Here is a 72,089-nt window from a genome sequence, read left to right as displayed (position 1 = left end):
ATTGGACTGTGACTATTAACTTGCATATGTTGTGATTTTTCACCTATATATATATTGATGTTTTATAGATACATATTTTTCTAATAATATTAAATATTGATTTCTGGTTTTAAGTTAGCGCTTTTTCTGGGTTTTTTTCTTTTCTATTTTGATTTATATTATCTCTCTTTTTCTCCACAGATTTTGTACCCCATAGTACACTGCTCCAAATGATTTTCTTGATTAATCAAAATTAAATAATTAAATAAAAAAAAAAGCAATAGAATATTACACAAAATAAATATGTTATTTTGTTCACCTGAGCAGTAGCTGCATGTCTGTATTTTAACACAAGACACTTGTTCAACATTCACTGTTGTTTTTTTATTTTTTCATACTGTTTATTAAAGACATTGAAGTAGTGTGAAAACACATCAACAGTTCGCAAAACAAAAAAAGCAAAATAATGTTATTTATATGCCATACCACCAAAGGTTTAACTTTAATAATACCTAAGGTAAATGGCAGGGTACAGCCTGACGGTGCTTATTACGTACCTCTCAACTTGCAAGTCCCCGACAGAAAGACTGGAGGCGTGGCCACGGCACAATGGGGCGTGGCAACACCACGGTGGGCGTGGTCATGTAACAATGAGGATGTGGTCATACCCCCAGAGGGCTGCCTAGCGATGCAAAGCGCTAAGCTGTCCATTATCTACCTCCGTGACCCCCAATATTCCCACCCCCGGGACAAACATGTCCCCGGAGGTTTGCTTGTGTGGGTAGCTTGAAGAAGTAACGTGGTGGGTGCATGTATCTGCCCGAGTAAGGGTAAGCCTGAAGAGGGTCAGGTTTACAGGTTAAGCAGGGGCTGATTGTGTAGAGAGATCCAGGGAGCCAAAACCTTGTGGAAGGACACAGAGTTAACCTCAGACTGCTCATGATTCAATTTTGTATAGGTGCCAGATGCAGGTGTGTCGAATCTAAATCAGATTGTTCACCTGTAAGTGTCAGTTTATCAGTTATGAGCTCATCAGCTGGAGAGAATTAAATACACTGCATATTTTGCATGTACAATTAGCACTGCTTTATTAGTTACAAGTCCATATCTATATAGCAAAAATCACGTATTACAGAAAACTACGCCCCAAAAGGTTTTAACCACTCATGCTCCCTTTACACAGACAGGCTCGGACTGGCCTGCAGGGCAGCAGGACTATCCACCGGTAGGCCCCTCCACATTATAGCCACGCCCCCTCCGTTGTTAGGGAGGAGCTAAGAAAACAGCTGACTCCCGACTTGCATACAATTCATCTTTTGGACATACGCGAGAACAGGAAGGGACAGATGCGTTCCACAGTGGAACGCAGGCACCTTCCTCTCCAACAGTAACAAGCACGGACCACGAGAAACATCCTCTGATTTCAGCACCCTGGGTACCCGGCTACCATCTCTATATACATCGAAACTGCAAGTAAACAAAGTTAAATTTGAAAGCATCGCAGCAATAACCATGTGATATATGTGGACAGTGATCTGAATATTTATATTGCACTAGCAGAGACTTAAAGAAATACCAATTCCCATCTACTGGACTTGTATGCTATGAACATTATTTTATTGAGATATCAGTGACTGTGTTATATCTGGATCAATGCAGCATTTATACCCACTGCCATTTGCCTCCCAGTAGCTAGACTAGTCCAGGTCTATATACCTAGGGTTGTCTGATTTTTTTATGTATGTTCAATTGATGCCATACCATATGTATGTATATAGAAATCAATGCCTCATAATATAAATACTGTGGTTTAATTGGAGTATTTTATTTGTCTATATTAATGTATTTTTATGTATTTTAACCAGGATTCAATAAATTGTGATAAAACTAACATTAAATGTTATCCCACTAATTGAACCGAGCCTCTTGCTCACAGCCTAATACAAGATATAGAAAAATACGAATTGTATTCAAGATAAAAGAATACAAATTGTATTATTAGCATTACACTTGGAATAATACATAAGCCAATGAGCGCTTAACTTTCAGTATATTATTAGTTCGTAGAGAGGGATAACCTGTGTTAATGCTGCTCTTGCAACAGTAGGGGTAGAGCGCAACTCCTCCCCCCCTCCCCGTTTTTGCCAAACACTCCCGTTAAACACACTACCACACAGGTGTAGAGAGTCGCGTCTGGGCTCTCTGAACCTGCGCGATAGTGTGTTTTTCACTTTGAGCAGGGCAGATGAGTGTAGGAGTTCCGGATATCCAACCGCCCAGAGGAGCATGAGCAGGTTAGTAACTAAGTGCGCAGTCAGCCTGTCAGTTTAAAAGAGAAGGATGAGCACACTACATTCTTTATATACTACACTATGGTGCTAGCTGTCCTTCGTGGGCTGACCACTCTCCCTTTAGTGTCTGGTCTCGCCTCTATGATGGCTGGCCACACCCCCTCTGGTGGGCCCCTAGCGTTGCAGTCCCCCGGTGGGCCCTTCATGCCCCAGTCCGACACTGTACACAGATGTTGCTATATTCTCTCCTTTTCACAAAGGAATACTCCCAAGGGGGGAGTTGGCTTATCTCCTGTGCTGCCATGTCCAAGGTTATAAGCATAGTCTTGTGCAAACAATGAATAACTCCTACATACTAGCTGTATCTAATCTGTCTTTAAGCTATAAGAGAACAAAATGTCTACAAGGCAACAAGATGGCATCAGCTTAGCAAAATCACATTTCTCAGGTGCAAATCATGGTTAATGTAGGAGGATGGCAAGATGTCCAGGATGCCGCTCCCTGGCATGTAATGGCACTAACAATGTGTCTGTAGATAAGCTGTGTTTTTATTTACTTTTATGTACATGCAATTATGTATTTTTATTATTAAAAGTCATTATACTATACTACACTATGTAATTGCTGTATGCATCCTCGTCTGAGATCCCAAAAGATATGAATATCTTACAAGAATAAACTTTATTGACCTTTGGATTGGACTAAATACAGATAGGCCTGAATATCTATTACCATTGGAATGAGGTCACTTAGCACTTTATAAGCACTTTATATAATATTACGCTATCAGGCCCCTGCACCTTTTCTATTTTCTACAGTGAAATATTTATTTAAAACTGGTTACTGTGAATAAAAAGTACTGCTATAACTAAGATGTTACAGTATTATCTGTAATATTCTTTATTAAAGATGATTTATTAATATTTGTGTCTGATTATATTTCTGTCTGTGAGATAATAACATGGGGGGCCTGATTCATTAGTGATCTTATCTTGTGCAAAAGTTAAGATGCTTATTTTTAAGAAGAAACGGGGAGATAAGAGTGAAGTTAAGATGGATTTTCATCTTAACTTAAGAAATTCTTCACTTACGCAGTGGATTTTGTTACTTATCTCCTTTTTCTGAGCATGCACAGAGTGGATTTGCTTAAGATAAGCAAAAAACGGCAGATAAGGGGCCTGATTCATTAAGGTTCTTAAATGAAGAGGATACTCATTTCAGTCTCCTGGACAAAACCATGTTACAATGGAAGGGGTGCAAATAAGTGTTCTGTTTTGCACATAAGTTAAATACTGACTGTTTTTTCATGTAACACACAAATATCAACTTTAAATTTCAGTGTACAAATAAGCTATCAAATATTTGTGTGTTACATGAAGAAACAGTCAGTATTTAACTTATGTGCAAAACAGAACACTTATTTGCACCCCTTCCATTGTAACATGGTTTTGTCCAGGAGACTGAAATGAGTATCCTCTTCATTTGAGATCCTTAATGAATCAGGCCCAAGATCACTAATGAATAAGGCCCATGATCTGTAAATATAAAGTGATGACTATGATATTTGATTAAATACATTATACAGTTTAATTTAAATGTACCGTAATTTGATTTTTAGGTATCATAGATAGATATATTTCTATAATCTTCTGTATTTGATGATTAAATCTATTACAAGGCAATTAAACTTATGACCGTGTTCTATAAAAAGGACTGTAGCTAATATTTTCATATAAACACACATACATATCTCCTAATTCTACAGGGATAAACCCAGAGATGTTCTCCCCAAAACAATTTGTATTAATATACATAATGGAAAAATCTTCACAATAGAAAGAATATCAGCAGTAAGACTATCTATGTGAAGGAGTTAGTAAAAGTATGTAAATATTCTACAGATATCTATTTGTACAGATATATGTAAGATAAAACTGAGGTAAGGTCTCATCCCTCCAGAACCATGTCTAGGGCAGAGTTTGTTTTATATTTATTAAAGATGCTCACTGACCCCGTGAAGTGGTTTTGGCTTTGGTTTTGGATCTGGATTAGCATCGTGTTTTGGTTTTGGTTTTGGTTTTGGCAAAACCGCCCTCGTGTGTTTTGGTTTTGTATTTGTTAGAAAAAATCCTAAAATATGCTAAAATCACATAATTTTACTCTAATTTTGTTCCTACATTCTAATTAACCTCAATAACACTAATTTCAAGTCATTTGCAGTCAATTTAGACCACCTTACAGGTCACAATATTATTTTCATACACTTTCGGACCAATACTGCAGCGACCTGGCTGGATGGTAAGCGGCAGAGCAATGACACAAACACACGGCAGTTCCTAGCACATCTAGGACACATTGGTACACAGCAGTGACAGAAAAGATAAATGGGGGTCCGCCCTCCCTCCCACCCCCCGTTATGTTGGATTTTAAAAAGGAATGCAAAACTCGTGAGATCTGAGATCCGACAACGTAACGATGATGTTTTGCCTCGTTTTTTATTCTGAGGACGCGCGATACTATCCAGCCGGCCCGCGAGCCGACTCGGAACCCCTAAGTTCGGGTGTGTTCGGTTCTCGAGGAACCGAGCCTGAGCATATCTATATTTTTTGTAGCAGAGTCTGAGGTAAAACTCCTCAGGAGTTTGTTTAACTGTCTCCAACTGTCACTTCTCCTGCACTGGCTCCAATGGATCATACCAATGTGTGTAGGGGGAGCAGTCCTATATGAACATGACACGCTCCTCCTCAGGTTTTAACCACTATATGTGTATAATAGTACTTGTACCTGTCAAGTAAAATTGATGTGTTATTATTTAAAAGGAGAACAGACAGGCCATAAACAATCACACCACAGAGATAATAGATAGTAGAACCACTTTTGTTTTGACCCTGGCTAATGCCTCAAAACAGTGTGGAAATTAATCTCTGGATAATAAAATGAACGTCTCATAATCATTTGACTGAACACTCATGTAATATAATGTCTGCATTAACTTTAGATCCTTCTATAATAAAACTCTGAACTGTAGTTAGATATACAGTATATATATATATATATATATATATATATATATATATATATATATAAAACAGTTTTCTCTCTATTACAACAAGGAACCTCATTAATTAGTTATTCCCCAGTGGGGTACTGAGCTGCTGGGGACCCAAGATCTGTATGAGTATGAAGAGGGAAGGAGCCATCTACAGGGCCATCTTTTCCATTGGGCACGATGGGCAGGTGCCCGGGGGCCCCACGGGCAAGGGGGCCCCTTAGGCAGGGCTCTTAATTGGAATAAATAATCCTGCAAAAGAAAAAACCTGCAAAAAAAACCTTCAAGGGTCACTGAGCAAGTACATCTATCTATCTCTATATATCTATATCTATATCTATATCTATATATATATATATATAGGGGCCCTGGTGCACTGCTTTGCCCGGGGGCCCATAATGTTGTTAAGATGGCCCTGGCTACCTGCTGTAATAGCTGATGTCCCCGTCTTCTGTGAGGGGAGCAGTAAACTGCGCACCTCTCATTTAGGTGCTGTGGGGGGAGCTTTCTGCTCTCACTCCCCGCACTGTTTGCGCTGTCATTTTTCTGGCCAGTGAGATCCAAGTTCCTCTCTTCGCCTCAGCGGGGGACCTGGTATCTCCCTGTAATGGCCGCTCACTGATCAGGGCACAACGCTCTATGCCTGAGGCAGCGCGGACCTGTCAGGAGAAATCAGTGTCAGCCTCGTCAACGCGCGGCTGTCACTGCCTCTAACTGAAGAAATCCTCCAGCATAACTGAAATGAACGGAACGGTGCTCCGTTTAGTTCTATGGGTGTAAGTGCTGCTTAAAGAACTTACCCCGTCCTAAGTAGAAATAAACAATAATAACAATACATAAAAGAAAATCTATTCCAACTAACAGCAAGTACTGCAGAGCAGTACTGAAAACAGCCCAACTCCTTGGGCACTTAAATAACACTAAGGAGCTTCTGTCAACAGTTACATTAACAGTTTAACTATTTACGTGCCAACTCCATGTGCCCTCATACAACCCCATGGTAGCAGAGTCCCCCAGATTGGATGAAAAAGAAGTTATAAATAAAAGCTATATAAAAAACTAGATCCGCAGATCGGGTGGGGTACGTTACTGCGATGGCTTTAGTATCGACACTCAGTATATAGACACTAATAATCCGACTGCCATAAAAGCGACCTGCTTGAAATGCTGACTTACATTGATATAAACTCCGAACTGTCTGCATGCCGGCACTTCCGTTTTACAACACAAAACAGAGAGACATTCAGCTTTGTGAATTTAAAGCAGCAAAGGCAGGACCCCACAACTTGACAGTTTATTTTCATATATAGGTACATATACCTTGTCGAAGTCGTATAATTGGATGAACGAAAGTATATTGTTTTTATATTGTTTTACTGTGCGATTGCGATCAGTATGCCACGTAACACGTGGCACGGCGCGATCACACGGTAAAATACGCACGCACACACTTGCACTCTCACATTTAGTTATTTATATATTTCATATTTATAATGGTTCCATTCCACAGTGATTTATGAGCAGATAGTATTTAGTTTATAGATATATATATATATATTAAGGTTATATGTACACTTTAGTGATACTGTCACTCATCGGACTGTGAGTGCCATTTCTCCTATGTTCAGGAACCGTGGCCGTCCGCCATCCTGAGGGTCTGCGCATGTGCAGCCCTTATGAAACCTTCAGTACCTGTTGTTTTTAATTAATTGGATGATCAGGCAACCCTCCCTATTTAAACCACCTGTGATCATTACCTGGTTGCCTGATCTTGGAGTCTCATTCCCCATGAGCCTCTGAAGGTGTTCCTGTGTTTCCTCGTGTATTCAGCTCCAGCTGATTCCTGTCTACTACGATTGTGGTTTCCAGACCACTTCAACTCTCCTGTGTTCATCGTGTCTGCACTCAGCTGATTCCTATCTGCTACTGCTGCCGGATTCCAGACCGCCTCAACTCTCCTGTGTTCAGCGTGTCTGCTCTCCGCTGCCTCCGTTACTACTGCCGGGTTCCAGACCGTCTCAACTCTCCTGTGGCATCGTGTCAGCTCTCCACTGATTCCTATCTGCTACTGCTGCCGGATTCCAGACCGTCTCTACTCTCCTGTGTTCAGCGTGTCTCCCCTCCGCTGCCTTCACTACTACTGCCGGATTCCAGACCGCCTCTACTCTCCTGTGTTCAGCGTGTCTGCTCTCCGCTGCCTCCGTTACTACTGCCGGGTTCCAGACCGTCTCAACTCTCCTGTGTTCATCGTGTCAGCTCTCCACTGATTCCTATCTGCTACTGCTGCCGGATTCCAGACCGTCTCTACTCTCCTGTGTTCAGCGTGTCTCCCCTCCGCTGCCTCCGCTACTACTGCCGGATACCAGACAGCCTCAACGCTCCCGTGTTCATCATGTTTCCAGTTTTACTTACTACTGCTTCCTGAGTATTGCTCCGTTGATTACCGGTTACCTTTCGTGCGCTGCACCAACCTGATTACCACTTCCATCCTCCAGTGGTCTCTCCTCCTGCCGGCGTTCAGCCGTTCAGGTATCCCTGCACTTCTCCTTGACAGCCTGCTCTCCTGAACCGCGGTATGCATACTTTCCATTGACTTTGCTATTGTATTGCATATCCGTCTGGACTGTGTTGTGTTCATCTCCGGAGTCTTCCATCTACTGAAGCTATTGTTACTATTGACTGTGTTTTCTATTACCTGGATCTCTATAGTGACTTTGTATACTTCAAGCAGCGCTTGTCAGTTATTATTGTATTGTGGTTATCATCGTGGGATCAAGTTCCGTGTGCCCCGTGTATCCTCTGTATTTCATTCATCTCCTCGTGCCCCTCCTCACATATATATAGCAGTGGTACAACTTTCTGAACGCAGACCACTGACTCCTGTCTCCCATTGGCACCAGTTTCAAGTATCCTCTCACATAAGCAGTGGTACAACTTGCTGTACGCAGACCACTGACTTCCCCGTTACCTACTTGCACCTGGAACCCATTCCTTCACTATAGACAGTGGTACAACTTGCTATACGCAGACCACTGACTTTCACTACCTCCTCTCTACTCCTGGACATTCCTCCTCACTATAGCAGTGGTACAACTTGCTGTACGCAGACCACTGACTCTCCTCACGTTTACTTGTCCATCTGGTTCCTCGTGTTCATACATCTAAGTCATTACCAGTTGCTGCTAGTCATAGACTTTCCTTGAGCATTCTCTCACCATCTGCTGATTCTCCTGTTCCGTTGTCACCCTGCTACCAGAGGACCATAGTACCAGCTATATTACTCTGGTAAGAACATCATCTGGTGATATCCTGGGCAAAGACTCCTAGTGCCCGTGACAGATACTTAAGGTTCAGGTTACAGGAAACATGTCATGTTTAGTACCATTTTAATCCCCTATTCACCCGCAGTTGTCCGGTTCATTCACCGAAGGGATCGCACATTGCATACTCTAGTTAGCGATGCTAGGGAATAAATGTTTAAAATGTTACTGACTGTGTATTGTAAATAGACTAGCTTATACTGGTTTCTGGGTGGGAGAATCATCTGGAATGTTGACCCTCACCCTTGGAGGGGGTTGTTTGAACTGGCCTATGACCTGTTTACACTGGACCCTCCTGAAGTCTGGACCTATAGAAGCAAGCCACGTTATCTGTATTGTTTTCTCTGTAATAGCTAGGCCAGTCATTCTCTGACCACAGTATTCTGGAGTGAAGTACTGTTCTAGCTGGATCTAGCAGAGTGCGCAGCGATTGCGGCGGTATGTATGTATCTTTGGTATTGGCTGTACTGTATTATAATTATATACTGAACTGCTAACTTTTGCATCTGCTAAATAAATTGTTTGTGCTTTGGAAACACAAGAAATCGCTTAGACAATGCTTATTGGAAAACGATAAAATTACTTTAATAATTTGGGGGCTCTTGGCGGAGGTTACGCTACCGGACGATACGCAACGCACACAGATTTCGGTTCCTCAACAAAGGGTGGAAGACGCGTCACATACAAGAAAGAACGCAATGTGTTCAAAACCCGTTGTTCATTCTGTGTTGTGAAACCGAATGTCCGTTGTTGCATAATCTAAAGAAGCGCTAACTTGAATCTAGGGACAAGAAAGAAAACCGTTTCTTTTTATTGTTGTTTTGCGTTTTAAAATGTATTGCATTGCAGAGCGTTTGTGTACTTCCTGCATTGAGTATGCGCACTTCCGGTGATGGTGCCACGTGTTTAAACAGTCATTTTTGATAGTTTGTTATATGTATAGTATAATGACTTGCTAAAGCCTCTGAAAAGATATTACTATTGTTTGGAAAATTAATTTTCTGTGCAGAAAACAAAAGGTTGTATGTGTATGTGAATGTTATGCATAAAGGCAAGAGTTTGTATACTGTTGAAAAGAGACAGATAAGAGAAAAGTTTATATACTGTTGAAAAGAGACAGAGCTGTAGTTCAGGTGTGTTTGACGAGACACTGTAAAAAGGGAAGCTGAAAACAAAGGTTCTGTTCTAAGGGTGAACAGGATATAAAGAAACCTTTGTGTGAGTGGCATTCTGTTCTAACAAAGAGCAGGGGAAAAGAGACGCCACAGAGTATACACGGCAGGTATACTCGAAGCGAAAATAACAAGTTTTCGCGGCATTCACAACAGTAATCGCAAAGCTTACTGATAGTTAGTATCTGTAAGCGGTGCGATCGGACCGCTTGGTTGATTGTGCAGCTGTGATTGTGACTTGGGAGATGTGGGAGGAAATACGCTGTAACCACTGATATTCATAATAAGTATCGGGTGCTAACAGTTGTAAAGTACTCAAACTAGGAAAGGCAGGGTATTGCGAAGTTGGTACTTGTCTGATCCCAGTTGTGTTAGGTTGTTTCTTCAGTGAGTATGTTGACAATCACGTGTTATTGCTCAGTGGTACTCAGTAACGTAGAGTTGAGGGGACGCACCTGTGGAAATCGTCCACGGCCAAGAAGAGATGGGCAATTGTATGCTGCGTAAGGAATGACCGGTTGTTGCGGCAAAGTATGTTAAGTATGCATAATAAGTATGGTGCGTACGCAATGGCGTACTGCGACAAATGGGTCAAGATGACCCGGGAGTGTGTGAAAACTTTCCCAAACATCGGTAGTTTTGAGTCAGAGGTGTTAAATAATGTTAGAGATAAAGTGTGGTTGATTAAATCAACAAAAACAAGAATTGGACATGATGACTGCTTAAAATTGTGGCAACAAGAAGGGTACACGTGGCAAGGGATCGTGTGCTCAGCGGAAGTAAGCGTGGCACAAAGCGTGCACACAACGGAAGTGAGCATTGCAAAGCGTGGAGAACTGAGCGCTAGCGCGCCCTCACCGCCAAATGCGGTTGGGGTGGTAGGTACAGCTGATACCAAAAATTTAAAAAATGTAATTTGTATGATGTATTAAATTATGATGAGAATAATGTTTCAGAAAAAGAAAATGTACCCACCGTCATTTCAGCCATTGCCCATGCCAGTAACATGCAGGAAGCATTATGCGACAAGGAAACAAAACGGTTCTACCAGCAGGGGCAGCGGCTGATATTGGTGAGAATAATGTAGAGGTTAACAGAGGGGGAGACATCCATTATACTGTAACAGCAATTCCAGCAACTAGTTCAGAATGTAGTGATTTGGTAGGTCTGCATCCTGTCCGCACAACAGCAGTTCCCAATGGGAAGGTGGACAGAGATGGTGTAGTTCCCATAAAACATGTAGCAATGCATTTTCCATGGACTAGGATGGAACTGTTTACAATTATGTCTGATTTCCCTGATCCTAGAAAAGATTTGGCCAAGTGTCAGAAATTTATTAGACATTTAGGTAATGCACATGAGCCTACTCATAAAGATTGGCAAGTGGTGTTTAGGCCCTGTCTTCCTCTCGATACTGATATACAAAAGTTCATTAAGGATTGTATGGTGGAGGAGGATAAATCCTTAACCGAGGATGATAGAATGTAGAATAAATTTCTCCTGGAATAGCTACGAGAGTCTAGAGAACATCGAGTCGATGTAAAAGAAAAGTCATTGACCAATAATTCTCTCATTCACAGCATGTCTCCTCCGCTTCCATCTTTTCTTCATCTAGGAAGGTGCAAGGATCATCAGCTCTTCATCATCATCATTGATTTATATAGCGCCACTAATTCCGCAGCGCTGTACAGAGAACTCATTCACTTCAGTCCCTGCCCCATTGGAGCTTACAATCTAAATTTCCTAACACACACACAGACAGACAGACATAGAGAGATAGACTAGGGTCAATTTGATAGCAGCCAATTAACCTACCAGTATGTTTTTGGAGTGTGGGAGGAAACAGGAGCACCCGGGTGAAACCCACGCAAACACGGGGATCACATACAAACTCTGCACAGATAAGGAATTGAACTCATGACCCCAGTGCCGTGAGGGAGAAGTGCTAACCACTTAGCCACCGTGCTGCCTTTGATTCTTTGCCATCAAAGACCCTCAGTCTTGCTGGAAAAGTAGGGCAATTTTGTTTCCTGCAGTCACTAATTTGGTGCACACTGGCGAGAATTCTTTTCGTGCTCTGGTCACCTCCGCAAAGCAATCTTGGAAGAGTAGCAGACAATTATCTTCCCAGCGCAGTATACCAAGTTTCCATGGGAATCTATTTAAAAATGTTGCTTTTACACTATAACTAATTGTACCAATGTACCTGCAACAATCCAATATTTGTGACTTAGGCAGTTTTACTGTTATCAGGCGTGTCACTATCGCCAGAGCAGCACATACATGGGGATTAGGGGTTAGGTGGACATTGAAATACATGTCTATCAGACATATATCTCCAGAGGTCCGTGATCTGCTCTTCTGAGGAGACACGTAGGACCGAACACACTTGAGTTCCACTATAACCCTGCAAAAATTATCATTATCATATTCATAAATAAAATAGCAGAATGATATTTTCTCAGTACTGTACTTCCCGGGATAAGAGAGATCTTCATTGCAAGCCCCAGCCAAGGACTGCAGAAGTGTAAGAAAGAATTTACTGTAGAATTATCCACATCTTCTTACATTATCATCATCATCATCTATTTATTTATATAGCGCCACTAATTCCGCAGCGCTGTACAGAGAACTCATTCACATCCAGACACCTTGGCAGACTTCTGTATGTAAATGATCATAAAACACTTACTATGGACTTCTACACACAACACAAAGCACTAATCCACGTAATAGTAAACAGGGTGGTTGGTCCAGATATTCACAGGGCAGTCACAATTTTTGGAACCCAAAAGACATGTGGCCTTATACCTGGGCAAGATCTTGATGGATCAGGGCATAATTTGGGCAGATCTGGGGGGTGTTGCTTGTTGTCCCAATTTCTAATCAGGAATTTTGCCAATTATGGTAAGGTATATTTACAAAGTCATTAATATATGTCAGTTCAGATATTTATATATCCCTTTTCATGTTTTGTTTGTTTAATCTTTAGTTTCGTTTTCTGCAGAGTGTGTGCTGATCATGAAATCAATATCATAGAGCAAATTCTACCTTGAAGCTTATTATATTTACTGTATTATAAATATAAACATAATCAGTAACGACTTTGGCCTTTTACCTATTTTGTTCTACTTATCTTCACAGTTGTTTCGCCCATAGTGTAATCCAGCTGAACCAGTTCTACATTACAAAGGACATTTCACTGCTGTACGCCGCAGACAATTTCTGTTCTGCTCCGTGACCGGGTATCAGAATCGTAAGAGGTATATTTTATTTTTTTCTTTCATTCCTAATGCTTTGTGTCTGTAACATTGATACATAGATCTAGCTATTGAAACTAAAGTCTTAAATTCAGACGAACAGTGTTCTCAACAATTTCATTACATAGAAAGTGACAGTAATGCACATACTGTAGGCAGCTTAGGTATATCTAGTAGAGTGTACATGATTGGGGCAGCTCCTATAGATCTGTACCTGAAGACTGAAAGAGTCGCTGGATTAAAGATAACATGTTGCCGGTATTCTTAGTATGAACACCATGGAGAGTAAATAGTGTTTAACAACAAAGTGTCTTTATTATAAACAGAGATACACAGGTAATAAATAGGTGCAGTCAATTGGTTAGCAGCAAGTACAGGATATTTGCAGAATGATGATCACTTGGCAATGCAGGGTACATGCAGAGATAACAGATGAAGTGCAGGCACAAGCAGACTGGATTGCCAGGTTTAATCACTGGAGCAGGGAATACTGGTATGCAAGTATAACAGATGAAGTGCAGGCACAAGGAGACTGGATAACCAGGTTTAGCCACTGGAGCAGGAAATACTATAATGCAGGTATAATAGATGAAGTGTAGGCACAAGGAGACTGGATTACTGTGTTTAGCCAGGAGGCCCTGGATGATCCACGGGAGAGCCAGGCACAATGAGGGTCAGTCAAGCTAGGGGTCAGAAGTTGGAAGATCCACAATAATATCAGGGAGTAAGCAGGAGAAATGTCAAAACAAAGCCGGGGTCTGGGTCCCAAAATGACAGGACAAGCAGGAGTTAAATACCAGGTGGCAGGTCAGGATGAACTGTCTCAGATTGCAGGGAGAGGCAGTCTCTTAAAGGCCAGCCACAGGTGATTAAGATCCAGCACAGAGGAAGAAAGCTTAATCCCTTGCAGGCAGAAGCAGACGAAGGCAGTGCAGCATCTAGAGAGGAGATACTGAACTGCAGCCTGAGGCAGATCGTGACACACGTGCAATAGTGTCTAACTTTTAAAGTCAATGGCAAGTTTTTTTGTATGGTTACATCTTGTGCAGCAAACAAAGCAGATATGGCAAACAGAGCAGATATTACTTCTTTGAATGATTTTTTGCATTTTAGTATAGAAATACAGTTAGAAAAACGCCTTTCATTAGAGGGCTGTTTCTCTACATTTTTATATTAAATCATATATATGTAGCAGTCTTCTGCTTATTAGAGATAACAAATAGTTTCTCCCTGTGTATATATCCCCTAACTCTGTTCTATGCTGTACTGTAATTACTCAGGAAAAGAAAATTAAATGTCTGCAGGTCATTGCAGGATATTACTATATCCCAAAATTAACCTTAAACTGAGGATAAACCTACACTGATATTACTGTGATCATAACATGCTTGTCTACTCTCCCAGAATGTCCGAAAAGCTCCTGAAGAGCGGGCAACCTTTGGATCCCTGTGTAGGTGGGGCTTAATGACAATTTGTGTAATCAGGCCCCACCCCCTGCTTTGCAATGCCATTAATCTTGGCATTACGTAGCAGGAGGAGGGGCCATTGTGGCGCAATCGTCTCAGTCGTGTGGCACATGCCACCACAGGGGAGGTTGGCAAGTATGGGTCATAGCAGACTTGTATAGCTTTGAACTTGAAATATGTGTACATAGAATTGGGGTAACAGTGTCTGCACAAATCCTACAGGGGTTGCCTACTAGTATGGAAACATTGGTCTACACAGTATATTAATGTATTCAACTCTGGCAAGAGCTGGAGAGGTCTTATAGGGACCCCTGTCCATTAAACTAGGGACACTGGAGGGGCAAAACTACCACTCCTGGGGCCCCCAATGTTGTTAATTGTCCCATCCCCCAGCCTCTGGGATGGGGTCATGGTGCTTTTTGGTCCCCAGTGATTTTTAAGGGTGCAAAGAAGAACTAAACTTGACACCCTCTGCTACTTTACTTTTCTGATCCTTAACAATCGTTGCAATTAATAACTGGTAAGCTTAGGAAGTTTGGTACAATTTCAAGATTTTCTATAATCAATAGCAATGGTTGGTTTTACCAAATATTGAAAATAAATCTAATTTTGGAATTTAGAGCTTTTATTTGATACAATAAAAAGCCAAAAATCAGCCTATTTACCTTACAACAAAGCAAGGTGGATAGAATTCCACAATACTATATAACAATGCTGCTTTATTACTTACCAGATTGCATTCATAAGCAACGTAGCTAGGCATACACTACTTTAGACTTCATACCCACTGGCAATAAATGTGTGCATTGCACTAAGGTTGTATTGCTAATGTAATGCACAAAAATGGTTCTGAAAATGAAACCCATTTCAATGACCTCCTGTCCACTTGTGGCAGAGTTGGGTTTCCAAAGCCAGAGGCGAACAATTTATACACTGTACAGTTGTAAAAAGCAGTGACATCACAAAGATACACAGTTACAGTATTAAGGTCCACATTCATAGGTCGATGGCTCATGACCTCCCAAGATCTGGAAGTGCCATTGGACGACTCCTCTGGTCATTGTTCCTTGAAGTGGCCATGTCCTTCCTCAGGTTTTCACCTCTAAACCGGTATAAACTGGTTCCTTTATGACGTCTCTGGACTTGCTATTTGGCGAACGCTACTAAATAATACTGCAAATGTTCTCATGCAATTGCGAACAGAATGATACCAAACTCAATGTAATTTAGATGTTGGAAACATTAACTAGCCTTTTCACCACTTTATATTTTATAATAAAAGATAGAAAAAACATTAAACTGATTTAAATGTTGCTACGATAATAGTTTATTAATCGCATAGCAACTGATTGTAGTGTACAGAAATTATATTTTACCACCTTCGTTCAATTATTAAACTTCAACAGTATGGATTTAAAGACAGAACAGTGAGAGTCAGGAAGGCCAGTGAGAAGGAGGTTGCAATAGGCGATACGAGAAATGATGAGTGAATGGATCAGGATTTTGGGTGCTTCCTGAGAGAGTTAGGGACGGATTTTCGTGATGTTACCAAGGAGGAAGTGGCAGGATTGGGGAGGGACTGGATGTGAGGGGTACAGCTGAGGGCTGAATCAAGGGTGACTCCAAGGCAGCGGACTTGGGTGACTGGAGAAAGAGTGATCTTGTTAACCAAGAGGGAGATATTTTTAGGGATAGTGATAGGAGGAAAGATGATGAGCTTGGATTTGGAGATGTTGAGTTTCAGGAAACGCTGTGACATCTAGGTAGTTACAGCAAAGAGACAGCTAGATGCCTGGGTTAGAGAGGCAGGAAAGAGGTCAGGGGAGGAAAGATAGATTTACGTGTCATCAGCATAGAGATGGTATTGGAGGCCAAAAGATTGAATAAGTTCACTGAGAGAAGTGGTGTAGAGAGAGAAGAACAGAGGGCCAAGGACAGAGCCTTGGGGGGACTCCAATAGTAAGAGCAAGAGGAGGGGAGAGTCAAAAACAGACACGCTAAAAGTGAGCAGAGAGGTAGGAGGCAAACCAGGAGAGCGCTGTTTTGGGAAGACCTAGAGAGTGAAGGGTGGTGAGGAGAAGAGAATGATCAACGGTGTCAAAAGCAGCAGAGAGGTTGAGGAGTACGAGAAGGGAGAAGTGACCTTTGGACTTAGCTGAGAGTAAGTAGTTAGTTACTTTAGTGAGGGCAGTTTCAGTGACCACCATCTTTCACACAACAGATATACATCTAATTCTGTTATCCTTCCTGGTGTCAATACAGAATATTTTTGAATGATTCTCCCTTTGATTTGTGAGATGTTATTATTTAAATGTCAAAACATATGAATTTATTTTAGGACAGGTGTTACCACACTAGGGGGCATATTCAATTGTCGGCGGAAACGCAGAAAATCTCGCGGTCCGCGCACTATTACCGTTATTACGGTACTTTTTCTCGCTGGATTTCAGCTCGCGGCTCAGGGAGCTGCGAGTTGAAATCCAGCTAACTACTACCGTAATAACGGTAGTAGTTTTAAAGCCGCGGAAATCCACGAAAATTGAATATGCCCCTAGATGTGAGAATATCTGTTCTAATTTAGTTTAATTTAGTTTCATTATAGGACCAGGTTGGAGGTTGGAATTTATGTACATACCTCATGTGCTAATTGTACTGCATCTTAGGCATCTCCATTAATATACTTATTTTTATTTACATTTGCAGTATGTTAATGTTTATATTTAGTGTGTTTCATTTACCTTTTTGGATTTGTTACAATGTTTTTAAACTGAAGCTGTGGCTGTATTATATAATTCTTTTGAGGTATGACAATTTGATACCAATGTTTCTTTTGTGCCCACTTTCATTTTGTTTTGTCCCTCTGAATGCTGAAATAAAAAAAAAAGATTTACAAAGGAGATGCTAATGATTGAATGAACCTTAAAATGTTCTGATAGTTTTTTTCATTTTGTCTCTTAGAGCCATGGCTGAAGCACAAGAAAAGAAAAGGCCTTGCTGCCCAATCTGCACCAACTTCTATGAAGAGCCAGTGACCATAGAATGTGGGCACAGTTTTTGCAAAAAGTGCTTAATGCAGCAATGGGATGTATTAAGGGATGAATACCCCTGTCCGGAATGCAAGGAGATCCATGAGGAAATAGACTTCATTCCCAACAAGTGTCTGGCAGAAAAGTCAAGAGTATTCAAGCAGATGGACCACATCATTCGGAAACTGATGAAGACAACGCAATGTAAACAGCATAAAAGGCCTCTGGAATATTTCTGTAATGATGAGCAACGAGCCATTTGTTCCATCTGCCGTAAGGCTGAAGAACACAACTCTCATGATGTCACAAATACATTGAAGATAGTGCTCATCTGTATGGTATGTCAGTGTTCTATATGTTATATAGGTAAATGTATGAAACATTGTATGGTATGTCAGTGTTCTATGTGTTATATAGGTAAATGTATGAAACATTGTATGGTATGTCAGTGTTCTATGTGTTATATAGGTAAATGTATGAAACATTGTATGGTATGTCAGTGTTCTATGTGTTATATAGGTAAATGTATGAAACATTGTATGGTATGTCAGTGTTCTATGTGTTATATAGGTAAATGTATGAAACATTGTATGGTATGTCAGTGTTCTATATGTTATATAGGTAAATGTATGAAACATTGTATGGTATGTCAGTGTTCTATGTGTTATATAGGTAAATGTATGAAACATTGTATGGTATGTCAGTGTTCTATGTGTTATATAGGTAAATGTATGAAACATTGTATGGTATGTCAGTGTTCTATGTGTTATATAGGTAAATGTATGAAACATTGTATGGTATGTCAGTGTTCTATGTGTTATATAGGTAAATGTATGAAACATTGTATGGTATGTCAGTGTTCTATACGTTATATAGGTAAATGTATTAAACATTGTATAGTATGTCAGTGTTCTATAGGTTATATAGGTAAATGTATGAAACATTGTATGGTATGTCAGTGTTCTATGTGTTATATAGGTAAATGTATGAAACATTGTATGGTATGTCAGTGTTCTATGTGTTATATGTTAGACAGTCACGGCAGCCGCGGGCACCACCGCGACACTCATTACCTTCTTGCGACGTCCCGGCCGTCGCCATGACGACCGGGGCGTCACTTCCGGTTTCTCGGGCCGACCGTTGCCAGGGCAACGGCCGGACGCCGAAAATAGGCTGTAGGCGCTCCGGCAGGCTGAGTAGCCCGGCGCATGTGTAATAGATTAGCCTGTGGGCTGATTAATTAACAATACAGGGGCGGTGCATGATTCAGAGCTAGGCTCTGATTGGTGGTCTTCAGTTCTTAAGGCAGTGAGATCTGCAGCCTCACTGCTGGTTATAGTTTCTGTTCCAGTCTGCTGACCTGCTCTGTGTCTTGTTCCTGTCTCTTGGAAATCCTATTGACTACCCGTGTATGACCCCTTGCCTGGATTTGGACCCTGCCTGTGTTTCTCGTGACCTTGACCTCTGGCTTGTATACCGACCATCCTGTTTGCTCGTGACCCCTGACCCCGGCTTGTTTATCGGATCTGCTATCTGCTGCTGGCCCTTGACCTCTGCTTGGACTCCACTCCGCTTGCCTGGGTTCTCCCCTAGTCAGTACGCACTTCACGACCCTCTGTCAGTCTGCGGCCCAGTCTGTCCCCACCATCAGGGGCTCCAGTGAACACCTGATTGGCAGTGTAGATTCCGCGTTGTGTTGTGCCGGCTGGAGGGGTTCCTAACATTATATAGGTAAATGTATGAAACATTGTATGGTATGTCAGTGTTCTATGTGTTATATAGGTAAATGTATGAAACATTGTATGGTATGTCAGTGTTCTATAGGTTATATAGGTAAATGTATGAAACATTGTATGGTATGTCAGTGTTCTATACGTTATATAGGTAAATGTATGAAACATTGTATGGTATGTCAGTGTTCTATGTGTTATATAGGTAAATGTATGAAACATGGTATGGTATGTCAGTGTTCTATAGGTTATATAGGTAAATGTATGAAACATTGTATGGTATGTCAGTGTTCTATACGTTATATAGGTAAATGTATGAAACATTGTATGGTATGTCAGTGTTCTATATAAGTTATATAGGTAAATGTATGAAACATTGTATGGTATGTCAGTGTTCTATGTGTTATATAGGTAAATGTATGAAACATTGTATGGTATGTCAGTGTTCTATGTGTTATATAGGTAAATGTATGAAACATTGTATGGTATGTCAGTGTTCTATGTGTTATATAGGTAAATGTATGAAACATTGTATGGTATGTCAGTGTTCTATGTGTTATATAGGTAAATGTATGAAACATTGTATGGTATGTCAGTGTTCTATACGTTATATAGGTAAATGTATGAAACATTGTATGGTATGTCAGTGTTCTATGTGTTATATAGGTAAATGTATGAAACATTGTATGGTATGTCAGTTTTCTATACGTTATATAGGTAAATGTATGAAACATTGTATGGTATGTCAGTGTTCTATGTGTTATATAGGTAAATGTATGAAACATTGTATGGTATGGCAGTGTTCTATGTGTTATATAGGTAAATGTATGAAACATTGTATGGTATGTCAGTGTTCTATATAAGTTATATAGGTAAATGTATGAAACATTGTATGTAATGTCAGTGTTCTATATAAGTTATATAGGTAAATGTATGAAACATTGTATGGTATGTCAGTGTTCTATACCTTATATAGATAAATGTATGTAAATACAATGAAGGATCTAACACCAAGTGATATATTCTTTGTGTGCCCATCTATATATAAAAATGGCTAACACTGCTCCTCACCTTTACATGTGTGTGGTGAAACACTAGGTGGCAGTAAAGAGCTATAACACAACAGATAACTGTACTGAAATGCATTTGATGTAACTATACAGTATATTACTATATATAAAGAAAACAATCGAAGAGCGAACAGGACAGACGTAATATCACGTTAATGCCTACAAAGTCAGTGAACAAGATGCCACGCTATTCTTGATGTCTGTAACTTGGATGAAACAAATATTAATGCTCATAACTGTGGTCCCGTGAACAGTATCTGTGAATTTTGCCGCACTAAGCATTTTGCGGCTGAGCAGCCATCTGACAAACTAGTCAATCAATGCTGCCACAAGGGTAAAGTCAAATTGGGTGCAAAAGGTTTTGACGGGCTTTTAACTATTTTAATGAATAATTGCTACAATGATAATTCTTTGATGAGGACTAAGATACATATTTGTTTTGAAAATTTAGTCCCTCATTGTCCTTGCGTAAAATTTAGGCAAAATGGGTTACCCTTGTCAATTGGAAAGGAGGGGAAAATGGGGTATTTGCCCCACTGCTTTCAGACGCACACTTAGGGGGGGTTCCAGTTGCCCAGAAACCCCCCTTTACTCGGATCTACACTGCCTATCAGCAACTGATCCAAGCACCGGGGGGGATGGAAAAAAAATAAACTCCTCCAGAAATCCTGTGTCTGCCCCAGGCTTTGTGGAGTTTTGCAACCAGTTCACTCACATATTAACACAGAGCAGCTAGCAAATAATTCAAATAAAGAGTGAGCTCCTTATGCCAAGGACTATTTTGATATTTTATTCTAATGTCTAAACTAGCTGCTGCGCCCAATTTGTTTTTCATTTATAGTGTACGGTGTTGAGTACATTGTGTGGTGCTGGATATATAGAAATGGGATCTATCCACTGTAGCAAATGCAGAAGAAAGAGCAGTGCATCTCCACTACTCCGCCCTCTCTGTATTTGGATGGTTTGCACAGTCAGACCATCTCTCTCGTTACATCTTCCAATCTCACACTCCAGTTCACTTGGTTAGTCTAGATAGCAAACTTACGTGACACAAGAGCTGACATTCTTGAGCAATGCGCCTGTGACACTACTCTTACTTCTCTGCTCCTTCACAATTGTATTGGGTACTGGTTCATCCTCAGCTACACTCAGTGGAAAGTGCAGTCTCGGAACTCAGTGATGTCTCTCAGAGTCAGTACTCACACTTGACTCAAAATTACAGCTTATTGTTACGCTTGAGCTTTCAATTCTGACTCTTGGACAGATAAGTTGTGTCTTCTTATGTAGTTGTTTTATCTATAGTCTCTTGTATTGATTTTTACTGTTTCTATTGTTTCTCTTGTCTGTGACTTATCTGTATTGTTGTCAATTTATTTTTTGTTGATTGCGCGGCGCTGCCGATTCTGTGTCGTCATATAAATAAATTAAGATGGTGATGGTCCTGCTAAAGCTCTTCTACATGCCCTTGGAGACAGCGCACACAGTGGTGTGGTACAGAATACAAGAGATTTTAAACAGTGACCCCTGCGTGCTAACCGTGAGGCTGTCAGGGCGTAAGAGAGCAGGGTAAATCAGAGACTGAACAAGTGGAGTGGCTATTGTTTAACAAACGTCCAAGAGGCACTAGCTTATTTTTATTTTATACTTATTTATACTTATTTTTTTGTAATACTGCAACCTGAAAACTAAAACCTGCTGCAGTCAGTTGTACCACAGATGCTGGACTAAGACTCATTTCCTGCATGACCGCCCCCCTCCCCCCTCAATACAACTTATTAGTATTTTTATATGATTTATTTCACATCCTTGCATCTGCATATACTTTTAATGGGAAAACGTTTGCACCATCATTGTGCACTTTATATAGGAAAGCGACATTATTAGAGCACCAATGTATTAAAAGTATTGCAAAGTCCAGTGATGGCACGTGACTCAAATACAGTCCTGGGGGGTCAATGTATCAAGCTGAGAATTTCCAGCGGGTTTGAAAAGTGGAGATGTTGCCTATAGCAACCAATCAGATTCTGGCTGTCGTTTATTTAGTACATTCTACGAAATGACAGCTAGAATCTGATTGGTTGCTACAAGCAGTATATTAGAGCAAAAAGGGAAAAGTTGCTATTAATGAAGGGGTCGGCCCAAAGGTGATATTAGGCAGGACTTGCAATCTCGGACCGCAATACTGCGAATGGTAGTGCAAATCTTCTCTATGGGGGTGATTTACCTATGTATATGCAGCTCAGACAACTAGACTGTACATGCAGATATTTGTAGCTCTATAAATGACCCTCAAAGATCACATTAGACTTCACATGTGTTACGTACGGTTTATGTGTTCTTGCAGGAAGATATTCAGAAACGACTTAAGCCCCTAAAATGGCATCTTGAAGAGCTTCAGATGTTTAAGACACAGCAAGAGAAAAACAGAGATCATCTAAAGGTTTGTGTATATTAAAATGTACCTGTTATTATTTATTAGTTTCATTGAAAATAGAGATGGTCACTGACCCCCGTGTTTTGGTTTTGGATTCGGTTTTGGATCTGGATTACCGTCGTGTTTTGGTTTTGGTTTTGGTTTTGCAAAACCGCCATTGCGTGTTTTGGTTTTGGTTTTGGTTTTGTTTGGTTTTGTTTTGCTATTTTTTGGGAAAATCCATGTTTTTGGGCCTAAATTAACCCAATTTAGTGCTCCAACTGTTTTAGAGACAAGTAATCTAATTGTTGAGGTAATAAATCATCCAAAAAAACAGTTTAATTCTTCGTTGGTAGGCCTATTCTACACACAAAACAGATTGTCTTCCTCTCCATCTATGCATATTGGCAATGCAGCCATCGTCTTTGAATGTATATTACACCCTACACTTATAGTTAAATATGTAAAGAAATGGAAAAAGCCAGTTTGCTTTCTGTCTCTCAAGGCCCCCCTCCACTTGTATAAAATAGCAAAAAATTCAGCCATTATAGACTGTACAATATTAATTGACATGGAGAAAGCCAGTTTGGTTTCTGTCTCTCTAGGCCCCCCTCCACTTGTATAAAATACTAAAAAATTCAGCCATTATAGACTGTACAATATTAATTGACATGGAGAAAGACAGTTTGGGGTCACTCTGTCTCTCAAGGCCCCCCTCCACTTGTATAAAATACTAAAAAATTCAGCCATTATAGACTGTACAATATTAATTGACATGGAGAAAGACAGTTTGGGGTCACTCTGTCTCTCTAGGCCCCCCTCCACTTGTATAAAATACCAAAAAATTCAGCCATTATAGACTGTACAATATTAATTGACATGGAGAAAGCCAGTTTGGTTTCTGTCTCTCTAGCCCCCCCTCCACTTGTATAAAATACTAAAAAATTCAGCCATTATAGACTGTACAATATTAATTGACATGGAGAAAGACAGTTTGGGGTCACTCTGTCTCTCTAGGCCCCCCTCCACTTGTATAAAATACTAAAAAATTCAGCCATTATAGACTGTACAATATTAATTGACATGGAGAAAGACAGTTTGGGGTCACTCTGTCTCTCTAGGCCCCCCTCCACTTGTATAAAATACCAAAAAATTCAGCCATTATAGACTGTACAATATTAATTGACATGGAGAAAGCCAGTTTGGTTTCTGTCTCTCTAGGCCCCCCTCCACTTGTATAAAATACTAAAAAATTCAGCCATTATAGACTGTACAATATTAATTGACATGGAGAAAGACAGTTTGGGGTCACTCTGTCTCTCTAGGCCCCCCTCCACTTGTATAAAATACCAAAAAATTCAGCCATTATAGACTGTACAATATTAATTGACATGGAGAAAGCCAGTTTGGTTTCTGTCTCTCTAGGCCCCCCTCCACTTGTATAAAATACTAAAAAATTCAGCCATTATAGACTGTACAATATTATGAAAAATGGACAAAGCCAGTTTAGGGTCACTCTGTCTATGACACCCTACCCTTAAGGATAAATTGCCCTAACAGCAGCCTTTCAAGATGGTATGTGATATGGAAATGCCACAAGTCCCTTTCCTCTTTGGGGGTAGATTGCACCCTACACTTACATAGAAAGTTTTAAAAAGATGTTATCGGCATCATCTTCAGCTTCATCCTCACCCTCATCAGTGTGTACGTCATCATCACAGACTATCAATTCATCGCCGCTTGAATCCGCCATTAGAGAACAGTCAGTGCTTGGATGTCTTGGATGGTGAAGGCCTTCCTCGTGGAAGATGTAGTTCATTTTTATAAACATCATTTTCTCCACATTTTTGGGAAGTAACCTTCTACGGCGATCACTGACTAAGTTCCCTGCTGTGCTGAACACTCGTTCAGAGTACACACTGGAGGGTGGGCAGCTTAGGTATTGCAAAGCAAGTTTGTACATGGGTTTCCAAATGGCTTGCTTTTCTTCCCAGTAAGGAAAGGGACTGTCTGACATTTCCATATCAACTACCTCTTGAAAGTAATCCTCCACCATCCTTTGCATGTTTATACTCATATTGGATGGACTTATGGGCAAAGTGACACTTTTTTTTGAAAAATCCTTCAAACCAGCCCAGATGTTAAATTGTTCTCGTCTGCCCCCTGTGTCTTCCCTGCTTCTTTTTTGGAAATTTAATTTTTTACGAGCAACAGCTTGAGAAAGTGAAGGAGGACACGTCGTCAAGCCGAGGCCCAGTTCAGCGGCCAACTTGCTGAGCAATAGCTCCTTGCAAAAGTTCACATCTCGCTCATTTACAAGTAAAGACTCAATGTAGGTTTTAAACCTTGGATCAAGCACAGTGGCCAAAACGTACTGATCCGAGTTCAAGATCTTAATAACTCGAGGATCATTGTGAAGCGAATTAAGTACTTGATCGACAAGGCCAACATACTTTGCTGAATTGCTTGCTTTCAGCTCCTCCTTCATTTTCTCAAGCTGCTTTTCCAATAGTCTAATTAAAGGAATGACTTGGCTCAAACTAGCAGAGTCTGCACTGACCTCACATGTCACAACTTCAAATGGTTTCAGCACCTTGCACAGCACTGAAAGGATTCCCCACTGTGCAAGAGTGAAATACATCCCCCCTCCTTTCCCAATGTCATGACTTGTGCAATATGCTTGGATGGCTTTGCGCTGTTCCTCCATCCTCTGAAGCATGTACAGGGTGGAATTCCACCGAGTTACCACCTCTTGCTTAAGTTGGTGGCAGGGCAAGTTAAACTGCTCTTGGAGCTGCTGTAATCTCCTACATGCTGTGGCTGAATGCCTGAAATGGCCTGAAATTTTACGGGCCACCGAAAGCATCTCCTGCACCTCACGGTTATTTCGTAGGAAGCTCTGCACCACCAAGTTGATGGTGTGAGCAAAACAGGGAATATGTTGGAAATCACCCAGCTGTAATGCTCGCACTATATTGTTGGCGTTATCTGAAATGACATACCCTGGGGAGAGTCCGAGTGGTATAAGCCATGCATCAATCACATCTCTCAGTTTGCGTAACAAATTGTCAGCCGTATGCCTGTTAGTGAAGCCGGTGATACAAAGAGTGGCCTGCCTGTGACAAATGTTACGTAGTGGTGTACATGCTGCTGCTGTTCCTGCTGGTGAAGGTGAATGACCAACCCAGTGGGCTGTCACAGTCATATAGTCTTTGGTTTGGCCACTTCCACTTGTCCACATATCTGTGGTTAAGTGAACAGTGGGCAGAATGGCATTTTTCAGCGCAATCTCTACATTTTTACACACTTTTTGGTATAGTTGTGGAATAGCTTTACGGGAGAAATGGTGTCGCGATGGAATTCTGTAACGCGGACACAAAACCTCAATTAACTGTGAAAAACCAGCTGCGTTTATTGTGGAGATTGGACGCAGATCTAACACTAACATTGCAGCCATGGCGTCTGTGATTCGCTTGGCGACTGGGTGACTGCTGTCATATTTGCTTCCCCTCGCAAATGATTGTTTCACAGTTAATTGCTGAAATGTAGGACTGCTCATTTTATTCACCTGCCTCTGGGATGACGATTCACCCCCAGCAGCAGCAACAGCAGCAGCAGGACTAACGCTTTCTTCAGAGGAATCAATAATAGTGCCGGAGTCATCCAGCCTTAAGTGGGATGCCGGGCTAACTCCGAGCGCTACTGAGGATATTGATGAGGATGGTGTGGTGGGTGTATTTTGTAGCCGTCGGTATGTCGGTGAGCGGAGGGTCTTAGCTGATGAGGGAGTGCTTGTATTCTTTTGGGAAGAACTTTCAGCTTTTCCCAACACTTTGCCATGAACTCTCGTTAAATGGCGTAACATAGACGAGGTTCCAAGATGGTTAAGGTCCCTCCCTCGACTGACTGTGGCTTCACATACACTACAAATGGCTATACAATTGTTGTCTGGATTTGGGTAGAAATAATTCCACACATAAGAAGTGGATTTTTTTGTTTTATGCCCAGGCATGACAATGGCCTTTTTCTTGTCACGTGCCAGAACTGCTGCCACTGGTGCAGGACTTACACAAACAACCTCATCCTCATCAACATCCTCATTAGCGCCCTCGTCGCCTACACAAATCTCCCCCTCATCCTCTTCTAATTCCAAAGTGGCATCCTCAATTTGGGTATCACCGGCTACACTCGGGCTATTAAGGCACACATCAGCAGAATGCTCACGATTAGACATCCCACTGTTGGATGGACTCTCCACAGGGATTGTTGTCATTTGTGAATCAGAGCAAATATTCTCCTGTAATGCCTCACTGGTATCTTGCAGCTCAGCTTTGACGCGTAACAGTAGTTGTGCACCAATTGTAGCCTGGGTAACTTTTTGGGATCTGCCACTAATAGCCAAAGGTGAAGGCCTCATTCTCTCTTTGCCACTGCGTGTGTAGAATGGCATGCTTGCAATTTTTTTTTTATCGTCACTTAACTTTTGCTCAGTTACACTTCTTTTTCGCTTCAATACAGTAAATTTTTTTTTGGTTTTTGTTTTTTGCACTAATTTGAAAACACTCTGTTGTTTGACATCGCCTTGGCCAGATGACGTACTGGGAACACTAACATCAGGACTGGTGACAGAACCTGGTTGCTCATTTAGATCATATGTGGACTGCTTTGAATCCATTCTGAGCGCAAACCACTGAGGAGTGCTAAAAATTATTGAGTAGATACTGCTGACAGATATGACTTTTGACAGCCAGAAATATTAATGCACAATTAGGGAGGACACCCCAAAAACACTGAGGAGTGCTAAAAATTATTGAGTAGATACTGCTGACAGATATGACTTTTGACAGCCAGAAATATTAATGCACAATTAGGGAGGACACCCCAAAAACACTGAGGAGTGCTAAAAATTATTGAGTAGATACTGCTGACAGATATGACTTTTGACAGCCAGAAATATTAATGCACAATTAGGGAGGACACCCCAAAAACACTGAGGAGTGCTACAAATTATTGAGTAGATACTGCTGACAGATATGACTTTTGACAGCCAGAAATATTAATGCACAATTAGGGAGGACACCCCAAAAACACTGAGGAGTGCTACAAATTATTGAGTAGATACTGCTGACAGATATGACTTTTGACAGCCAGAAATATTAATGCACAATTAGGGAGGACACCCCAAAAACACTGAGGAGTGCTAAAAATTATTGAGTAGATACTGCTGACAGATATGACTTTTGACAGCCAGAAATATTAATGCACAATTAGGGAGGACACCCCAAAAACACTGAGGAGTGCTAAAAATTATTGAGTAGATACTGCTGACAGATATGACTTTTGACAGCCAGAAATATTAATGCACAATTAGGGAGGACACCCCAAAAACACTGAGGAGTGCTAAAAATTATTGAGTAGATACTGCTGACAGATATGACTTTTGACAGCCAGAAATATTAATGCACAATTAGGGAGGACACCCCAAAAACACTGAGGAGTGCTACAAATTATTGAGTAGATACTGCTGACAGATATGACTTTTGACAGCCAGAAATATTAATGCACAATTAGGGAGGACACCCCAAAAACACTGAGGAGTGCTAAAAATTATTGAGTAGATACTGCTGACAGATATGACTTTTGACAGCCAGAAATATTAATGCACAATTAGGGAGGACACCCCAAAAACACTGAGGAGTGCTACAAATTATTGAGTAGATACTGCTGACAGATATGACTTTTGACAGCCAGAAATATTAATGCACAATTAGGGAGGACACCCCAAAAACACTGAGGAGTGCTAAAAATTATTGAGTAGATACTGCTGACAGATATGACTTTTGACAGCCAGAAATATTAATGCACAATTAGGGAGGACACCCCAAAAACACTGAGGAGTGCTAAAAATTATTGAGTAGATACTGCTGACAGATATGACTTTTGACAGCCAGAAATATTAATGCACAATTAGGGAGGACACCCCAAAAACACTGAGGAGTGCTACAAATTATTGAGTAGATACTGCTGACAGATATGACTTTTGACAGCCAGAAATATTAATGCACAATTAGGGAGGACACCCCAAAAACACTGAGGAGTGCTAAAAATTATTGAGTAGATACTGCTGACAGATATGACTTTTGACAGCCAGAAATATTAATGCACAATTAGGGAGGACACCCCAAAAACACTGAGGAGTGCTACAAATTATTGAGTAGATACTGCTGACAGATATGACTTTTGACAGCCAGAAATATTAATGCACAATTAGGGAGGACACCCCAAAAACACTGAGGAGTGCTAAAAATTATTGAGTAGATACTGCTGACAGATATGACTTTTGACAGCCAGAAATATTAATGCACAATTAGGGAGGACACCCCTAAAAACACTGAGGAGTGCTAAAAATTATTGAGTAGATACTGCTGACAGATATGACTTTTGAGTTTGACAGCCAGAAATATTAATGCACAATTATGGGGGACACCCCAAAAACACTGAGGTGTGCTACAAATTATTGAGTAGATACTGCTGACAGATATGACTTTTGACAGCCAGAAATATTAATGCACAATTATGGGGGACACCCCAAAAGCGCTGGGGAGTGCCAAATATGAAGAAAAAATAATAAACCTCTATCCTCCTCTCTGCACTAGCGATTTTGGTTAGAGCAATTGCAAGAACAATATGGTATTCTCTGTCCCTGCTCTAATTAGCCTATGACTACACCCTGCTCTCTCCCTCTGTCAAATGGCGATGGATTGCTGTGGAGGCGTGTATTTATAAAGTTGAAGTATCGCGAGAACCGAGTCCCGAGATCCGACGACGTCACAATGACGTTCGGCCTCGATTTGGATTCGGAATGGGCGGGAGAGTACCGAGCTGCTCAGCTCGGTACTCGGATACCCAAAGTTCGGGTGGGTTCGGTTCTCGGAGAACCGGACCCGCCCATCTCTAGAAAATACCGTGTTGAATTTAACATTGGGAGAGTTACTGACGTCTGGAATCCTCACTAACCTGAGATCATGGGAAAAATATTTTTTTTACCAGATCTGGCCAGCAGATGGCGATGCAGATCACTATATACTGGACATTAATTATTGGGTAGAAACAGAGATACTTAAATTATTTTGTCGTAGTTCAGATTGTGTTATATGTTAGATAGTTTGATGGCACCAACTCAAACTGCAAACTGAATTGCAGCAATTACATTTAGGGTAGAATGTTTAAAAATTAAAATGGCTAAACATTTATGTTAAAAAATAAGAACACATTGAGAAAAAAATTATTATTATTATAATTTCTTTACCCTTATATGTTTTAAGAACTTTTTCTGTTTTAAGCAAGACATGTTTCCCCCCATATATGCCTGGTATCAGGAATAATTGGGCAAACTGAACTGTCGAAAGATTCGCTCATTCCTAGGCAGGACCTATAAATACTTTACAATTGTCAAATAAAAAAATAATAATAATTCTGTAAAAGTTCACTTGCCAGGACATTAATACAAAGATAGAATATTACAAGTTTCCATGGGATAGTACAAATTGTATCATCTTAAATGACCAAATATAGACACTTAAAGGACTGCTAAACATAAGTCATTTATTAAAATGCTAATATAAATTTACAAGTTAATAACATGCAATGAAAACAACATCTGCTCCCTGAAGAGTGATAGGCATCTGGCTAGTTTATCCATATAGGGCCTGATTTAGAAAGTACAGCTGCCCCATTAGTCTATAATTAAAAATGCACACTTGCGCTTCCATATCTGTATTTTGAGTGGCATCTTAAAAGTCATGCAACCTTAAATCTAAATTATAGAAGTGTCCGGACAAAGATTGGACATTCATAATCATCAACTCTCAAACTTGCACCCAGTTATTGTTCCTGCAAAATGTATGTCTCATAACTAACGTATTTAAAGATACATGTAACTCTCATGCTCTTACTGTACTACATTTCTCTTTTAACCTTCCTGATCCAAATGCAAGGAGTCGCAATTGCAAGATATGCGCAACTCAACAAGTACAGGTACAGTGTGATCTTTATATGCAAATGCACTTATTTGCATCTCTAGATCAGGCCCATAGTGAATATATATAATGTATATCTCATACTTTCCAACTTTAACCAAGTGGAATGTGCAAAGGGGGCGTGGTGCAGCATATTGCGTCATTCTGACCCTTTCCCCTGTGTTATGAACCCCCCAATCAACAATTGATAACCCCTGTACAGAACCAATGGTAGCCTCATGCTAAGCTCATAGTCAGCTCATATCCCCAATTGTCTGCAATGGGATGTTTTTCACCATTAGCATCTGCCTTTCCCAGAACCACACTGTTCACTGGAATTCGGACGCCCCCTGGACTTGATCCTAGTAGTGTATAGTTGTTAACCGTTATCAGTGAGATAGACTCATGGGGACCCACAGCTATGAAGCACGCAAACAAAACAAGACAAATAGGACACAAAAGAAAATAATCAATTGGCAAGCCGGGTCAGAGGACAGGAGAGGTACACAAAGTCAATAAACAGGCAGAGAGTTTAAGGGCAGGCAGAGATCTAACAGCAAGGTACAGTAAACAAAGCCAAGGTCAAACACAGAAATCCAGCAGCAGAAGATATTCAATTGTATACAGGATAAAGATGCAGGAACTAGAATAGATAACCACCAATACGGCAATAATGGCAATCAGTGTATTTATGTAAGTCCTGGAAATCATGTGAGCAGAAAGTGAGACTAATCAGCTGCTGGGTAGGAAGCTTGTGAGTAGAGAGTGTTGACTGCTCAGCTGCTAGGTGATGAGCAGTGACGAGTCTTGCAAGAGCTGGTAATAAGCTGTAATGTGGAATCCTCGTTAGCAGCTCAGGAAGCAGGGTGAGTAAGGTTGCTCAGCAACAGAAACACAACAACACTGAAATTCAGCAAAAATCTGTATTGGATTTCAGACAACACAGCAGCGACACAAAAACACAGAGCAGCAGAAACATTACACCCTGCAGCGGAATGGCATGATCGTGCGATGGGAGGGCAGGGCCACAATAACTTCTTCTTAGTGAAGTGGGCAAGATCCGGGAGACAGGCACACTCTTCCGGGGTCCGAGACAACTATCCGAAATTCGGGAGTAAACAGCTAGCAAAACCTGGATACCCTAAAATCGGATGAATACATTTTCTAAATTATTTACCTATAGAATTTGTTGACTTCCTGCATACTCAGGGCAATTCTGATTTATGGCTATATAAAAATGTTAGGAAACAAACATATTTGACACCAGGCTATGAATGGTACAAGATGCCTTTTGATATTGGATCAGCTCATAATATAGGTTTATTGGCCCAAGTCTTTTTAATTTAAAACATTTCTGTTTTGTACAACAACACAAACCATTGTGTACAGATATTACACATAGAAGCACGGCCGGATTAAGGGAATGGAGGCCCCTCGGCTAAGGGGGCCTCCATTCCCCCATGAGGGCCCCCCCCCGTGATCCGAGCTGCCCGCGCCCCCCCCCCCCCCCCCCGGCCCTTGCCTCCTTCTCCGGCACGCTGTACGCTCTTTACTGAGGAGATCTGGTGAGAGTGAGACTCGTGAGATCTCCTCAGTAAGGAGACTACAGCGCGCCGGAGAAGGACCGCAGTGAAAGTGCTCAGCAGCACTGATCGCTCTGGTGGCGCCCCCGCCCCCGACCGATCAATACTGCTGCTGAGCACTTTCAAGGGCCCCCTGGATGCCATAGGCCCCTGGGCTGTAGCCCAGTTAGCCCTATGGTTAATCCAGCCCTGCATAGAACATAGAACTGTAAAAGATATACATACCTTTGTCACTCCATGACACGTATAGTTATCAAAGATACATAGTAACAATATCTATTCTACAATATATTTCACTGCTATATGTGAAGTATACCTACTGTTTCCTCACTCCTCTATCTTAGTTACTGCAGGAGATGACACATCCTACAATACACCATGAGATGGTTTTACCAAGTGTAATCACCATCCTTTCTCCCAGCCCCATCAGAACCCGTTTTCTATAAACTAGTAGACAATATGTTTGTGACAAAGAGTGATCACCAATCCACAATGATTTGCTTTTTCTACACCAGACAAAAATTGAAAATCAGAGGCAAAAAGTCCTTTCTGAATTCGAGGAACTTCACCAACTTCTGGAAAGGGAGAAAGAGGGTTTTCTGTCTATATTAAGTGTGAGAGAGAAGGAGATTACACAGAGAATGGAAGACAATCTGGCCAAGTTAGAGGAACAGAGTTCGACACTGAGCAGAATCATCAGCGAGATTGAAGAAAAGTTCAACGGTTCTCCAGTAAAGCTGTTGAAGGTGAGAGGTGACGAGCTTCATTATAGCAGATGTAACATCAGTTTAAACATCAGGGGCTAGATTTACTAAGCTGCGGGTTTGAAAAAGAGGGGATGTTGCCTATAGCAACCAATCAGATTCTAGCTGTCATTTTGTAGAAAGTACTAAATAAATGAAAGCTAGAATCTGATTGGTTGCTATAGGCAACACCCCCACTTTTTCAAACCCACAGCTTAGTAAATCTAGCCCCAGATATTGAAATAAATAGTAGTAACAATAAATGCTGGATATTGTCAATAGTTAAGAACAACATTCAAGAAACTACATTTCTAAAAAAATCAGGTATTAAACATACTATAGAAACATCTTATCATATGGAAATATTATATTCTCTATAGACACACACCAAAAATATTTTTGCTTTCACATTTAAACATTTGGGTTCTGGAACTGTAAGATTTGTGGTGATAATTGTCCCACACTTAGGAAGCTGATGACCCCAGTGCACTCTGCATTCTTAACAGCGGCACCCAACAGTGTCCACATATACCACTGTCCTGTGGCCAGTGTACAATACAAAAGCCAAGTGTACAATACACCATGCAATCCCTGGTGACCAAGTGTACAATACACCATGTAATCCCTGGTGACCAAGTGTACAATATAGCATCCAATCCCTGGTGACCAAGTGTACAATACACCATCCAATCCCTGGCAACCAACTGCACAATACAACATCCAAACCCTGGCAACCAAGTGCACAATACACCATGCATTCCCTGATGACCAAGTGTACAATACACCATCCAATCCCTGGTGACCAAGTGTACAATACACCATCCAATCCCTGGTGACCAAGTGTACAATACACCATCCAATCCCTGGTGACCAAGTGTACAATACACCATCCAATCCCTGGTGACCAAGTGTACATACAATACACCATCCAATCCCTATAAATGAATCAAAGTTCATACATCCAACTTCCTTTGAACCATGCCCACATTTAATTATAAATGAAAGGTGTTGCTGTGATTATGGTGGTTTTGAAATGGTTTCCTGATGTTTTTAAGGGGAATATGAAAATAAATTGTAATTTTCATGTTATTTTACACTACATTTTTCAGTCAACATTTATGAGAACAGTTTCCTTTCTGTTAACTTCCAAACCACAGAGAAAATGACACATTTATCTACTGCATTGGTGCAATTCATGCTTTGTGCTTCAGAAAAGCAAATTTATAAACCTGCATTTATCATTTCAAGTGATCATTAGTAATCTTCCCTAATAAACTAATGCCGTGTAATATTTTGCAGGAAGCTCAGAACTTGTTGGAAAGGTAAGATGGATATTGTTAATATTAACGTATTATATACTATTGTGAGTCACATGCTCCAAGCAGGAATGTGGGGGGTGGGGCGTCTATAATGAGACAGCTGTTTCAGGCAGTATTTTTTTTGAGGGGAATGCAGGTAATCAATTTAAAAATATAAATGGTTTATGGCAACATGCAAAATAGTTGTATATAAATCTCATGTCCTTTTAATGATATTTGCAAATCCCAGCATGTATCTTTTAAAATACACAACCCATATACAACTCATATACAAATGTTCTGCCAGGTGTGAAAATGCGACATTCCAGGAACCCCAGCTATTGTTTCCAGAATGTGAGCCAAATTTCTACAGTGCACCTAGACAGTACATGGCTTTGAAACAGATTATAAAGAACTTCCAAGGTAACCAATCACTAATATATACCTGTGATCAATATTTACGAGCTAAAGTGAAATGTCTCCTTTTTTTCTCTCTGTCTCTCTCTTCTGGCTCTAAGGCCAAAACAATGCCTCAGGAATAGAGCTTCGTCCACTCTCCTCCATTCACACCAGGGAACCCTTAAACCAGCTCTTACTTGAGCCGAACCTTATCGAAAGCTGTCTTTCCAATAAACTAAACTGTTTTCCTGGAGTTGTAAAAAGCATACAATACAAATAGAGAACATCTACAACTATCTCATTTCTGATTTGTAGATTATCCAGAACACTGGCTGCAGCGTTACTGCATAGGAGTAATATTTGGGCCAAATGACTGTAATTCTTATGAAAATTGCTCTAATTTTCCACAGCTGGTGTATATTAGCGACTAGACTGCTCATAAAAGCCCATCTTTGGGCATATAAAAGGGGCATTTTGGGTATATGTATAAGCCTTTGGTATTACATACTTTCATCTTACAGTTTGTTTATATCGTGTGCTCATGTTTCTGTTTGGATTTCTTTCTTCATTTTTTTTAGTTGATCTGGCACATGTTACTCTCGATGAGAAAACTGCAAACTGTCAGCTGAGCCTATCACGGGATAAGAGAAGTGTAAAATGGACAAAGGAAAAGCAAGTTGCCACCAGTAGTCAGTTGAGATTTGACACTGTTCCATGTGTCCTTGGAACCCAGGGTTTCAGCACCGGAAGATATTACTGGGAGGTCCAGGTAGACATCACAGGAGACTGGGCTGTTGGCATTGCCAAAAAATGGGTTTCCAGAGAAGGACGCATTAAATTAGCACCTAGTTGTGGTATATGGGCTATAAGACACATCCTGGGTCATTTCTTTATTCTTACATCACCTGCTGTAAAACTATCCCTCTCTGAAAAACCCAGGACGATAAGGCTCTATCTAGATATGGAAATAAGACAGTTAACGCTGTACAACGCTGAAAACAGGGAACATATTCACACATTCAGTCTGTCCTCCTCCAAATCATTCTTTCCCTTCTTCTGGAGCACATGTGAGACAGAAATGAGGTTATGCTGATCATCATGAAATGTTGATTACAAGGGTATTTAGGGCCAGATGTAGGGTATCAGCACTACTATACAGAAATTAAAGGGGTGTTCTATCTATATTTCATTTATACAGCTTCCCTCTCTATACTGGGTGTGATTATATGAAAGGATAATTCCACTTTCTAATATATGGCTTCTATTAATCATATTATGACCAAATATGCATATCTGCCAAAGCCACATGGTACCTGAGAATTTTGGTGTACAAAATACAGCAATGCCTGATCTTCTATGGGGTAATATTGTTTAGTTCGGTTGCTATGGGTAACGGGCGCTGCTATGCAACTTAGGCACTTTCTGCCCTGTCCCTCCTTCTTCAAATTCCATTTTGTGTTACTCTCTCTGCAGGTATTAGCTCTATGTATGGTTCAATAACTAGTTTAATTAACCTGGCTACAGGCAGCATGATGATATAGAGCCTCATTTAGGGGTAAATGTGCTAAGCCGTGGTTTCTTGTGTGGTTCGCAAACTGCCACACATCAGATGCGGCCTTCAGATTCAAACCACAGGATTAACTATCATGCGGTTTGGAGGTTGAATACTCATATGTTGCGGTTTGCAAAACCTTCAACCACATTGTGCTTCAGGCCAACCGGATGGCAAAACCGGATGCAAAACATTGATTAAAGGTTTTGTGAAAAGTTATCAATGGAAAAAGATTTGCAGTCAAAGAACCAATCCCAGAAATAATAGGACCAGGGGCCTGATTCATTAAGGATCTTAACTTAAGAAACTTCTTATTTAAGTCTCCTGGACAAAACCATGTTACAATGCAAGGGGTGCAAATTAGTATTCTGTTTTGCACATAAGTTAAATACTGACTGTTTTTTCATGTTTTTTTACGTAGCCAACACAATGGACTCATTGCTTCCCCCCTAAATACGCTGAGTTTGGTGGATTGATTTACTTTAAAAAATTTTGTCAATGATTTTAGATTAAGTATTTTGATGAACGGCAATCGGGATAATTGAGAGTGTTTCGTTGTTTTTATTAATATATGTTACAATTACAGCCTTTATTGCAAGCATTTCTTTATGTAATAATATTGCTACAATTGAATCCTTTTGAGAATTCCTCTGCAAGATGTTCTACACACATAGTAGTTTAACATGTCTGGTTATATCTGCAGTACCCTTCACATATATGAACCCTAAATGTAAGTGAAATTTTAGTTATGGGATTATTAAAAATATAATGTTGGTAGCTATAGACGCTATTGAATTTTAATTTCTTGAGCAAGATCTCCATTGGTACAGTGTGTATTTATGGAGTTACACCCCTGCTTCAGTCTTGAAAGATATCTTTGATGAGATCAGACCTTAAGGCGCTATCTCCATAGCTGGTTTTGTTCAGCCGAATCCTGGTCTGTTAAGGATGGGCACATGATCGTTGAACTATATTTGCATTCATAGCGTGAGTGGAATCCATATGGAGACGTAATTTATTCATATAAAATGGGCACTTACATCTAAAGGGTACCTTTGGACTGTGATAATACTGCCATACTAACAATGTTAAAATGGATGTCATTAACACGCGAACACTGAATATTTTATCTGCAAGACTGCCGTACCGGACAACTACCGCTGCATCCTACCGCTGCATCCTAACCTGGACTGGAGACTACTCACGGATCATTACCCTCGCCAGTGAGTGATCACTTCTCCTGCAAGACACCATTGCATTGATTTATGGTAGTTTATGACTCTTTACACTGGAAACTTAATATGGTAGAGTTTTGAATGTTAAACTGGAGATGTGTCTATGTGGTAATTTCTGCTTTCAGACTTTCAGGATTTATGTTGCTATTTTATTAATTATATGTTATATGCATTTTGGTATATAACAAAAATGTTGTTTTAGGACAATTCCAGGAGTTAATAGATTCCTCCATCGTTAGAGCTGTTTTATTAGATGAGGCTTACTGATGTTAATACATAGTGCTGTCTTTTTATTTGTTTTTATAATAAATAAAACAGCTCGAGACAAAATGTAAGTAAAAATATAGCAAAAATGCTCAAATTACTTATTCATTCTATCACTTTCAAAACTATTGACGTGACGCAAGTAGGTAGCAACCAAGGATGCTTCTCGTCTTTGTGAAACACCTAAAAATTAAATTTAAATCAGCAATCCCAAGAAGGAATTAGGGGCCAGAGTCATTAAGGAAATGAAGGCAAAAAAAATAGGGGTAAATGTTCTCCGGGACAAACCATGTTACAGTACAAGGGGTGCAAATTAGTTTATTATTTTGTACATAAGGAAAATACTGGCTGTTTTTCATATAGCACACAAATACTTGATAGCTTTATTTTTACACTGAAATTTAAAGCTGATCTCGGACATGCCCTTCCCCAACTATAACTCTGTCCCCACATTTTAAATTTACCTCCCCTCCAATGCAACATGGTTTTGCCCATGTGCAAAGTTACTCCTTTTTTATGCTTTGCTCTCCTTAATGACTCAGACCCTAGGTGTTTTTTTTAACTTACATCACTGTGGAAGGCTATAGCAGGGATGGCCAACCGGTCGTAGAATAAGATTAAAAAATATCTATAGATATTGCAAATAGACAATCCCTTCAGACCTTCCCACATGTCTCACCGACCTCTCTACGGGCACTGTATATGCCCATCAGACCTCCATACACACAATCAGCCTCCCTAAATGCCCCTTACATCAGTGGCGGATCCAGGGGGGGCGATCGCCCCCCCTAGCAGGGGCTTGCTGCCGGCGGCTGCACATTATGTGCAGGTCCATTCAGCAATGACAGGCAGGGCCAGCGTGCTGCCCGGCCGCTCTGATTGTGTTTTAAACACAATCAGAGCATCCGGGCAGCACACTGTCCTTGCCTGTCACTGCTGAACGGACCTGCACATAGTATGCAGCCGCCGGCAGCATGAGATGTCAAAAAGGGGGCAGGGCCTAAACCCCCCCCCCCTACATCGCCCTGGGTAGCAGTATTCTCTAGATCCGCCCCTGCCTTACATGCTATCAGACCTACCCACAAGCCTTTTATATGTCTAGCAGACCTCCCCCATATGCTACCTCCCCTACGTAGCTTTACAGCTGAAGCACAGCAGAGGGAGTGCAGACTGCACACCTTCCTCCTCCGGTATGCAGCGTGAACTCGGTGCATTGTGCACAGGAGGCCATGTGATGTGGAAGTTGTCTGCTGCCGGTCAGTCTTATTCATTATCATCATCATCATCATGTATTTATATAGCGCCAGAAAATTCCATAGCTTATTCTCTGGTTTATAACAAAGCAGAGAATAAATCAGATTGAGAGTAGCCGGCTGGGGGCCAATTTGCATGAGATTATCATACCGTTTTCAGCAAAATATACAAAACCTTGAAAATGGACCACATTAAATTTAAAAAAAACCACAGCAGACCCGTGGAGACAAATACAACAGAATTATAAAGTCATGTTTATTTTGAGTTGTCCCCGTAAATGCTGCATCATTTCTTTTTAAACACTTGTCAGCATCAGAATACATAGCTACAGACGTAATACAGATATAATACACAGTTACAAAGATATAATAAATACAGACAAAATCTAAATAGGCTTATAAACTAGAACAACTTTGGGTGGGTGAGACCAAACTTGTTAGACTGATAAGTGCCATTTATACAATAAAAAACAATAGTCGCTGATCTTATTTTATAATATTGGTTGTTGTAACAGTGGACATCTGACCTTCAAACTTAGCTCCTTCATAAAAAGTGTGTAAAGTTTGAAAAGCAGTTTTATTTCACATTTAAAAGGGTTTTCCACTTTAAAGCTTCACTATTACCTAGTAGCAGATATTACTATGGTGCCTCTTACAGCCAGTTCTGTTCCTCTTACAGCCCAGCCGGGAGAGTAGGTGTAAGGGGTAATCAGGAGGACCAATCACAAGCCAGAATGTCTTGATTGAGACTTGTGATTGGACTTCTTGCTCACACCCCTCTCCACTACCCTTTTAAATGACATAGAGGTGGGGGCGCCTCAGTTATTTTTTTTACCTGTAGTTTATTTTGGTGCTTGGTTCCCTCTCTTCTCCCTTTTAATTTAATACTGTGTGTACATTCATAGAAATTTTTGTGCTGTGTATATATATATATATATATATATATATATATATATATATATAGTAGATGATGAATAGTACAGCTACATATAAAGTTCACTGTGAGACTATACCAAGGTCATATTGTACACGAGAACAACCCCAAATAAGTAAACTTACAGGATTCAACTTTTATCACTGAAGGTGACTCACTGGGGTTTTTTACAACCCCCCCCCCCCATACACCCCAAAAAATGTGAAGGCACATACGTGTGGAGCACAACCCAATTCTGCCGTTTGACATGCGTCTGTGTACAGGTTGTACGATATATATATATATATATATATATATATATATATATATATAGGTTTTACATGTCATTTTGAAGATTTTTGGTTTGTGACTAAATAAGTGCACAAGTGGAAACATGACATCAAAGTCCTCGCTCCTATGACATCCTGACCATTGCCATTATTAAACATGTACTTGTTTTTCTCCTAGAACACTGCTGCCTGTAGTGGTACGTCTCAATTCATGACACTAAGGGGACATCTACATTTATTCAAAGCGTCACATTTTTACACTGGTGTATGTGTACATATTAATGTGCCTCTGCTATTGTACTTAGATGACGCAACAGACTTCCCATTGAATGTAGTGATCAAGGCCAGATTATCGCGGCTTCCAATGAAATCTGGAAGTTTTTAGTTAATGAAAAAAACAACTTAATTGTTTATGCTGTGTGATTACATTTAGCCATAATATTGCTGGTTTACACTGCTTTTTTAAAATTTTTTACTTTCTTTTGCAATTCTGTAGTTATTCCAAAATTTGCCTAGATAGTCCTATTTAAAATACTGTAATTAGTAATACTGTAATAACACAATAATTTACAGTTTCTATTACTCTTAAAAAAATCCCATAAACTGCCCTTCCGAAACTTAAAGGGGTAAATTAAGTTCCCTGTGAGGTCCGGCTGCACTCATTTGAGGTACTACGATACCTGAACATAACGTATTATCCTGTGCACCTCTAAGTGGTGCGAGATAACATTTGTGATGTTACATTGCTGCCGAGTGCCTTCACGACTGTTCCGTTGCGGAGGTACGCTCTGGGGTATTGCATTACCCCCATAAAGTGTATTTATTAAACATAAAAGTATGGGTATAAAATTTTTATTTCTTTGTCCTTTTTTTTGTAGTATTCAACCCAATATTTAATCTTGCATTTGAAAATAGTTTAAGAAAAATATGTGTAATGTATAAATCTATGTAGGCATATAATACAGACAAAATTAGCAAATTAACAGGGCTGAATGTGCCATCCATCTCTACTAGTCTAATATAAATGTTACTTATTTTAGTTAGCAGAATAACATGACATCTTCATTATAACGTTATTTACATGTAAAAATTCTTCTTATAGTTAAGAAGAACTGGGAAAAATAACCCTTTGTATACCACATCAGATGGTCTGATCTATGCACGTTATAAGTTATTTAAAAAACATAATCTTGGTTCTTTGTGCACTATGTAGTAGACGAGAGGTATTATATGGTGCAATATATCTTTTTGTTAAGTAATCATTTTCCTAGAAGAAAAACTATTTTTTGTCTTTTCCGCTCCTTTACTGCTGCACAGAATTTGGCACGGTTTTCTCAGCGGCCCCGAGAGCATTGGAACGTTTTTTTTTTGTATCTGCAAAGAAATCTCTTAGAGTTCCATCTGCCACCTTTGAACCAGAGGAACTCAGAACACTGGAGGTTCTCTATGTAGGAAGAAAGGTTCCGTCTGACCTTGTATTAAGGAAAGTTGAAAGTACAGCGTGGGTGGGGAGGATAAGAGGTTGTATGGTGAATAGGTGAAATTACGCAGGCTAGTATCGGTATATCGTGCTCTGTGGACGGACCACCAGGACTACGAATTGTAGAATTGAAGTGTATAATGGGGGGAGAATTTTTAAAAATACAACTTGCCAACGTCGAAACTCTCAACGCTAACTCATATTGCTGGGAGCACTGCCTCAGAAACCACCCAATTTTATTCAAGGAACTCAACAGTGAGCCAGAGAAACGACCCCCACCTTTCAGATAAGCGGGTGAGCGTAACCTTTAAAACATTTCATGGAAATATCCTTTAAGATGATGCTCCAAAATGTTCCATTAAAGTGTATCCTCCTGGCTGTGTAATCTCTTATGTATAACAAGGCTTGAATTTTGACTAAAACATTTATCGCAATAAGAGCATTTGAATGGTTTTTCTCCCGTGTGGATCCTCATGTGTGAAGCCAGGCTAGAAGTCTGAGTAAAACATTTATCGCATTCAGCACACTTGTATGGTTTCTCCCCAGTGTGAGACCTCATGTGCCGCACGTAGTACGACTTGTCGCTGAAACGCTTGTCGCACTCGGTGCACTGGAACGGCCTCTCTCCGGTATGGATCCTCATATGGGCGATGACGCTGGAGTTCTGGCTAAAACTTTTAAAACACACAGAGCAAGAGTAGGGTTTCTCCCCAGTGTGAGTTCTCAAGTGCCGCAGAAGATAGGATTTATCGTTAAAGCTTTTCTCACAGTGGCTACAGGCGTAGGGTTTCTCGCCTGTGTGAATTCTCAAGTGCCTCACAAGCAAAGAATTGCCGCCAAAACTTTTACCACACACCGAACAAATAAACAGTCTCGCCTTTGTGTGTAGTTTTTTCTCAGCAGTTGTATTGGGGTGTTTACTAGTCAAGTCCACGCTTCTTAAGCTTTCATTGGCTTTTTCTTTTGGTGTTGTTTTTGGTTCAATTTTGTCAAATAGATCTTCCCATCGAAGGATATTCTCCTTGGCTTTATCTGTCCGTAACTCATCCAGAATATGTTCTTCTACGTACTTTTTCGAGGTTTGGTCTTCAACTGAAAACAAGCAGAACTGTGAACTTGCAAATAATACAAAACAAAGTTATCAAAAGTAGTGAAAAGCCTTGAACATAATGGGCCTGAGTCATTAAGGTGAGCAAAGCATAAAAAGGAGTAACTTTGCACCTGGGCAAAACCATGTTGCATTGGAGGAGGAGGTACATTTAAAATGTGGGAACAGATTTATAGTTGGGATAGGGCAAGTTCTAGATAAACCATTAATTTCAGTGTAGACATAAAACTATCAAATATTTGTGTACTAGATGAAAAAACAGCCAGTGTTTAACTTATGTGCGAAATAATAAACTAATTTTCACCCCTTGCATTGTAACATGGATTGTCCTGGAGAACATTTACTCCTTTTTTTGCCTAATGACTCAGGCCCAAAGAAGGTACAAGAGGCAGAGACTCAGTTTCGAAATGATGTCAGTTCATGAGGACTACTTATAAACCTCCTGATGCCGCCTGTTCCCCAGCAATGCACTAATCTTCCCATTATACCTGCTTCACACCAGGGGCGCACGCAGGGGGGGGGAGGGGTCTCTGGTTCTCCAGAAACCCCATACCCTCTGCCAACGAACGGTACTGTACAGCAGCCGCAGCGCTGTCAAAGAAGCGTCCGCGGCGGTGCTGTATTGTACTACAACACAGCACTGCTGCTTCTTTGACAGCGCCACGGCTGCTGTACAATTCAGAATCGCCGAAATTGAGCTGCTGCGCTTGCGCGGCCGCATGCGCAACTCTCTCTCTCTCATTTTTTTTTTCGTTTGCCCCTGTACACTGTCACAATATTTGCACATTATTTAATTTGCATTTCATTAATTGGCAAGTAAAGTAATTAAAAAAATCAGGACAAACAAAAATAACTTACGTGGCTTGGAAACACTGACACTTTCCTGAAATGTACACCCGAGGGGATTTTTCAAACACTGCACTTCACCTTTACTGATTGTCGATGCATTGTCAAGTTGTTGTACATTATTACCTGTAATTAAAGGTACCATGGTGCATTATTCAAAAGATATCAGAAAAAGGTAACAGACTTTTCTTATATGAGATCTCAACAATACCACCCACCGGCTGCTGTACTTGTTGCGTGTGTTTCTTCTCGAGACTCAACGTGATCATCTAAAAACACGCTGCCATGCTGCTTAACCCGTAAAAGAATATCAGGGTTATTTAAAGGAAAACCTGTGGCGAGAGAGAAATTATAGTTAGCTAGTAGTATCCCATTGCAGGACTAATCTTCATGTGTGTAGATATCTGCATAGGTAACAATCATGCTTTTACTTACTACAAGAGAGTTTTCATTTTAAAAACAAATAACCACTAAGGTAAAGAGGGTATTTTTGTAATTTTCTCCGAGTTTGTCATAGGACACAGAAGGCACTGGTGGAAATAAAAAAACAAAAAAACATAAAAGAACCTACTCCTTATCACTCCCCTATTCCGCTAATCAATCTCAGTTTGCAATTGGTCCAGCAATGAGACAAGACATGGAGAAGAATAACACAGAGACATGCTTTCCTGGAGAGTAGTTCTACATCACCCTGTAGTCTTGGAGAAAGGGATTTAATGCAAAGTGCAAAAATCACCTTATCTCCTACAGCAAAAAAAGTGACACACATGGTGGGATGTCCAAAAGCCACCCAACGGTAGAGAAGAAATGCCTAAAAATAACCAGCTGCCTGGAGGACCTTCCATCAAGGGGACCTCAGCAGCAACAGTGAGACATGTGGAACAACCAGGTATTCACTTTGCAAACCGGACCACCAACCATGACTGTCGCAGTCACGAAGATGAAGTTGGCGATACCTGCCAGCAGTTGGGGCTACTGAGTACTGAGGCGCGGAGTCTAACACGCCACTGGTTTTCACCAAGGATGCATGGACTTCGCAGCAAGGGATGTGCAGGTCGCGGCCCTCAGTATCAGTTAGCTGGCGAGGTATCAAATGAGGCAGCGGTGACGGAACACCAGGATGCAGGATGGAAGTCTGAATGCAGCAGAACGTAGAATAGTCAGCAAGCCGGGTCAAAACCAAAGAGAAGCACACACCCAAATCAGAAGCAGGAGAATGGTCAGGAAGCCGGGTCAGAACCAAGAATCAGGAACCAAAGGAGAAGTCAGGAACAAGCCGGGGTCAGAATCCAAATAGGTAATAATACAGGAACAAACGCTGGAGCAAGGTAGTCGATACGATCACTATCCTTATGAAATATCTGAGGGTTGTGTGCATTTTGGTCAGAAGTGTGGGTAATAGCTCCTGGATAGAGTGGATCTTGCCCTGTGGAACTAATTCTCTCTAAAGCAGTAGACTTCAGAGCAGCTTTCACCCATCTGTACAGTTGTTAGCTAGGAGACTGCAAGCCAACCACATAAATTTAGCCGTTAAATGGACAGGACAGATAGGGGACTGAACATATTTAGTTTAGTATAAAAACGTCAGTTATTTCAGGCATGTTATGTAGCTCTGTAATTAAACAATGTTCATAGTCTCTAAAATTGAGTTTTTGGTCCCACGTTGGTCTCAGGACTTTGTTGAGTGATCTGTGTAGGTAAAAACAGGGAGGAACTTTTGCATGACTTTTTTATTCTTCTTATCAAAACTACAGTGGCATAGGCTATATACACTGTAGCCTGGATCGGACTCCTCCCTCTACTTAATATAGAATGGCCACTACCATTAGAGAAGTACTGACGGTAAATGAGACAAAGGTATTAAATAAAACAAATAAGTAACAATGTAATATATAACATTTCTGGAACGAATGACTAACATGGCAGTTTTGTCAGAGGCACTTTAAAGTAGGATTGTACTTACCACTTGCAAATTTACAACTGTTTTTCCTCTTGGCTGATTCGTGGTTATTATCAAACCCGCATGCTTCTAGATTCTGTATTCTAACCAATACATCAGGGTTGCTTATACTATATCCTATGTAAAGAGCCAGATAAAAATATATTGTTTATATAATAACAGGAGTTAGAGATGTCTGCTCGGGTGCTATACCTCTCACATAGGAAGCTTCTCACAAATATAAAGCGGTTACAAATTGCAATCACATCAAGGACAGGGTTGTTTAGAAGCTACACTGGCATGTTATCTCAGTTCAGCTGCTGCACCAGTATGTTATTAGAATTATTATCATAGATCTGTAAAACGCCACAATGGTCCGCAGCGCTGTACAGTAGGGAAAGCAGTACATACATAAAACAGGGACATACACAAGGGCAAACACAGGATTTGTAGAGGGGGGTTTCCACACCACGCCGCCAGTGGGCGTGACCAGCATGCATGGGGGCGTGGCTATAACTTTAGACAGTGCTTGGCTGCTCTCCAACTCTTCCTATCACCATAATATACATGGGCAATGCTGCGTGGATTACTGTTAGGTGCACGCAGCTCTCCCTTTTCAAGCAGAGTCGTGTGAAGCAGGGGGCAGGGTCCAGACACCTCATTTATACAGTGCCCCAGGCTTAGAGGGGGGTTTCCAGGCACTAGGAAACTCCCCTCGGTTTGCCTATGATATACAAGGCAGACAAAATAAATTCAGACATGAAAACAAAAGGTATGAGGGACCCTGCTCATTACAGAGCTTACATTCTAGTTGTTCTACTGTCATTGTCGTTGCCATCTCTATTCCAGAGATCTCCGCCGTCTCCATGTGTCAACGGCTGCTTCCACAGCTTGTGCCAGCATGTGGTGCCCTGACTCTGTGTCCAGCAATAAGCATGATGCCAAATATACCAGGCATGCAGCGACCACAAAAGTGCATATTTGTGCATACTGTTATTAAGCACACGGCAATAGCAAAACAACTTTAGAGCTCACATTCCATGCAGTAGAATAGAATAGATCAATAGTAACAAACACAGCATGTAATCTCCCTTCAATAGAGAATGTTTAGAAGGGTAACTGGCTTGACAACAAGCTCAAGAAAATGTTATTCACTATTCATACAATGTGATATCTTTTCAATCAAAAACTTCCCCATTTATCATTGTACAATTAAGCACAAATCTTTATTACCCATGGCAGTTAAGACGCCATGAATCTCTTGCATGACATTTCTATATAACTCCTTCTGCCATTCTTCTAAGCACGTCCAATCGTCTTCTGAGAAATACACAGCAACATCATTAAATGTCACCAGTGTCTGAAAGAAAAAAAAAGGATTCATAAATGATCAGGACTGATCAGTAGTTTGTTTTGATTTTTTTTATATCATTTTAGTGTTTGTTCTTTATTGATTATCAAAAATATGCCTAGTTAGTATATATATTATTAGTCTAGTCATTGTTATAGATTTTAAGTGTCAATGTCCCCTGCAGGGCTATGCAGAGTACACAGTGTTCCAGGGCATTATAACATAACACAACATTGAGACACAATAAGATTGAGAAACCCGAATACAATGTTAAAAGAAAAAGGGGTTGGATCATAAGGTGAGAAAAAAACTGTAATGTGGCACACAGTGAGTAAGCATTATCAATTTTTCAAATATAGTGTTGATAGGAAGGAGTTTTAAAAAGTGAGTGGTGTGAAGGTATTAGGAGACAGACTACACGCTTAATGGAAAAGAAGAGTTTTCATAGAGCGTTTAAAGGTTTGGAGACTTTCAAAGGATAAGTGCAGCACGAGAGAAGTCCTGGGGGTAAATGTATCAAGCTGAGAGCTTTTCGGAGAGTTTGAAAAGTGGAGATGTTGCCTATAGCAACCAATCAGATTGTAGCTATCAGCTTGTAGAATGTACTAAATAAATGATAGCTAGAATCTGATTGGTTTTTCAAACCCGCCGAAAAACTCTCAGCTTGATACATTTACCCCCTGGAGTCAAGAAGAGAGAAGAAGGTCATGTGTAGAGCCAAAGTTATATTTGGAGGGAGTAGTTTAAAATAAGGGAGTTTGTCCCAAAGATTATAAGCTTGCAAGCAGGGCTTTCTCACCTATTTGTTTGTATTACCCAGTATTGTCTATTACTAAGTTTGTCCCCAATTGTACAGCGCTACGGAATTTGCTGGCACTATATAAATATATGTTGATATTTGTGATAATGAAGAGAGATGATATAAAGAGGTTCTCCACTACTGAGGGCTGTGGTCAAATACTATAATTTAGAACTGTGTCCTCTGCATTTAAGGTAGCCAGTGTAGAGACTGGCAAAGAAGAGTGGTACTTAAAGTAAGAGAGGAGAAGTGTAGAAGTCTGGTTGTGGCATTCTAATAGATTGCAGTGTGGCATTCTAATAGATTGCAGTGTGACATTCTAATAGATTGCAGTGTGACATTCTAATAGATTGCAGTGCAGTCAATCTGTTCATCAGAATTACATTTCTTTTTCAAAGTGTTTATCAACTACACTATATTGTTGCTGTGCAATCATATTAGTTATGAACAAATGTATGCTGTTATACTTTTGCCTACTCACCTGTCAATGTCTACCCACTTGTCTATTTTTTCAGGATCTTGGGCCTGATTCATTAAGGATCTTATATGAAGAGGTATCTTATTTCAGTCTCCTGGACAAAACCATGTTACAATGCAAGGGGTGCAAACTAGTTTTCTGTTTTGCACAGAAGTTACTGACTGTTTTTCATGTAGCACACAAATATCAACTTTAAATTTCAGTGTACAAATAAGCTATCAAGTATTTGTGTGCTGCATGAAAAAACAGCCAGTATTTAACTTATGGGCAAAAGATCCTTAATGAATCAGGCCCCTTGTTCCTAAAGCAGTCTTATGCCTGAACATCAGTTTGTTTGTCATATATAAGTGCTGCATACATTGGGTGATTGTCATATAAATGTATACATACTATAACAGTATGTATACATTTATATACAGTATGTATACATTTATATAAGGATTAGTGTATGATGGCAGGTATATTTCCCCTAGGTTCCTAACCTACTTGTTTTAAAACCCCAGGAAAATGTTACTGACTGTGAGCTGCTGGAAGGCTTTAGACCTGTTGAAAAGTCTAAAAAGGGTCCTGGGGTTATGGATGGAGAGAGAGGACGGGCTCCATCCTTTAGGTCTACTAACCGGGTTTCTCTGAGAGAAAACCTGATATCTGCCTGTAACTTACTGTGCTGAAACTTTTTGTTTTGTCTTAGTTTTTTTTAGTCAGGAATGACCAGTGTTTAGCTAGAGCCAAACAGCTAGATGTTTATTTTGGAGTTTTTTGGGTTTTTTTCTCACTGAATATAACTGGCTGAGGCCAACTGTACAAAACCTTTGGACTTGTGTGCAATCTCTTGGCTGCTATAAACACCATCTATTCCAGGAGATTTTACTGGCTCCTCTACCCCATCACAATACATTGAAGAAAAAAAACAATTCTTGCCCACATACAACAAGCTGGGCAGACGTGTTACCTGCATAGAAATGGTTCCTGACATTTTTTTCGGTGTGTATCTTAAAACACTTAACGTTGGTTTTCACATTAGCAGTAGATGCTTTTTCCCCTTCTGGTAGGAGATAAAAATAACAAACATGCAAATAGTGTTATAATTTCAATTAACACTCACAGTAAAATAAAAACATATAGGGGCCAATTCAATTTGGCCGCGTTGAAATAACGCGACCTGCGCACTATTACCGTTAGTACGGTAAAATGCGCAGTATTACCGTTAGTATGATAATTTTAACGCTGATTTTTGCTCGCACTTCTTGGGGCCATGAGTAAAAATCCGGGTTAAAATTAACGTATTGAAGGTAATAGTACGAACGCTGCGTTAATTCTAGACTAACGTGGCCGAATTAAATTCGTCCAATAGAATGCTGCCAACGCTAGCCATAAGTCATCCTTATCAGATTTGTAGACGCATGTCCTGTAATATCTATTCAAACTTTGTGGAAAAAAATATTGCTGATGCTATGTATATGCTGAATATTTTTTTTTATTATTAAGAAGTTGTGTGCCTGGTACACAGCATGTTACACACTTATGGAGCTGAATTAGCATTCTGTAGAAGGTTCGATTATATTGAAACTGTATATACAAGGCATTCCTAGTTTCAAATCAGTCTGCATTCGATACCATGCGCTTTGCTGTCATCAGTCTCACACAGAAAGGGATATTTTCATGTTATCCAGTCATTACATAATAAAGAAGATCCAGAATTCCAACAGATAACAGCTGTTTGTCTGTCAGAGTACAACCACCACATGCAACTCCATGCCCACCACAGTACTCACCCAGGATCCCTCTGTTGCTCTTGCTCATGCATAGTCATTCAATAATGGGCTAAGTGTGCCTTTGCAATAATTCTGTTTGGTCAGAGTATATTACATAATATATTGTTAGCACTCAAATAGCACTGGAAATCTACAAAATTCCCACAGTCAGCTGACATACTGAGGTTTCAGGTCGCTAAAACAGGGCTGCAGAACACACTGCTCCGTTTCCCTGCCCACTAGTCATTGTCAATGAAGGGAGCCTGTGCAATGCAGAAATAATTTGACTTATCAGCTATCTACATAAAAGTTACTGTCAAGAGGTGATCAGAGGGAATGAGGCCTAAATCCACTCAGGAGTGGCCCTATAGCATGGCGGCAGCAACAACGGGTCAGGGGGAAATGCCACCCTTGCCAGCATAGGATACAGTGTGCACATCTAGATGCACAGAAATGATTATGCATCCTGTATAGCAATGTAATAAAGCTTTAATTTGACAATGAAGAAACATTCACGAGACAAGGCTGTTGAGCAAAGGAACACATGTAACAGGTAGGCATGATATAGGCTTATTTTGCACCTACAGCATATTGGTCAATGGGCATACAGAATCTCAAGATAGACAAAGTTACAAAGGAAATATATGAACTTCTACAGTGTGCATACAGGTGTATATATATGCACAGACTGCAAAAGTAAGCATAAAATGACATATACCATACATCTGCTTATTGCAAACTACTCTCATTTTGTTAGGATCATTGATAAAGGATGTATTTGTATCATGACAAAGTTAAATGATATCAGTTAAATTCCTAATAATTGAACATAGAAAAACCTCTGCCTCACTAAGTTGCCCAAGAGTTAGCATTTTCTACAAACCTGTTCATGTCCTCCACCAGCTGTCTGCCACAGTGCAGGTTACACAGTGCATTGACTTACTTATCTCCTCTTCTGTGGCTGACTAGTAACACCCTAATAATCGCAGCACACAGATACAGGGGTTGACAATTCAGCAGACAGCTGGCTACCCAGAATCCCCCGAAGGGCTGCGCTGGCTTAGCTTCACATCTGTCACTGCGCATGCGCAGAGACCCTTCCATCGGTGACGTTCTGAGTAGAAGTCTGCAGAGATGGCACACTGGTTAATAAAGTTGTTTAGTTTTGAAGCAGAGCGTGGTATGCCGGGATTTGTAGTTTCCAGTCTGTCTGGCTTTTGTTTCACTGTAGTCCTCTACGTCCAAAGATAATTATCGGTGTGCAGGGTCTCCTGTGGCCCCCATCACAGCCGGGACCCCACGGCTGCTGGACAACTCCCAGAAGGAAGACTGCCCCTTGCCCAGGGGAAGGGGGTAAGTAAGATCTGCCTTCTCTTCTAATGCTGCCCATCATCTGGCCTGGGGAACTTGGACATTCTGCCAGTTTAGATAGAGGTGCCCATCATACGGGGTAATTACAGCCAGGCTGTCCTTGGCCAGCACTCCTGGGTATGGTGCAGGAGACTGGACACGTCAGCTGTAAATATTACCCTGCATTCTCTGGGTCAGGTCAGGTACTGTACACACAAGATGCCTAGATGTCTTCATATACCCCCTGGAGGGGCAAACAAGTTGTATTCTGTTACACTGACATTCCCTCCACCCCTCTCTTGCCTCATACCAAAATAATTAAGGTTATTTCCTACCCTTGGAAACACCCAGGAGTATAGATGTGAAATTGTAGCCTTGCTTTTCTAAGCTTGGGTTTGTTAGAGTGCAAGCTCTTTACACAAGTTTGAGTATTTTGTGTATGGGAATTTCATTTTAAAGTTCTTGGACATGTCAAGTTGATGGTAATTTTTGAAAAAATGTGAATTTGTTATATTATCTCAGAATAATTTGGTTTATTATATAGATATTATTATTATTATTATTATTATATTTTGGTTTATTATATTGATATTATTATTATTATTATTATTATTATTTTTGAAAAAATGTGAATCTCAGAATAATTTGGTTTATTATATTGATATTATTATTATTATTAATAATAATAATAATAATAATAATAATAATAATATAAGAAGTAATAGAATAAATTATAATTATATATAATACTGCTTTTGAATGAAGACAGAAAGCAAAAGTTTGAATCTATTACAAATACTTATTACTGTCGCATATACCATTTAAATACACTTTAATGTCATAGAAGTAGACTGCCAATATATCCCATTGATAAACACCCTACACCCCACACCACCACCACCACCCGCACACTAAACTGGGATCACAGCTAATAAAGAGTCTGAGATTTATGACCTTTATAATATATCATAATCCTTTTTTAAGCTTTTTCGCGTGAACAGTAATTAGGTGTTTTCTGACTTGCAGAAGATTAGTGATATTTCTTTTGCAAATTGCATCACGTGGATAATTTTATTAGAAAATGTTTGCAAATACCATACAAGATGATACATTATAAATGTAAATAGTTTTTTTTAATGGCAAATTAATACATTTATACCAATTTAGTCCGACCTGCATGGCTACTTGTGGCTTTGTTTGATCACAACTACTTTTATTACTTTTTATTTTGACTGACATGCGTCATGCCAAAATGTATAAATAGCTCATTAATATACTATTATGACTTATCAGACCATAGAGCCACCTTTGCTTGTGTATGACACAATTTGTATAATTATTCTATGTACATGTTTACATTACAATATATTTGTAATCTACATAAGCATCATAATTAGCATCCTCTTGACATTTTAAGGCCAGGGGCTATTTGTAATTTTTAGTCTTTGGGATTAAATCTCATGAGATTCTCCGAAAGTAAAAAATAAACATCCTGGGCTAGATTTATTAAACTGCGGGTTTAAAAAAGTGGAGATGTTGCCTATAGCAGCCAATAAGATTCTAGCTATCATTTTGTAGGATGTAGTAAATAAATGAGAACTAGAATCTGATTGGTTGCTATAGGCAACATCTTCACTTTTTCAAACCCGCAGTTTAGTAAATATACCCACCTGTGTTCTCTGTTTTAATGAACATTTCCTGCCCAGATTATAATGTTATGCTATAGAGATTAATCACTTATCTCATTATATCCTATATTATATTCATTATATATAAGCAATTAAAAATCACATGTGTATCAGAGCACACATAAAACAAGCTACAAACGTATCTCTGTTATGTGATTTATTTCCGGAGATCATATAACTAAAATTGTCTATGTACCCCTGGTCTTAGACAAGCAACCCACTGGCATTTGATTTGTGATTAAAAATGGAAGTTCAAATTTTGAACTGTCAAATGCAAAAGCATTTTTACTTGTGATAGGGATGTCATCGGCAGTCACTCCATTGGCCTGCATGAAAAAACTGCAACGCAGTTGAGCACAAGTAAAAATGGAACCTATAGGTTTCATTGTCAGACCGGTTTATTCACATTGTACTAGCCAGTGAGTATGAGGCTTAATTTACAAAGATTAGAAATTCAGCCAAAACCAATTCTGAAAAAGAATGACTAAAACTATAAAATAGGTAACCTTTTTTAGCGTCGGCTTGCAAAACTGTAATTCACTTTTCTTAATCTTGCAAACCATATATTTATTAGGTGGTAAATAATAGTTGTGAGTGTGTGTAGCTAATGGAAAAAAAAGTGTTTTTCTATTTGCTTGGGAGATAAACTTTATTTGTTTTTGTCTTTTCATATTTTTATTATATTTCTTTCATTTATGGAATGCAGTAGCTTTGACGAGAGCACAATGGCGCCAACAATGGACAGTAGAGAAATCACTAAAAGAAACAAGGTATTGATTCTTAACATTGACTGACATGGCAGCTTCTGTTAAATCCAGGTTACACTGTATCTATCAATACTGGTATTAAAGCAGACCAGAGACAGTCAAAAAAAGACCACTATTTTGCTTACGAGTTCTATAACTGCATCAAAACGTCTATACACATACACTACACATAATACGTATATGCAATAAACCTAGCTGAACAATACCTAATTGTGTAAAAAGTAATTATGCTATAAATCATGAAAGAACAATGTATTTTTGAGCACAGTGGCCTACTGGTTAGCACCTCTGCTTCACAGCACTGGGGGTCATGAGTTTGATTCCTGACCATGGCCTTATCTGTGTGGAGTTTGTATGTTCTCCCTGTGTTTGCGTGGGTTTCCCCCGGGTGCTCCGGTTTCCTCCCACACTCCAAAAACATACTGGTAGGTTAATTGGCTGCTATCAAAATTGACCCTAGTCTCTCCCTCTCTGTCTGTCTGTGTCTGTGTGTGAATGTGTGTCTATATTAGGGAATTTAGACTGTAAGCTCCAATGGGGCAGGGATGGATGTAAATGAGTTCTCTGTACAGCGCTGCGGAACTAGTGGCGCTATATAAATAAATGATGATGATGATGAATGTATTGCACACAAAAAAAAAAACCACAATCTAAAATTCACTTAGGAGCTTATATAACAATTCTCTATTTAACTAGCAAAGTGCAAACATGTACTGTGATCTATGAAGGTATACTAGACCCTGGTGGTGGGACTTGTTTACACATATGCTCTGGGAAAATGCATGAAAACTAACGCGTTTTTTAGCACATTTGCTACACGCATTTTGAGGCCATGAGCTTTTTCCAATACAATCGTACTGTTAGCATTAATTAACACATTAGAAATAGGATGCACAGCATTCTAAAATTTTAATCATGGCATTAAAAATTTAAAATACAATGGTGGGAACAAACTATTCATCCTATTATTAATGTGGTTTTTAATCCTATTATTTAAGCGTTAGTAAGCAGCCTTAACAACAGATTCATGTGGACAAGCCCAGAGAGGGGATAAAGAGTAGCATTTAAGGAGAAAATGTATATGTGAAGGATGAGCAAGAAATATAATCAACGTTCATGTTTTTATCTAGCAGTAATGTTAAATGTTTTTTATGATCTAAACTATTTTAGACCCACGGATTGGTGAATTTGGCCACGGATTCCACTAAAAGGAGTACCTCCGCTTTGGCTCTCAGTTCAGTGGTTAGTAAGCATGTTGTATCCTATTTTCCATCACCTTTATACAAGTACTTAAACATTGCTTTTCCTGGTTTATTAAATATATGGTTTAAAAACAAATTAGTTTTTCAATAATAATGAAAGAGAAATAATAACAAATAATAATTAATGATCAAAATAAAGTGAATGCCCCAGCTACACAAACAAATTCTATATGATAGAAAGCAGATACAGTTTTAATTTACATTCTTAGTGGTAGATTTATTAAAATGTCTAAAAAGGAAAAGTGGAGATGTTGCCCGTAGCAACCAATCAGATTCTAGCTAGTATTTATCTTGTACATTCTGAGAATGATAGCTAGAATCTAATTGGTTGTTATGGGCAACACCTCCACTTTTCCATTTTCGAAGTTTTAGTTAATCTTAGGGGTGTTTTTTTGGATTATTGTATACATTACATTATTGTGTTTCGAAACACCTTAATGATAAAACTACTAGTTTAATATGTTCATTTTTTAATTCAGTGAACTTAAGTCTGGGTTGGGTGAATTTGAGTTGAAGTTGACCAGACTGGTTTGTTTTTAGTATTCTTAAGAGATCAAATAGAACAGTATGACCAGACCCAGCAGGCTGCGTTCATAGAATGCATGTGTGATAGGACGGTATCTGCTCATAGGCAAACCGAGGGGGGTTGCCCAGTGCCTGGAAACCCCGCCCCCCCTCCCAGCCTGGGGTACTGTATGCTTGAGGTGGCTGGACCCTGCCCCAGAACCAGCCACTTTGCAGCTTGTGTGCAGATCGTTTCTGTCTGCACTGTTCACAGCCATCTCAACCCAACAAGTATTGAAAGCAGTCAGAACATGTAGGAGAGAGCAGGACATTCTGTCAACTGTTCTGACACACTCACTCAGGACTTTGTCCTAATTGTAGGGACAGTTGGGAGGTATGTCCTGGTTCACACGGCTCTGCTCGAAAAGGGAGAGCTGTGTGCCCCTAACAGTAGTGCACCCAGCATTGCCCATGTATATGGTGGGGATAGGAAGAGCGCTGTCTAAAAAGACAGCCGAGCGCTGTCTAAAATTATAGCCACAGCGGCCACGTCCACGCCCACTGGCGGTGTGGCATGGAAACCCCTCTCTACATATCCTGCGTTTGCCCCTGCTGCTATGTGCAGATAATTGCCTAAAATAAGGTTAAAATACACAGACCACAAAGTGCCGTTGCTAAACTGGAAGTCAACCTAATAGTATTGCTACACTGTACATCAGGATGTTTTGGTTTTTTTTATTGCCGGAAATGTTACCTGGTTACGTCCTAAGTTGTGATCTTGTACCTATCGTTTCAGACCTCTGTGAGGTTTAATGAAGTTGCGGTGTACTTCTCTGAAGAGGAATGGAGCCTTTTAGAACCATGGCAGAAGGAACTGTACAGCAATGTGATGAGGGACATTCACACAGCGTTACTCTCTTTAGGTAGTTGGGAAAACTGAGCCAGTGTGAAATATTACAACATTTAAATGCACCTGTCACTTCCGCACAGCGGGGGCTCATGTCCGATTGGACTTGTACCCCGCACGTATGCAGGAAACGACGCCTACACGTTTTTCTGCACATATCTCAGTCGCAAACACAATGACACTAGCCTATGTGCTAGGGTAACCTCAGGAGCAACAAGTGTAACGTACAGTAAGTGTAGAGATTCGGCTTGACGGTGTTAGTACTAATTGCGCAAGTCACGTTAACCTGGTTGTTCACATTATAATTTAATGAAGTGCTATATACACAAACGATAATAGTGTTATTAGTAAATGTGAAAGTCATTTACCATGCAAAATGTATTTAAATGCAAATTAAATTGAGTGAAAAAAACGTAATTACAGACATGTTATCTTCCCCTTTAAAAATTCATTCCTACCGCAATCCACATGGAAATATCGATTAAGTAGCCTGACGCGATGTCATATAACATAGCGGCCACACTGGAGAGGTCAATCCGCAATCAGACAATAAAAAGCAACCAGTTAGACATTGTTGTCATCATCAGTGCGTCTTTTGCACCAGTTCTCTAGCCCCCGCGAGAAATGTGCGTCCTCACAGGCATATATGCATTAGCGCACAGGTCTACCTCAGTTACACTTTCGTGAACACACCCTTACTGTACTAGGCTTATGCTTGCCCACCCGTTCCAGCGTCCAACCTCTCCAGTCGTTTCCAGTTGCAAGTGTACAATGCAGTGTATGCATATGCGTTTTATGGTGCTCATGCGCAGTACGGAAATGCAAATTTTACGCTAATAAAACTGACAGACATTCAACACTACAAGAGGCAGCGTGGAGTTAGCAATTTTGTGAGCTGAACCAATATTTCTGAAAGTGCAGTTTGTCAATGCACTAGGAACTAGAGATGCTCACTGACCCCCGTGAACTGGTTTTGGTTTTGGCAACTGGTTCGTGTTTTGGTTTTGGCAAAACCGCCCTCGTGTGTTTTGGTTTGGGATTTTTTAGTAAAAATTCTAAAATATGCTAAAATCACATAATTTTGCTCTATTTTTGTTCCTACATTAATATTAACCTCAATAACACTAATTTCAAATCATATATGTTGGCGCTATATAAATAAATGATGATGATGATGATGATGATTTGCAGTCAATTTTAACACCTCACAGGTCACAATATTATTTTCATACATTTTCAAACAAATACTGCAGCGACCTGGCTGGATGGTAAGCGACAGAGCAATGACACAAACACACGGAGGTTCCTAGCACATCTAGGACACATTGGCACACAGCAGTGGCAGAAAAGAAAAATGGTGCAAGATGGAATTGTCCTTGGGCCCTCCCTCTCACCCACCATTATGTTGGATCTTAAAAAGGAATCCAAAAATCGCGAGATCCGACGACGTAACAATGACGTTTTGCCTCGTTTTCGATTCCGAGGGCGCATGACAGTACCGAGTCGGCTTGACTCGGTACTCAGATCCCCTAAGTTCGGGTGTGTTCGGTTCTCGAGGAACCGAGCCTGAGCATCTCTACTAGGAACCAGTGCAGGCAGCCATCTTTTGGGCATATGTTGAATTTCAAATTCGCTATGTTTCAGTTTAATGTCCATTAATAACGGCAGAAAAGAGACAAACTCATGGAGCAGCACCTTACCAAGATACATTGTTTTTGTATATAACAATGTGTGTCCCTTTTTCTCCGTAGGTTACACGATTGTTCATCCCAATGTGCTGTGCAGGATTAGACGAGACAGCGAGCCATACATCAGCAGCCAGGAGGAGGATCGTAAAGGCATTAGTTTCCCTTCTACCAGTAAGAATTGTGCCTTATTATACATGTGCAGTTTATATGTGTCTGATCCCTGCAGCAGTTGTGACTGGTTTACTTTCTACTCTCCCTACCTAGTAGTGGTAGTGTTAGCTCCAAATGCTGGTATTATTATTATTATCAATTATTTATATAGCGCCACTAATTCCGCAGCGCTGTACAGAGAACTCGCTCACATCAGTTCGTGCCCCATTGGGTCTTACAGTCTAAATTCCCTAATATACACACACACACTCAATTTGATAGAAGCCATTTAACCTACTACTGCAGCATCTAACTGCTTGTCACAGCTGTCAGGGCTCGTTCTTAGAGGACCTTATACAGTTCTATAAGGCCCGTTTCCCATTGGTTTCAACAACTCCTGAGAAGTCGCATATTGAATTATGTACCTGCACAACCAATAGGAAAGTTACACTTTGGGAAGGCCTAGCGCTTCACATTGTGTTGTAAATGAGGCAGATCTTTAGTTTTGTTGCTGGCTAGTAGTATGGAACAAAGTTATCTACAATGTACAGAGAACACTGTGGAGGATAGTTAAATGATGTTTAAACCTAAAATGATTGTGAAAGAGCAGGGGCATAAGAATAGAAGGTGTGTTGGCCCCCTTAAACCCCCCTGCCGAACTCTCAGCCCCCTGCTCTGCTCTCAAATGAGAATTTCCTTTTTGAGGTCTAATAGTGTTTAACTCCTTCAGTGTGTCTCAGCCGAGATAACCAGATCAGTCTTCACATTTCCTGGAGAAGTCATTCTGTAGTCAATATAATCAGTCTGTACACTATATAATCATTCTGTAACCTATCCAAGTGAATCTTGAATTATTTATTGTTATTGGGACAAATGCTACTATATATATATATATATATATATAATGTGTGTGTATATTTATTTTTATTTTGGCTATTACAGGGAAAAATTTACTAATAAACTACTAACTTTAACCTATGGCCTGTTTCAATGGTTGCCTAATACGTGTGCTCTATTACAGATTATGCTGACTGTTGTAATATGTGTTATAAGTAAATATGTGTATGTGTTTGTTTGTTGTACTTTGTTTACACATTTTACTTACCTATTGGAGACATTTTTTGCTTCTAACAGAATCAGCATGTGCTTATGTGTGAGAACGTTAGCTTAGAAATCATGACATCTAAGCTTATGTTAAAGCATATTAACACATGCAATAGTAGAAGAGGGTAGAGAGCCTCTATGGGCTACATTAAGCCCAGGGGATCTCTCCTCTGTAGGGATGATGTCACTGTTTTTTCCGTGGAGGTAGAAAGAGGGGAAATCGCTTCCCAGATTGAACACTGTGTGGGAGCGATGTAACGATCGGTACCCCCATGTTTTGGTTTCCACCTATTATACAGGGATCATTGGCTGGTATCCAAACACACAACACATAAGGATGTACAGTTAAATCCTGTTAAACAGCAAGTAACATTACGTTTTGACATTAATATACAGGTTTCTGTATTACCAAACTGAATAATATACATAAGGTTCATATTCTTAGAACAAAGTCCATCATGCTCTCTTCACCTCCTCTGCAGCAGGTTGCCTTGTGAAGGGGGAGGGGCTACTCTTACACATCAGACAGAGAGTGAATGAAAGGCTTGTAAACTTGCTTTGCTAAAGTGCACTGTTTGGATTCATACACAGGGATAGGGCCACTGTTTTAATAAATAGTTTATTATATCTAATTACTTTTGTAAAACATATTTTGTGCTTCTTTTTTGCTATAGGTGCTTCAGTTCTTAGTCCGGACATCATATTTAGAATCAAACCTGATGAAGAACTTTACAGTAATGAAGAGAATCCTACAGACAGTTCCCCTAAATGTGAGTGGTGCATGCTGCCATGGTTACCTCACCTTCCCTCTTAGCGGCTAGTCTCGGCACAGCTTAAAATGCGTTCCATATGCAAACCAATAATTGAAAGTGAATAATCCAAACGTTGGTGTCAATATGGTAAACAGATCATCTATAATCGCAGGATGCAAGATTAATGTATGGATAGAACCTGAAACCACCACTAGTATACCATCCATCCCGCGTTCTCTTGCAGCCTATGTGTACACATGTACCGTAGGGATCAGTGATCCCTTGTTCAGCATTCCATTCTCCTCAGCCGGCTGTATGGACAAGCTGTATGTACTGATGAAACAGTAGGGGAAGGGTGTGGTCTGATGCTTGTACACATATGTTAGTGCCAAATTGTTTTCTACAGTAGTTAGTATGGGCTAGATTTACTAAGCTGCGGGTTTGAAAAAGTGGGGATGTTGCCTATAGCAACCAATCAGATTCTAGCTTTCATTTATTTAGTACTTTCTAAAAAATGACAGCTAGAATCTGACTGGTTGCTATAGGCAACATGCCCACTTTTTCAAACCCGCAGCTTAGTAAATCTAGCCCTATGTGTCCTCTGCTATTGGTGTTAATTATGAATAATAAATAATTATTGTCCCAACCAATAGAATATCTCAAATATTTTAATATTTCTAATACAAATGTTTGGTTCTGAGGAGGGAAACATAGATTCAGAACCGCGTGGCGAGTGTTCAGACCACTGATACCTGTGAACGCCATACTTAACGGAAAAGTATTTTTAGGACTGAACCCCAAGTCATTCTTTTACGTTACTTAATGAACTTTTAACTTCAATAGACTCTTAACACAGATGACCTAATAGTATATTTTTATGCACAACCCATGATACATTTGTTATTTGTATTTTCATTATATGTGACTTTTTATTAACATATTCTACAGTGCATACGTTTATGTAAAACAGTGTTTCTCTACAATATAATGGCGTTGCACGGGAGCACTCGTTAAGTACATATAGTGTTGTTTTGGGAACACTTATTTTAAAGCTAGGAGGTGTCTGCCTTTTTAACTGGTGTTTTTAACCCCCCCTCGTGTTTACAAGCTGAAGATACCCAAAATGAATCAAAATGTTTGCAAATCCTCTTACTATCAATGGATGTGTACTTCTGATGGTTATTTTGCTTTGTTAAAATAATGCCACTACTTTCGGAAGTGAAAGGGGTTCTCACACTCTCCCTTCTGTAAACCAGAAACGTAGAGACCCCAAAGCCAACCATATGCTGCCAACTACTACAATGAATGTAGGGATCGGTACCTATAGAAGGGAGCGCGTATAACCCCTGTAGGTGTAAGTGACCTCTGTAGCTTTAAGTAACCCCTGTAGCTGTAAGTGACCCCTGTAGCTGTCAGTGACCCCTGTAGGTGTAAGTGACCTCTGTAGCTGTAAGTGACCCCTGTAGCTGTAAGTGACCTCTGTAGCTGTAAGTGACCGCTGTAGCTGTAAGTGACCCTTGGAGCTGTAAGTGACCCTTGGAGCTGTAAGTGACCCCGGTAGCTGTAAGTGACCTCTGTAGCTGTAAGTGACCTCTTTAGCTGTAAGTGACCCCTGTAGCTGTAAGTGACCTCTGTAGCTGTAAGTGACCCCTGTAGCTGTAAGTGACCCTTGGAGCTGTAAGTGACCCCGGTAGCTGTAAGTGACCCCTGTAGCTGTAAGTGACCTCTGTAGCTGTAAGTGACCCCTGTAGCTGTAAGTGACCCCGGTAGCTGTAAGTGACCCCTGTAGCTGTAAGTGACCCCTGTAGCTGTAAGTAAACCCCTGTAGCTGTAAGTGACCCTTGGAGCTGTAAGTGACCCCTGTAGCTGTAAGTGACCCCGGTAGCTCTAAGTGACCCCTGTAGCTGTAAGTGACCCCTGTAGCTGTAAGTGACCCTTGGAGCTGTAAGTGACCCCTGTAGCTGTAAGTGACCTCTGTAGCTGTAAGTGACCCCTGTAGCTGTAAGTGACCTCTGTAGCTGTAAGTGACCTCTGTAGCTGTAAGTGACCCCGGTAGCTGTAAGTGACCCCGGTAGCTGTAAGTGACTCCTGATGCTGTAAGTGACCCCTGTAGCTGTAACTGACCCCGGTAGCTGTAAGTGACCTCTGTAGCTGTAAGTGACCCCGGTAGCTGTAAGTGACCCCGGTAGCTGTAAGTGACCCCTGTAGCTGTAAGTGACCCCGGTAGCTGTAAGTGACCCCTGTAGCTGTAAGTGACCCCGGTAGCTGTAAGTGACCCCTGTAGCTGTAACTGACCCCGGTAGCTGTAACTGACCCCGGTAGCTGTAAGTGACCCCGGTAGCTGTAAGTGACCCCTGTAGCTGTAAGTGACCCCGGTAGCTGTAAGTGACCCCTGTAGCTGTAAGTGACCCCTGTAGCTGTAAGTGACCCTGGTAGCTGTAAGTGACCCCTGTAGCTGTAAGTAATCCATGTAGCTGTAAGTGACCCCGGTAGCTGTAAGTGACCCCTGTAGCTGTAAGTAATCCATGTAGCTGTAAGTGACCCCGGTAGCTGTAAGTGACCCCTGTAGCTGTAAGTGACCCCGGTAGCTGTAAGTGACCTCTGTAGCTGTAAGTGACCCCTGATGCTGTAAGTGACCCCTGTAGCTGTAAGTGACCCCGGTAGCTGTAAGTGACCCCTGTAGCTGTAAGTAATCCATGTAGCTGTGACCCCTGTAGCTGTAAGTGACCCCTGTAACTGTAAGTGACCCCGGTAGCTGTAAGTGACCCCTGTAGCTGTAAGTAATCCATGTAGCTGTAAGTGACCCCTGTAGCTGTAAGTGACCCCGGTAGCTGTAAGTGACCTCTGTAGCTGCAGGTGACCCCTGTAGCTGTAAGTGACCCCGGTAGCTGTAAGTGACCCTGGTAGCTGTAAGTGACCCCGGTAGCTGTAAGTGACCCTGGTAGCTGTAAGTGACCTCTGTAGCTGTAAGTGACGCACAGAATCTCACACAACAAAGTGTTTCTCAGCCATAAATCTTCAGGTATATTAATAGCAACTTATCTGGCGTCTCTACGTTCCTGGTTATGTAGTGATGGTTTCTATATACAGCTGTTAGCTTATTGTGTATATATTTTGTTCTGTTTCCACAAGCACAGATAAACATTCCATATTTTTCCTATATGTAGCTCATTACTTTGGTTTATGAAATATAAAGCTCCTCTTCTTTATGCTTTGTCGCTGTATTATTAGGTGCTGCTGTTCTTAGTCCGGACATCATATTTACAATCAAACCTGATAAGGATCTGTGCAGTAACGAAGTGGATCCTACTGACACTACTCCTAAAGGTGAGTTGTGTATGTCACCAGTAGTGTGATCACAGCTGGCTCCTTAGGACAATGGTGGGCAGCCAGTCTCCTGTCGACCCTTCATCTGCGGCCCCCTTAGCCGGCTGCTCCCCATCTTATCGGAATAGGGGGTGCTGACTCCTGCGTCACATGACATCTTCACAGTGCAGGGGGGTCATGCGGCATTCCCGTAGTGGGGGCCGAGTGCTGTGTGCTCTTCTTTCTTCCTCTTTGCAGCCCCTTTCAAGGCTACCAGCTCCACCGCTTTCTCATTGTCCCTCACTGCCATTTGGGTGGTGAGTGGGACATAGTAGTAGGAGGCAGTGGCAGAACTAATTTCTACAAACATTAAATAAGTGTCTTAAGATTTCTTGAGACTCGCATCTAACGTACATCTTGCTGTTTTTATTGCAATACTGACTTTTTATTTATATTTCTGTATATCTTGAAACAAGAGTTATAATTCTTAGCAGATGTTGACACTTGTTGTATGCTCTTAAAGTATCAGGAGATCCTGGCGGTTTCCCCGCGTTTCTTAGTATGAAAGAAGAAGAATTATGTGACAAAGATACAGACGATCCATCTGCAGAGTATGGTGAGACCGTCAATAAATAGTTCTATGTACTAATCAGAAATGTTATTCTGTAACCTCGGAAAAGATCACTATTTATAGATTGTGTTTATTTTTTGTATTCGTTCAAAAACACATATAGACATGAGCTGTGTTACATAAATAACTTTCTTATTAACTTTATTATTAATTTGCCTTCATGTATGTGAGTGGAAGCTGTGATTGGTTGCTCCAGTGATAACAGCGCCTCTGATGCGTGATTGACCTTACTAAACACTACCTACAGATCTAGCGCAATATCTCCTGTAATACATATGTGGTCTTTGATCTAGTTCTGTACTTTTTAATCATTACAATAAAACAAGGTTTAAATGTTAAAAACGGGCATTTAAACACACCCCACCTATAGCTGAACCCCACATAATAATAAATGAATAGATCAACCAGTTTAGCACAGACCTTCCTAGTTGATGGACTATTTCCAAGCCCATGGTATGTGCCCTACCTGCCCTGCACCTACCTCACTCCTATGCAGGGTTGTTAATGTAAATTAAAATGTGGTTTCGTCCTACCTGCAAGCAACCCTTTTTGGTCCCATCCTCTGGTTAAATATGATTAACACCACAGCCAATGGACAACCACAGTAGCCAGACTGCTGTGGTTAACAAAGGCCATCGACAGGGACTACGACTGGTGTCGTTAGAAAACTAGATAGTAGTACTGTTTGTCCATTTTGAAACAACCCGACCTTGTTGATAGTGTCCCCCTTGTGCAGCACTACAGTGCACCCCCCCCCCCATTAGCAGAGCATTGTCAGAACATGAACAAGGATGTACATGCAGTGCCTGATTGGTTAGGAGTTGTAGCCACCTCACCTGCATTCAATCCTCACCTCTTGTTCTAGCAGACTGAGGGGTATATTTAATAAACTGCGGGTTTGAAAAAGTGGAGATGTTGCCTTTAGCAACCAAGCAGATTGTTGTTATCATTTATTTAGTACAGTCTAATGATAAATGACACAAATCTGATTGGTTGCTAAAGGCAACATCTCCACTTTTTCAAACCCGCAGTTTAGTAAATGTATTGGCTTATGGCCTACATAGGGTCTCACAGCCTAGATAGAGTCCATTGTTCTGCTAGAGGCCGGAGCGTCTGTATTAATCTCTGCCAGGCTAGTGCTGTTAACTGGTCCTGGACATCCAGGCTCCAGCAATTTTTTACGGTATACTTTATTACTAGATGCTCATTGTGTGCTGTGTTCCTGATCTCTACGTCCCTGTTACTGTGTGATGTTCCTGCACTTCTGGTAATGAAGGTTATATTTGGAACTCCTCACAGGGCCCGTTAGTGTCCATTATTATAACTTGAAACAAAGGCTTAAATAACTGCAGTTCCGTTTGTATTGCAGAGTGCCTACTTAAAATGACTGATGTCTCCGCAAATAAAGAGGAAAAGTATAACATTGAACAGAAAGATGTTCAGAAAGTTCTTCAGACTGATGAAGGAAATTCCATTTTAAGCACAAGTGAAGGTAATTCTTCTAAACTGATTCATACACCATAATATAATATGGGTAGCTGACGCTCTTTATTAGCTAGCTGTGAACACATTGCCAACCCAAAGCACAGGAAGCCGTTTTGTGGGCTGAGCCAACCGTCGTGAGGATGCAGCCTATCAACTCGCTAGGAACCAGTGACATCACTGAGGCGCTTCCTCAAGAGCATTATTATTATGATAATTAATTCACCCCACAAAATTGGCTGCCTCCATTGTGTGTATTAGCTGGGTGCACTGTAAATGAATGACAGCTCTCAGCTTATGGGAATGAAGGGTGAAATATTAATGAGGATAATCCATCATATACACACATAGTGCAGACAGCTTCTTTGTTTTTGCACTGTCGTCTCGTGAAGATGGGTAAGTGATGCATTATTTATTATCATTTATATAGCGCCACCATATTACGCAGCGCTGTACACAGTGTCTCATTGGAGCATGTGTACACACACATTCTAGGGTCCATTTTTGTCAGCAGCCAATTAACCTACCAGTATGTTTTTGGAGTGTGGGAGGAAACCGGGACATCCAGAGGAAACCCACGCAAACACAGGGAGAACATACAAACTCCACACAGATAAGGTACTGGTCGAATTTGGTCCCCATTGTGTCAGTCGACAAAATGGCTGCTTCCACTGTTTGCAGGGATCAGGTACACATTAAACACAAAATATACTATTTGCTATGGTGTTGGACATTAGGAGGTGCCATGTTGATTGCTTGACGTTTGTAAAATTAAATCTAAATCTCTAGTCTCATTAGCAAGGAAAAGTGTTCAAAACTGTTTGGCTATATCATGCCAAAAGCTTTGAAAAAACATCCCCCAGACAAGGGGATCGTTTCACATAAGTGATGCTTTAGTATAAAGTTTCTGTCACTGTCAAATTTCCATAAAAGTGGAGGATTTACATAGAGGGAATAAATATCTTATACTAGGGGGTATATTTACCAATCAGTGGTTCTGACAAACTGACGATTTCCTGCAATTTGCCATAATTTTCTCAAAACAACAATTTTATTATAGACAAAACCCGATTGGCTTTGTCTTTAATAACACTTCTATTTTTAAAAATTAAGGCAAAGCGCCGAGAATCAGCAGTTTGTTGGAACTGCCGCTTATAAATATACCCCCTAGGTCTTATATAAAGCTTCTTCATTCATGATCCATGTCACCATATCATAAAGTATATAGTTGTCTCACATGCTAATTAATTAATACATTTAAATAACTGTATAACTTTGAGCTTCCACTTTATTTGCCTCACTGATGTGTGTTTTGTTAATATATCTTTTTGCTTTACTATAATCAGCGCTCTAAGTGTTTTGTGTGTTTATTTGTAGCCAATCATCTGGTTTTCAATCCCAAATTTTCCATTTGGATCAAGCAGGTGGACGAGCAGTCTGAAGGGGTGCTTCCGGAGGCCTCACAAACCACCTGTACGGGTAAGAAGCAGAGGTTAAGCCTAGGACACCGTTGGCTAACCTGTGACACTCCAGGCGTTGTAAAACTACAAGTCCCAGCATACCCTTCCAGCAATAAGCTGCTATATATTAGCAAAGCATGCTGGGACTTGTAGTTTCACAAACACCTGGAGTGTCACAGGTTAGCCAACCAACACTGGCCTAGGGTAACACGGTGCAGTTTGTATCGCTGTATCGGCCAGGAGCACACAAGACGGCTGCTTTCTCTCAGCCAGAGTAAATACAATCTAAACCATATTATATTTATGTGTGGGGTTTTGTTTTGTTTTTTGTAAAATACCTTTTCATTTATAAATCTATTTGTGTTTAGATTAGGTTTTTTTATAATCATGAAAACACTTGGGGCCTGATTCATCCCATACTGAGCGCAACGTGCGTTGTTTAAAAAAGCACGTAAATGGGCTCTGTGTGCTCCCGAACTCAACAAGGAACGGATTTGAAGATACGTGCGCTGATGAATTCGGGTGTAGGTCTGCTGTGCTCTACTACATAAGACACTGCAGGATACGTACAATGCCCATGTGGAATATGCATTCGCAAAAAAATAACTATTGAATTAATGTCACCTGGTTGTTATATTTTTTATTTTTTTCCCCCCATGAAATACATTTATTATGATGTTGTTAATGTCTACAGAACATAAAATAAACTTTTACAGTTGATCCTGATTGCAAACACATGTTATAGCATGCACACGAGTCTGTCATCACTACTGATCAAGACTGGAGCAAGAGATACGGCAGAAAAACAAGTAACTGTGATGCCCAGAGCTTGATACGGACGTGCTCGAGTTTGGCACACCATTACTGTACATTGGCTAAGGGCATACACCCCTTCCCTGTCCCGTTCACTACCAGAAGTGAACGGGACAGTAAGCTGTAGTAAGTGTCCTTTGCATACGTATATGCAGTGAACATTGCTGCGTTTAGTTGCGTATGGCCTAGTTCCTTGAATGTGCAGAGTGATTTCGCGTGTGATATACACAATATCGGCATATACGTACCTTGATGAATCAAAGCCCTTGAACAGATTTTCCGACTTACTGTGTTCTGAATCTTTGCCAGAACCTAATACCATTTCAATATCTAACACGCATTGCTTTTATTTCATCCAGCAGGTGGAAATGTTGACAAAGTGAAAACCGAGAAAGATTTTGCCGCCGAGTGCGATAAACCTCCACAACCGGGTTTCCCGGAACATTTCTCAAACAAGGAAAATGCTCTGGAAAAACAGCCAATCCCACTGAAAACTCCTTTGTTGAATAAACCTGAGCATCCTGGGAAAGGGGAAGAAAGCCTTCTCTCAATTGTGCTTAAGAGAGCTAATGCCGGGAGTTTATATATGCCAAATTATAAATATTCAAGCAGTTACAAAAGCTTGGACTACTCTAGAGGACTCCCAAGGATTCCAGAAAAAGAGACTTGCTACGGGTCCAAGCTGCCTATCTTCCAGACGCCAAACGGCAATGACCTACTCGGTGGTTTCCATGTCCGCTCAGCTCCACCTCACCACATTACACATCAAATAGACAAACCTTTCCGATGCCACATATGCGAAAAATGTTTCAAAACTCTGGGTATACTCAATGTCCATATGAAGACCCACACCGGCATTAGGCCGTATCAATGCAACGAATGCGGCAAGAGTTTTCGAGACAACTGGAACCTTAAAGTTCACCAGAAAATACATACCGGGGAGACCCCGTACAAATGCTCTACATGCGATAAAGGTTTTATCCAGTACGCTACATACATGAAGCACCAGCGGATACACACGGGCGAGAAACCATACTCATGTTGTTACTGCGATAAAAGCTTCACAAATAGTTCCAACCTCGTCCGGCATCACAGAACGCACACCGGGGAGAAACCATACGCTTGCCTGGAGTGCGGGAAAAGCTTTAGCTACAACACAAGTCTTATTCAGCACAAACGAATCCATCGGGTAGAGCCGCTAGAGAACGTTACCAAAGATTCCAGCAACAAATGAATGTCACATGGCTCGTGCTGCAAAACTTTGGCGCACACCGTTCAGAGGTGTACCAGGAAAACTTTATTGTGTGTGTTTGCAGACAGCCTTTTTATTTTTAAACACATTTGTGCTTAATTTAACTTTTATGCAATACATCACTTTCATATGACTTGGTTTTAATCTGTGTCTTCCATAAGTTTATGGAATGGTAGGCAGGTCAAATGAAGTAACGCCACATTTTATTTATTGAATGTTATTTGCTTGGTCCTTTTTGCAAATGGATAAGATTAAAAATGTTTATTCTGTCAGTCGTTGCTCAAGTGATCATGTAATGAAAAGGGTTGAATGATCAGTGACGACTCGCAAAGAACTCCCAAGAGTAGATGAGTGATGCTTTGTAATTTGCTGCATCTCACCTTTCAAAAGCAGTGATGCAACACAATTGGGGCTGGTCTTGCTCTTCGTACACACGTGGACAGTCAGATTACAGCCGGAAATATGGAAATGTGTGGAATATGGTTTTCTGGATGAAGTGTAAAAGCAGTTTTTCTGCAGAGGCCAAAGATTATAAAATGTACATGTTTAAATGCTACATAATAAGACGTATTTATTAAAGTGTTGTCACTTGAACCCATTGCTGTACACCATACCAAACAAGCATTTATTGGTGTTCATTAGGCTGACGTGACTACTAAAGTTGACATCGTATTTATTGCTATGGGTACAGTACATCATTTATCTTTGGAATCCATTATCAAATAAACAGAGGTTTGCTAGTGCTGCACAGAACCCAGAACATACAGCTGTGTCTGAAGCGTTTGCGGCTCTTTCTTTGTTTTGTCAGCTACGCCCAAGTAACAAATAATGTAACCTGGGGAATTCCAAAGTTTGTAGTGGGGATTGAGCACATTTGTCCAGAGATTTGTATCACACAATAGTGTATTGTTAACCAACAGGTTATGTTGTAAATTATTTACTGTTTTTGGCTTAGTTTTTCTTAGTTAAAGTGCAAGAACAGATATCAGGGGGTAAATGTATCATACTCCGATTTGTACAAGTTGCCGGAAATCGGCGAGTTGACAGCTAAAATTTAAAGCGCCGTTGCCTTGTAAAGGGAAGTTTCCCTTTACAAGGCAGCGCCGCTTTAAATTTTAGCTGTCAACTCACCGATTTCTGGCGACTTGTACAAATCGGAGTATGATACATTTACCCCCAGGTCGGTAATTTTGTTTTACATTTCATCTAACGGATTATCATTAAGAACATTTCTGGTTTTGACAGGGAAACATTAAGTATGTTATGGATGTTTAAAGTGGTTAAGGCTAAAGACCAATCCAGGGTCTTGTATATGAATGACCACCTCCTGACCATGTTTATCGGCATGTTCTAAAATAATCCAATCAATCTGGCTCATTCACCTTGTGATATTGCTGTAGTTTGTCAGTAATATACAAATGGAGCGGGTTTCTTGTAAATCAGGGGCGTGATCCGATGGCCTCCTACATCAGTGGAAGGGGCAGAGGAAAGTGTGAATGGCAAGGAACAAGCCTTTTGTCTAAATAATCCCTGTTCCATCTATTGCTGAGCATGTTGCCTGTATCACATCATTGTGATATTGGACGGATCATATTGTGTCCCAGTGGTTCGGGTCCCGACTGCAAACTCTACTGACTTGTGCAGGAAAATGTACCACACTAACTACATTGTCAGCCCCATTTCCTAATAAAGTTATTCTGAATTTGTATTCTTGTTTTAATGTTCTTTCTTTTTTTTTTTGCTTTTTATACTTTTTAAGTGATTTAAGCAGCGATTAGGAACCAGTGACACATGGTCAGGGGCGGATTGGCCATAGACCTTACAGGGAAGTTTCCCGGTAGGCCGATGGCCTAACGAGGCCACCTGGAGGCCACCTCAGATTTTCCCGGGGGGGGGGGGGGGGGGGGGGGCGCGTTTGGATGCGGCGAGGGGAGGCACGTACAGGTAAGCAATCTAAAATATTGGTGTTCAGTGGGCAGCAACGGGCAGCCAATTGCTAGGCTCCCATGGTGCTGTTCGGTGAATTCACTTCTTGTCTGCCTGATGTGAGAAGAGACGCTGCTCAGAGCAACTGAAGGTAAGTGAGGGTGGCTTAGTATACTATACTATACTATACTAAGGGGGGGTCCTATACTATACTAAGGGAGACTATCTATACTATACTATACTAAGTGGGACTACCTATACTATGCTATACTAAGGGGGGCTGCCTATACTATACTAAGGGGGGCTGCCTATACTATACTAAGAGGTGGCTGCCTATACTATACTAAGGGGGGCTGCCTATACTATACTAAGGGGGGCTGCCTATACTATACTAAGGGGAGCTACCTATACTATACTAAGGGGGGTTACCTATACTATACTATACTAAGGGGGGCAATCTATACTATACTATACTAAGGTGGGTTACCTATACTATACTAAGGGGGGCTGCCTATACTATACTAAGGGGGGCTGCCTATACTATACTAAGAGGTGGCTGCCTATACTATACTAAGGGGGGTTACCTATACTATACTATACTAAGGGGGGCAATCTATACTATACTATACTAAGGTGGGTTACCTATACTATACTATACTAAGGGGGGCAATCTATACTATACTATACTAAGGTGGGTTACCTATACTATACTATACTAAGGGGGGCAATCTATACTATACTATACTAAGGGGAGCTACCTATACTATACTAAGGGGGGCAATCTATACTATACTATACTAAGGGGAGCTACCTATACTATACTAAGGGGGGCAATCTATACTATACTAAGGGGAGCTACCTATACTATACTAAGGTGGGTTACCTATACTATACTATACTAAGGGGGGCAATCTATACTATACTAAGGTGGGTTACCTATACTATACTAAGGGGGGCAATCTATACTA

The 72,089-nt window shown here is 40.5% G+C and overlaps 3 protein-coding genes across 4 annotated transcripts; 2 read left to right on the top strand and 1 right to left on the bottom strand.

The window, feature by feature from the left end:
* The first annotated feature begins 12,997 nt into the window (after nt 1-12,997).
* LOC142106831 (E3 ubiquitin-protein ligase TRIM39-like) lies at nt 12,998-37,752 on the top strand. The gene is made up of 7 exons (XM_075189859.1): nt 12,998-13,074; nt 17,496-17,901; nt 22,708-22,803; nt 32,893-33,123; nt 34,420-34,442; nt 34,726-34,841; nt 35,396-37,752. The coding sequence occupies exons 2-7, from the start codon at nt 17,500-17,502 to the stop codon at nt 35,908-35,910; spliced, it is 1,383 nt and encodes a 460-aa protein (XP_075045960.1). The 5' UTR covers nt 12,998-13,074; nt 17,496-17,499; the 3' UTR covers nt 35,911-37,752.
* Nucleotides 37,753-41,904: 4,152 nt separating this feature from the next.
* LOC142106834 (uncharacterized) lies at nt 41,905-51,395 on the bottom strand. Of its 2 annotated transcripts, none has more exons than XM_075189864.1 (7): nt 50,963-51,395; nt 49,278-49,370; nt 46,931-47,057; nt 45,722-45,835; nt 43,977-44,090; nt 43,771-43,884; nt 41,905-42,896 (listed from the first exon to the last, which is right to left on the bottom strand). In XM_075189864.1, the coding sequence occupies exons 2-7, from the start codon at nt 49,299-49,301 to the stop codon at nt 42,163-42,165; spliced, it is 1,227 nt and encodes a 408-aa protein (XP_075045965.1). In that variant the 5' UTR covers nt 49,302-49,370; nt 50,963-51,395; the 3' UTR covers nt 41,905-42,162. The 2 variants fall into 2 exon arrangements, with proteins under 2 accessions (XP_075045965.1, XP_075045966.1); XM_075189865.1 differs by having other exon boundaries at nt 51,023-51,395.
* Nucleotides 51,350-70,903, top strand: LOC142106830 (uncharacterized). The gene is made up of 11 exons (XM_075189858.1): nt 51,350-51,432; nt 53,824-53,887; nt 55,055-55,126; nt 56,447-56,573; nt 58,309-58,416; nt 60,174-60,269; nt 63,483-63,578; nt 64,081-64,173; nt 65,558-65,680; nt 67,048-67,149; nt 68,303-70,903. Exons 2-11 carry the CDS (start codon nt 53,843-53,845, stop codon nt 69,175-69,177), a joined length of 1,737 nt encoding a protein of 578 aa, XP_075045959.1. The 5' UTR covers nt 51,350-51,432; nt 53,824-53,842; the 3' UTR covers nt 69,178-70,903.
* Nucleotides 70,904-72,089: the final 1,186 nt, after the last annotated feature.

Source organism: Mixophyes fleayi, chromosome 11 (genome assembly GCF_038048845.1).
Source record: "Mixophyes fleayi isolate aMixFle1 chromosome 11, aMixFle1.hap1, whole genome shotgun sequence".
Lineage (NCBI taxonomy): Eukaryota > Metazoa > Chordata > Amphibia > Anura > Limnodynastidae > Mixophyes > Mixophyes fleayi.
Note: the sequence above shows the minus strand (reverse complement) of the source record. Positions and strands in the feature narration are given on the sequence as shown.

Coding starts and splice junctions, on each gene's coding strand:
- LOC142106831 (XM_075189859.1), top strand. CDS start 17,500: ATGGCTGAAGCACAAGAAAAGAAAAGGCCTTGCTGCCCAATCTGCACC. Junction 22,804..32,892: donor AAAACAGAGATCATCTAAAG/GTTTGTGTATAT, acceptor TTTCTACACCAG/ACAAAAATTGAAAATCAGAG. Junction 34,842..35,395: donor GATTATAAAGAACTTCCAAG/GTAACCAATCAC, acceptor CATTTTTTTTAG/TTGATCTGGCACATGTTACT.
- LOC142106834 (XM_075189864.1), bottom strand. CDS start 49,301: ATGTCAGGAACCATTTCTATGCAG. Junction 45,836..46,930: donor TGGCGTCTTAACTGCCATGG/GTAATAAAGATT, acceptor CTCTTTACATAG/GATATAGTATAAGCAACCCT. Junction 42,897..43,770: donor TGTCAGTGTTTCCAAGCCAC/GTAAGTTATTTT, acceptor GCTTGTTTTCAG/TTGAAGACCAAACCTCGAAA.
- LOC142106830 (XM_075189858.1), top strand. CDS start 53,843: ATGGCGCCAACAATGGACAGTAGAGAAATCACTAAAAGAAACAAG. Junction 55,127..56,446: donor CTTTGGCTCTCAGTTCAGTG/GTTAGTAAGCAT, acceptor CTATCGTTTCAG/ACCTCTGTGAGGTTTAATGA. Junction 63,579..64,080: donor TACTGACACTACTCCTAAAG/GTGAGTTGTGTA, acceptor ATGCTCTTAAAG/TATCAGGAGATCCTGGCGGT.